Below are 72,089 nucleotides of genomic sequence, written 5' to 3'. Positions count from 1 at the left end.
CTCTCTCCATTCTCCCATAACCTGATCCCTCCTGTTCAAGTCCTAACTCAAATGCCTCTCTAGTCCTCTCCCTCTAGCCTCCTGCAATGTGTATTTTTTTTCTTATTCTCGGTGACATTGATGTGTCTCACCTTGAGACCTTGTTACTTAGTTTCTTGAGATCTGTGAATTGTACTATGATTATAGATAATATCCACTTATAAGTAAGTACTTATCATCCTATTATTTCTAGATCTGGGTTACATCACTCAGGATATACTCTCCTTCTGGTTTAGGAAGTTTATCTTTTCTCCTCTAATGTATGTTTTCGGCACATTTGTATTGGCAATCTTTAATAATTATTGTGTCTTTTAAAAATAAACTCCATATTTTTACATACACAAATGTGTGTGTGTGTGTGTGTGTGTGTGTGTGTGTGTGTGTGTCACACACTGACACTTATTTGAGGGTAAAAATGGAAAGTGTGGGAGAATTGCAGAAGAAAGAATTTAGTCAAAATTATGTATTGAATCTTTCCACTTCCGCTCCCCAGCTGGAAACGAAGTTCTTCCTCACTCTCTTGTTTTGGATGAGAACAGCTGCTTGTGATGACATCGGCAGTCTTCTCCAGCCTTCTGCTTCAGGCAGCAGTTTATTCCTTTCTCTTTGAAATTAGCTGGAACCATTTTAAGCACTTTCCTGTTTCCTCTAGGCATATGCAATACCAGAATAAGGATTATAACATCTGTCCTTCTCAACATTATATGAAGTTTTTACAATGTTTCTTGATTGTTTGAGGGCCAGCAAATGAATAAGGTGAGAAGACAAGTTTATAGCTTCATAAGGCAAAATTGAAAAACAGAAGGAAAGTGGTTTAGATTGCAGAGGATAAAGGAGCACAGAGGAGGGGGTCAGGTATGAGGCAGTGAATCAAGTGTATCTTAAATCAAAGATGGTTCTACACAGATAACAATGGTGCCAGTTTCCCAAATAATTTTACTTATTAGGAAAGCTTAGCTAAGATCCCTTACTGTGTAGGTGAAATAATCTTCAATGCTCTGGATTTTTCTTGTTGCATTAATGTGTCTGAGAATGCTGTCTGTATAACTCTCCATGGCTGGTAATCTCATAATACTTGGAGACAGTATGACCCCTTGATATTTCTTTAGCACACAGTAATTTGGCTAGAGAAAAACAATTAATGAAAATAAGAAAAGCCATGCCGAGAGTATCAGAAGGAAGAATTTAACAATGTACAAGAAAAAAGAATCAAGACAACTACAATTTATATAAAGGAATTCTGGGGGAGAAAAAGATGAATAGACTATTCTGCCAAGAGAAAAAATACAAAAAGAGCTTGTAAAAGAGAGGGGAGATATGATTTAGTTATTTGTTCATAAGAAGTTATATATAATATAGGTGTCATAAATAATGATATTGATAACAAATAATATTACAAATAGATATCTTTTATAATGTACTAAAGTCTCTGAATACTCAAGCCAATGTTCACCTCACCATATGAAACTTTTTGACTAACCTGTTATTAATCTTTACCATTCCCCAAATTTAAGAGTGTTCCATGTTCTATTGTTACGATATTTATAGGTATACTTTGTTTCAATGCTAGACTTATAGCCTTCTACAAACACTGCATATTTAAAAAAAATTGTCAGCATTCAAAGCCTTCTTTATAAAGCTTTCCTTAACAATACCTTATTGTTGACTCTTCTCCAAGTTTTGAGGCTTTATCATTATATTAATTGTACTGTGAGGTGATTACTTATCATTTGCTATGTCTTTCTATAATTTTTGAGCTTCTTTTAGTTTTTGTAATCCCAAGACCTAACTTACCTTTTAGTTAAGTAGACTTTTAGTAATTGTTTAGGAAAACCCATGTCCACTATTACTACTATTATTCCTCCTGGCTTGTATTTTCTTTGAGTTTCTCCCTCAGAAATATTCTCACCTAAGGATTCTGATCTTGTCAAATGAGCTTCTATTTTTTGTAGTTTTTATTTTTGATAAAAAGATATTTCATCATTTTTATCTGAAAATATCTAAGCTTTATTTCTCTCTCTGTTCCATTATGTTCTACTAGTTTCCTTAACATCTCATTTTCTGAATCACTAGGTATATTAAACCAACTCCTTGGTCGATAAGTATGTTTTTACTGTGAAAAATGATAACACCACTTTACCATTCTATTGTATATTTATCTCCCATTATAGTCCAAAGATATCTGAGTGAATACATGTTGTACAAAGACCTTCTGCAACAATGTTTTAAATGTCATGTGATTTGCATGAGACATATTCAATAAGAGTCATCATTAAATATTTTACTACACTGAAGAAAATGAATATAGGAGACAGCTATTCTGATTAAGCGATAAGTGAACTGATTTGTATTCTGGAAGCTAAAGGGAAAGATCATTTTTAAAGAAGTCATTATTATGAAACATTCTTTCTTAGAGCACCGGTCCTAATGAAGTACAGAAAGTTCTAGTCTATAATTTTTAATCATGCTCTACTATTCATGCCTGAACTAAAATGTTCCAAATATATGGGGGGGAAACTCTGTACAGTTCTTGGTAATGATAAAATCCTGTGGGAAGAAGGCAGGAATTTATTTTTCTGATCTACCTTATGGTGTAAGTGATACCATTCATGCAAATATTTGTTCACTTCTTTCTGATGCTAGAAGAAGACATATCCTCTTCAGGCTATTATTAGATCAATTATTCCCTAATTAAGAGGTTAGCGGATGTTACACTAAAAGTGCTTTAAGAAGGGGGAGGGGGAGGAATAAGGGGGTTTATGGACAGGAAACTGGGAAAAGGGATAACATTTGAAATGTAAATAAAAATATTCAATAAAAAAGTGCATTCAGTTGATGTTTTCCATTAGAATTAATTTGTTAGTGTTAAAATGTAAATCCTCCTCAAATCTAATCTTAGGTCTAACAAAGCAGATTACTAGGGACTAAAACATACAATTTTCCTTGTAAAAGAGTTTTCCAGATAAATTGAACTATAAATATATTTTTGCATACTCTCTATAGATACGAAGGTGCCAGCCTGATATTTACAAATATCCTAAATAGCAAAATCCATCTTTCAGGGAATAGGTGATCCTTTCTACCATCTTATAACTTTGATTTCATAAAACATTGTTACATGTTTACCATCATTCAAAATACATGTTAGACTTACAGATGTTACTTTCTCATAATGTATAGAGTCATATCCTTTTTAACTCCCAGTCTAAAATTTAAATATTGTCTAATATCCAGAGAATGTGCTTTACTTGTGACTGGAACTAACAACTCTCAGGAACAATTGCTTTCAGAAAAAGTGTTTCAATGTGTACTGTTGTAAAAGTCATTGTGGTTTGTAGGCATTTCCCAACATTTGATTGACATAAAGAATGGTATGATGATCACACTGATTTAAGACTGAAACTCACTCTGAAAGTGCTGGGCAACCTGTGAAAATAAAACCAATTATGTTGTAAATTTGCATCACATACCCATGCTAAATGCGTACCTACAGAACAATTTCTATCCATTATTTATTATTAGATTACTTCTATCCATTTAACAACATGGAGAAATATATTCCCAGCTTTCCACCAAAACATTGCATCTCATCAGGGTGACTTTTTTCTCTGCTATTTAGTAATTAACTCAGTGTACAGTTGGCACTAAAGTAAGGCAAAGAAATGTGCATGGAGGTATTCTTTTTGATTTGATTTCATTTCATTCAAAAAAAATCACCTATACAAAAACAAATGTGGAAGCAAAATGATCTCCTTTAGAAAAAGATCATCTAAGACTGATTGTTGAAATCAGCAAATAGCTTATGACTAAGCTCTTTAAATTTGCTTTCCTCTCTGATAACCACAACCTGAGACAATACTTTTAATGATGAATAAGTGCTCATTTATTTTGTAAGTGATCAAAACCTTAGAATAAAACTGATTTCTTTGTTATTGTATAGACATAAGATAGAGAATAATTCTGTGCCAATGTTAAGTGTTACTCGTTCTACAAGAATAGGATATCTACAGGAACCTTTACAATGTTCAGATGCTTACCTGAACAGAATCTTCAGTAGGATAATTATCATTCTCTGTACTCCATTTCTGACATCTCTCTGGTATCATCAAATACTTTTTAACCAATAATTTAGTACAAGGGACTGGGAATTCTTTTTTTATAGCAGAAAAAAACCTCACAATATTGTGAGGTACATATAATTTATTACTCACTCATAAATTTTACTTTTAACTTAAGCATTAAAATAAAATACAGCTACAGCATGAATTTAAAATAAGTAACAGTTCCTTCTTCCTCATTAAGGAATTAATGAATACAACATTCATTAAAAAAATTTCTGTCCTACCTCTTTGTAAGCTTTCTTTCCTTCTTTGCCAATTTGCTGTGATCTGTTGGCCTTGTTCTGTGATTGAATGCTGATCTGCAGAATACAGTTCTCCATGACAATTAATATTAGACAAATCAGCCTCACTATTTCCATACTGTGTCACATTTTAATATATTAATGTGAAATCATTGTCAATTATACTTTTATAATTCTTGTCAGTCATACTGTTGTAAATTTCTGTATATAAACATTACATTTATTAAAATTTATTTTGACAAAATACTATACTCAACACATCTTATGCTAGAGTTTTCCAGTTATGCACAAGAATGCGGTATATTACAACAATCAGATAAACCATGTTTGAAGTTAAGCAGAAAATGCAGGTAAATTAATTAACATATTTGTAGTGCTTGTTACACAGTGAGTTCCTGAAAAAATCATCATGGTTCCTATCAAGAATTATTCAGTATAGGGAGTTGATAGATGGCATAGAAATTAGTAACACTTTCTGTGCTTGTAGAGGAAACAGGTTCATTTTCCAGTACCCATTTCACAGGTCACAACCATTGGTAACTACAGCTTTAGAGGAATCCAATGTCCTCTTATTGTCTCCATGGACACTTATGTAGTATATATCCATACAGATGCATGTACACACACATATGTTATTAAAAGTAAAGAAAAATTATGACAGAATAAAATTCCAATTCTGATTGCTGTGTAAGTTGATGTTTTAATGTGACTTCTTACTATGGTGGAGAGCTCAACTCAGTCTACTGATTGCAGGACATGTTGGTATAAACTTGAAATAAAATGATTTATAAGATGCAGTAGAATTTGAAAACTATTGGTGCTCTCCTTCTTGACTGACTTCCTGAGACACATGGTTATTCATTGGCTATGCTTTCATGATGCATTCATTAAATCTCAACTTAAGTTGGATTCTATATGATCACAGTGTGAAAGTCTTAGGTGTTTCCTGAACTGTAAAACTATAGTGATTAGTGTTTCTAGGTTAATAAAACTGTTCATAGACAAATAGAAGTTTATAAATAAAAGTAAAAATACTTTGAATGTTTAGCTGATAGCATTTGCTTGGTCTTTACCAAAAGAAGAATTAAATAGTAACCAGAAGCCTTGCCAAAATTCTGTATGGTAAATTGGTTCAAAAATTGCTCTCATATATGTTCTGGAATTTTCTTGTGTGGAATTGAAGAAATCTGGAAACAAAAAATATCATTGCATTAGAGATGGTTCACACAAAATATTTTTAAAGAAACAATGAAAAGTAAATGAGTATCCCCTGCTTGGTATGTCATGGTTAATGAATTTGTACATTTCTCCTATTTTTAAACATCATTAGATATTTAAAGCTATTTAATATCAAATAAGTCATAATTGACTAGATTTTTGTGCTAAAACAACTGCGAACAATATAAAATAAAATGTGATTGAGTAATATATCTGGTAATAGAGAATATAGATACATTTCTAAAAAGCCCACACTTGTTGCCCTAGAATATGCCAAGTGAAGAATTTACTGTGTAACAAATAGGATTTGAGTTTTGTTGCTAACATTTTATTAAGCAGAAAAATTTGAAAACATGCTCATTAATTTAATTTATTTATCCAATATCCACTTGAACAGTGCTTATTGCATTTCTAAGTAATAGTTGAAGCAACTAAAAATTGCTGGAATAATCTGAGTATACCCACTTTACAGTTGAGAAACTGGAAGCGAAGAATCTCTAGGTGGTGGGTTCACTGGAGATAGTCCCTAATAACATAGTTATATATGGAAGCTTAATGGGAACCATCATGTAAATGATATTGTAGGTTGCCTTAAAATTCAAGCAGAAAGACAAAATAACAACAAAAAATTCAAGTAGAAAGATTAAAATCTGCCTCTTGGAGGTATTTTATATTTTTTAAAGATTTGTTTATTTTATATTCTATATTTCTGTGTCTTAGTATACACATGTACGCCCATGTGAGCAGGTGACCTAAGAGGCCAGAAGACTACATTGGTTCCAATTGGAACTGAAGTTACAGGCCATTGTGAGCCGCCTGATATAGGTGATGTGAATCATAGTCAAGTCTTTTATAAGAACAACAACAAATGCTCTTAAGCGCTGGGCCATATCTCCAGCTCCAAAATTATCAATGTACTGGGAACAATAAAATAATATGATGGACAGCAGTGTTTTTAAAGAAATCAGTCTCACAGTGAAGCATAAGATAAATGATTGGGGCAAGCTGTTAGGATGAGGAAAGGTTAGAGAAGGCAGCTAAAAACTTCTTTGTAACTCAGTAATGCTGGAACAAGGCTGTGAATGAAGAATCTTCTTAATAACAGACTAGGAAAAGACTTTAAGAAAATGGAAGATTTCAAAAAAAAGAAAATGGAAGAAATATTAATAGAAATGATTAACTTAAGTGTATTGACAAAAACAAGGAATAGCCAGAGAAAGGTTTATGAGTTTTAGTACTTCTGACAAACGCCTAGATGCTGCAAAGGCACTCTACCAATTATTCTCTATAGTACTCTTCTGAGGAGAAATGTATACAAAACTGTGTTTTGGGTTTTTCACTGTGTTTTTGCTTTTATATCTATCTACCTTTAAGATAGTTGGCTTGTTGGAGCTAGATCTTTCTATCATTATTGTGTTGGCATTGAGGACTAGCAATCAGAGACAGCAGGAAGACACTATACCTCAGATATCGAAATGCTCAACGCAGGAAATGTGGCTTAATGAGCACATCTTGTGGCTGTACATTACATCAAACTGTTGGGATGCTTTGATTACATTTTTCTTTCTTTTAATTGAAAAGATTATTTTCACATAATATATTCTGATCATAGTTTCTCCTCCCACAAATTTTTCATACCTCCTTACCCATCCAACTCTAAAACATTTTTGTTATCTCTTTCTTTAGAAACATAACAAATACATAAAAAATTAACAAAAAGATAAAAACCAAAAGAAATGAACACATACAAAAACCAAATCCATAAAAACTACAAAGTGAGATGCTTGTTTTTTGGATATTTAATTTATTGACATTTCAAGTGTTATCCCATTTCGTATTTTCCCCTCTGGGAACCACCAATTACAACTTGCCTCTCCCTGACTCTATTAGTGCACCCTCCTCATCCAACCACTCCCGGCTCCCTGCTCCGGCATTTCCCTACACTTGGGCATTGAGCCTTCCTAGGACTAAGGGCCTCTTCTCCTATTGATGTCCAACCAGGCCAAGTTCTGTCACATTTGTGGCTTAAGTCATAGATCCCACCATGTACTCTTTGGTTGGTGGTTTGATATTGTTGTTTTTCCTATGGGGTTGCAAACCCCTACAGCTATTTCAGGCCATTCTCTAATTCTTCCATTGAGGACCCAGTTCTCAGTCCAATGTTTAACTGTGAGCATCTGCCTCTGGATTTTTCAGACTCTGGCAGAGCCTCTCAGAAGAGAGCAATATCAGGCTCTTGTCAGCAAGAAATTCTTGGCATCTGCAATACTGTCTTACTTTGGAGAGTTTGGTGCCTGTATACGGAATGGATCCCCAGGTGGGGCAGTCAATGGATGGCTCTTCCTTCATTTTCTACTCAACACTTTGTCTCTGTGCTTCATTCATTCAGTATTTTGTTCCCCTTTCTATGGAGGACTGAAGCATACACACTTTGGTCTTCTTTCTTCTTGAGTTTCTTGTGGTCTGTGCATTGTACCTTGGGTATTCTGAGCTTTTGAGCTAATTTATCCACTTATCAGTGAGTTCATGCCATGTGTGTTCCTTTGGGACTGGGTTATCTTACTCAGGATAATATTTTCTAATTCCATCCATTTTCCTCAGAATTTCATGAAGTCACTGTTTTTAATAGGTGAGTAGTACTCCATTGTGTAAATGTACTATATTTTTGTATCCATTTCTCTGTTGAACATCTGGGTTCTTTCCAGCTTCTGGCTATTATAAATAAGGCTGCTATAAACACAGTGAAGCATGTGTCCTTGTTATATGTTAGAGTATCATTTGGGTATATACCCAGGAGTGGTATAGCTGGTTCCTCAAGTGGTGCTATGTCAAATTTGCTGAAGAACCACCAGACTGATTTCAACAGTGGTTGTACCAGCTTGCAATCCCACCAACAATGGAGGAGTGTTCCTATTTCTCCACATCCTCACCAGCATCTTCTGTCACCTCAGTTTATTATCTTAGCCATTTTGACTGGTATGAGGTGGAATCCCATATTTGATTTGATTTGAATTTCCCTGATGACAAATGATGCTAAACATTTCTTTTTTATTTTTTATTGGTTATTTTTTATTTACAATTCAAATGTTATTCCCTTTCCCAGTTTCCTGTCCATAAGCCTCCTATCCCGCCCCCTTCTTCTGTGAGGCTGTTCCCCTCCCCCAACCATCTCCCACTTCCCACCCTGACATTCCCCTACACTGGGGTATCAAGCCTTGGCAGGACCAAGGGCTTCTCCTCCCATTGGTGCCCAACAAGACCATCCTCTGCTACATATGCAGCTGGAGCCATGAGTCTGTCCGTGTGTACTCTTTGGATGGTGGTTTAGTCCCTGGGGGCTCTGGTTGGTTGATATTATTGTTCTTATGTAGTTGCAAGCCCTTTTAGCTCATTCAAACCGTTCTCTGACTCCTCCAATGGGGACCTTGTTCTCAGTTCAATGGTTTGTTGCTAGCATTACTCTCTTTATTTGTCATGCTCTGGCTGAGCCTCTTAGGAGACAGCTGTATCAGGCTCCTGTCAGCATGCACTTCTTGGCTTCTTCAATATTGTCTAGGTTTGGGGACTGTATGTATATGGACTGGATCCCAATTTCTTTAGGTTCTTCTCAGCCATTCAGTATTCCTCAGTTGAGAATTCTTTATTTAGCTCTGTACTCCAATTTTTAATAGACTTATTTGGTTCTCTGGAGTCTAACTTGTTGAATTATTTGTATAAATTGGATATTAGCCCTCTATCAGATGTAGCACTGGTTAAAAAAAAAAAAACTTTTCCCAATCTGTTGGTTGCTATTTTGTCCTATTGGCACTGTCTTTTGCCTTGTAGAAGTTTTACAATTTGAGTATGTCCTATTTGTTGATTGTTAATCTTAGATCATAAGCCAATGCTGTTCTGTTCAGGAAATTTTCTCCTGTGCCCATGTGTTTTAGGTTCTTCCCTCCTTTCTCTTCTATTAGTTTTTTAGTGTATCTGGTTTTAATTTGCAAATTGCTCTTTCTAACTCTATGGAGAATTGAATTGGAATTTTGATGGGGATTACACTGAATCTGTAGATTGCTTTCGGCGAGATGTATATTTTTACTATGTTAATCCTGCAAATCCATGAGCATGAAAGATTTTTTTTCCATTTTCTGACATCTTCTTCAATTTCTTTCTTCAGAGACTTGATATTCTTATCATACAGATCTTTCACTTCTTTGCTTAGAGTCAAACCAAAGAATGTTATATTGTTTGTGACTATTGTGAAAGGTGTACTTTTCCTAATTTCTTTCTCAGCTAGTTTATCATTTGAGTAGAGGAAGGCTCCTGTTCTTAGAGTTAATAATACAAGCAAAAAGTCAGTATGATGGAGAAAAAAGCTCAAGCAAAGTAATATTTGAAAAAAGTCTAAAAAAAATATCTATTGAGTTATTTTTTGTGAGTCATCTACTGCTGAGCATGGAGCCTGTACTTAAGTGTAAATGTACCCAGTGAGAAGCCATTGGTAAAGACTAGTTTTTTGTTTTTTGGTTTTTTTTTTGCAAGTAGATATTGATTTTAGATAGATTCTTGGTGAGGGTTTGATGACGGTGGTTGCTTCTTCATCTCAGAACTGGAACTCCTTCTGGATTGAGCACAGCGCTTTATAATTTAGTACATATATACCCAGTGACGAGCCATTGGCAAAAAACTAGTATTTATTTCCTTTGTAGATAGTTTTTTGGTTAAGTGTAGAAGCTCTGTCTGCTTCCCCATCTCAGCACTAGAACTACATCTAGCTTGAACCTGTGTGGGCTCTATAAGTGCTACCACAGTCTTTGAACCTGTACTATTTTTATTTTATTTTTCTTGGATATGTTATGTATTTACATCTCAAATGTTATCCCCTTCCTCCCCTCTCCCATACCCCCTTCCCCTGCTTCTATGAGGATGCTCCCACTCACACCCACCCATTCCCACCTCAACACACTGGCATTCCTCTACACTGGTGAAATGAGCCTTCCCAGGACCTTTTCTATTGATTTCTATTCTTTCCTATTGATGCTGAACAATGCCATTCTCTGCTACATATGTGGCTGGAGTCATGGGTCCCTCCATGTGTATTCATTGGTTGGTGGTTTAGTCCCTGGGAGCTCTGATGGTGTCTGTTTCTTAATGGACAATATTAGATTCAAATTGCCAATTACAGAAATGTATTCAGCCAAACAGATTTAACTTTCATAATTCTCCATTTGGATTTTTGCCACATTTCACTGTTCTCTTCAGTGTGTTAATTGGTCCATGATTCTCTTTTGGATTCATTTTCATTGTGGGAGGCAAGGACTACTTCACTGTTTGTTCCCAGAGGAAAAAACACCTCAATTAATGATCACCCACGTGGTTTATGTCTAGCTACATGATGGGCGAGGTTAATTATGAATAAGTAGAATATTGCAGGGATTGTGGAATATTACAGGGATGTATGCTGCCATATACATCTAGGATATTTCTATAAAATAATAGCAATCACTGTAACTGTTAGGCTTTTCCCTTGATAATGGTTGGGGTTGGGACTATCTGATCAAAACTGTTGATAGTTATTTCAATGAAAATTTCAAAAGCAGCTTAAAGACACAGAAGTAAGATGAAAGGTCCATATTTAAAAGATTCTCTGTCTATAATACTGAACAAGGTGTACTTTAAATCAAAATAACTTCTTGCTACTTTGCTCTCCTTTTAGGGTGCATAATAAAATGAAATTGATTATTTTACTTTGAACTTCCATTTTCTTGATTTTAGGATCCACTTAGTATGATGCCATTACATTTAAGTTTCTCCACAGTAACACTCAATGACTACTAGAGGTTTTAAGAGTAAAATATAATGAAAGTACTCTCTATTGATGTATTTAACTGATTCTGTCTTGTCTGATATTTAGTGTTGCCTTTAACACTATTGCTGACTGGCACATCTGAGAATCAATGTACTTTGGAAAAATTTTTTTAAAAATAAGTTTTGATTTAGTAAATGACATTCTAAATGTTGTTGAAACTAATGAACACCCTTGCAAACTAAGAACTTTAAAAGGGTGAAGGTAGAATATTACAGTCATCTGAGATTTAGCTAGAGTCATCAAATCTTCCGTTTTTGGGGATGGGGCATCTGTAGTTAAAAGTTTTTCTTTCTTTTCTTTTCATTTCTTTCATTTTTGTAGTACTGATTCTCCATTCTTCTACTCTGTAAAATATTAAAAGTTTTTCACTTATTTTGTTGCCTATTTTGCTTTATTTTAATTTTTAAGACAAAATTTTATATGACTCAGGTCACTAAACAAAAGGAGTGGCTCAAGATGATGTTGAATTCCTGCTTACTTCTCCAAGTCTTGGACTTCTAGGCACTTGGCACCATGCCTTTCTTGTTTTCTCATGTGTAAGTTAGGACTACTTCTCAAAACATTTATCTTGCATCAAGAAGAATGAAGTCTTTGTTTAGGAAGCATAAAGTAGGATGAATATGACAGTCACTTAAGGGATACACACTATGCCTATTGCCTGAAAATACATTTGGAATGCACTGCTCACTGAGTGATATTTATTAAGTATCTGTATATACATGGTGCCATGCTAAGTACTATATGATACATAAATTAAATAGATATAGTCTTTGCTATCTGCCAGTTTACATCTTCGTTCAACGCAAATGCTTCAGCAGAGCACTTAAAAGGACAAAATCAAATCATGAAGGTTGTATCTTTCCTTTATGAATGGGTAATCGAGGTTTCTTTTCATGGGCTAGGCTAAGAGAGTCAGAAATAGATTTTTGTACCTTTCCTGTTAAAATTATTGACAAAAGATACCAAATTCCCAAGGCTTTAACTGGAAATCACATTTTTTTTTCCTGCTTACTACTAGTACATGAATAAAGAGCCTATCCATCTTTTAGGTGGCCTAGAGCTGATTGTTTGAAAAAGATATTTTTATTTACATCTTACCCACAGTTATTATTACAAAGTGATAAACTCAAATAGTCTTTATTGCTAAAATTTTAGAATTTTGAATGTAGGTGCTTGAGTATGACTATCATAGAACAATCCTCAAAAATATGGCTTCTTCCTCCACTGTTGGTTTGAGGGCTAAATCTAAAGTGGCCAGCCAAGCTTGTCAGGTATATTCATGAAATCATTTCTCCCAGCCCTTATTTTTGGTGTTTGATGCACAGACCTAATATGTACTTTTTTCTCTCTGATACTTATTATGTTGTCCTTGCTGCCTTTGGTTTAAAGCAAGTGTTCTGTGTCAGCCACCTTAGTGCTGTGATTACAATTGTTAATCATTATGTCAAGATTTAAAAATCATTTATTTAATGATAATAATTAAGTAAAATTATTTAGATATGATGTAGTTCCTTTTAACTTAATTTTAGTATTCATTTTTGCTTCTGTACCTTAACCTACGTTCAAGTTTCCAAGGTTTTCCTCATATTTACTATTATTTAAAACATATATGTATCAATTAGGAGCTAGCACTCACATATGGGAAAAATATGAAGTGTTTGTCTTTCTGAGCTCGGGTTACTTCATCTAATATTTCCCATTTTCATAAAATTTTGTAATTTTATTTTTCTTTATGGCTGAATGGAAATCAACTGAATATGTTTACCAAATTTCATTATTTATTCTTCACCTGGTGATGATCTACGTTGACTTCTAGTTGTTGTGAATGGAAAAATAATCAACATGGATGTTAAAAAGTCTATATATTAAATTTTAAAACCCATTGAGTGTAAGGCCTGGGGTGATATGTATGAGACATCTGATGCTTTTGTTTCTAGTTTTTTGAAAACCAGTCAAAACTGTTTTCCAAAGTTGCTATGCTAGTATACACTCCCATCAACGTCATAGGTTGTAAGATACACAGAAATCAATATCAGAATAACAGGGAAGCTTCCTCACTATAGTCTAGATTTTACAGTGCTAAGAGATGCTATGAAAGCCACTGGATTAACAAATAAATACATCAGTGGTCTTACCTAGTTTTGGCCCATGCATGTTAAAATTCAGACCTGACTGCCAAGGTATTCCACTGGTACAATAGTAACTTGGATACTATTTTGGTGCTTTAGTTTGGGTTTCAATGGCTATGAAAAGATACCATGACCAAACCAACTCTTATAACTGAAAACATTTATCTGGGGCTGGCTTCCAGTTTCAAATGTCTTGGCCATTATCAGCAAACATGGTGTGGAGGAGCCAACACAAAAGGAGACTGCATTTCACATTGGGCAGAACTTGAACATAAGAGACTTCAAAGCCAACCCCCACAGTGACACACACACTTCAAAAAGGCCACACATATTCCATCATGTCCAAACCTCCTAGTAGTGCCACTCACTATGGGTCAAGCATTAAAACACATGAGTTATTGGGAATCATACCTATTCAAAGCACCACATTGATAACAAACCCTTTCTGATTTCTAACAAAATCATAGAAGAAATCTTCCCCAACCTGAAGAAAGAAACGGCCTTAAACCTACAAGAAGCCTAAAAAAAAATAGATTGGACCAGAAAAGAAATTCCTCCCATCACATAAAAATCAAAACACTAAATGCAAAGAAAAATAAAGAAAGAATGGTAAAGGCAGTAATGGAAAAGGCCAAGTAATATATAATGGCAGACAAATTGGAATTATACAAGACTTCTAAATAGAGACCCTTTTTTTTCTTAAAATATTTCTAGGGGTTGGGGATTTAGCTCAGTGGTAGAGCACTTGCCTAGCAAGCGCAAGGCCCTGGGTTCGGTCCCCAGCTCCAAAAAACAAAAAAGAAAGAAAGAAAAAAATAAAATATTTCTAATGGTTATTCTATTTATTTTCATGTCAAGTGTTATCCACTTTTCTAGGTTCTCTTCTTCAATTACCATATCCTATCCCCCCATTTCTCTGCTCCTATGAGGATGCTCCCCTATCCCCATTCCCACTCTTGCCATGGTGTCCTAGCTTTCCCCTACACTGGCGTAACAAGCCTTCACAGGACCAAGAGCTTCCCTTCCACTGATGCCAGACAATGTCATCTTCTGTTACATATCCAGCTGGAGCCACAGGTCCCTCCATGTGTACTCTTTGGTTGGTATTTTAATTCCTGGGAGCTCTGGTGGATCTGGTTGGTTGATATCATTGTTCTTCCTGTGTGGTTGCAAACCCCTTCAGCTCCCTCAGTCTCTCCCCTAACTAATCCATTGGGGTCCCTGTGCTCAGTCCAATGGTTGTCTGTAAGTCTCCACATCTATATTGGTCAGGCTATGGAAGAGCATCTCAGGGGAGAGTTATATCTGGCTCCTGTCAACAAGCATATACCCAAAAGATGCTCCAACATATAACAAGGATACATACACTACTATGTTCATAGCAGACATATTTATAATAGCCCGAAGCTAGAAACAACCCAGATGTCCTTAAACAGAGGAATGGATACAGAAAAGGAGGTACATTTACACAATGGAGTACTACTCAGCTATTAAAACAATGACTTCATGAAATTCTTAGGAAAATGGATGGAATTAGACAATATCATCCTCAGTAAGTTAACCCAGTTTCAAAAGAACACACATAGTATGCACTCACTTATAAATGGATATTAGGGAAAAATTCTTAGAATACCAAAGGTACAATCGCAGATCATATGGAGTTCAAGAAGAAGAAAGACCAACGTGTGGACGCTTCAATCCTACTTAGAAGGGGTAACAAAATAATCAAGGGAAGGAGAGGGTAGGAGGGATTTAGGAAGAATACAGGAGAGGTAGGGAAAAGGGGGGGCAAGATCAGGAATGGGAGAGGGTCAGGAAATTGAACAGAGGTACATAGAAATGAGGCCTGGGGAACTGGGAGTAACCATCAGAAACTCCCAGATTCCAGGAAAATAAGAGACTCCCAGGACCCTATGGGGAAAACATTAGCTGAAATACCCAACAAAGGGGAGATATAACCTGGAGAGAACATATTCAGAGGTCAGGCATGGCCCCGTTTGAGGGATAAGGCCACCCACCCATCCCAAAAATTTTAACACAGAATTGCTCTTGTTTCAAGCAAATACAGTGAGAAAGAATGGAGCAAAGACTGAAGGAAAAGCTATCCAGAGATTGCCCCCAACTGGGGATTCATCCCATATGTAGATACTAAACTCAACAGAGACCCGTATAACAAGAATATCTTGGATAGATGTCATGCAGATTCTTGAGAGAGCACAAATACCAGCTCAGTCTGCTGCTATACCCAACAATACTCTCAGGTATTACATGGAGAAAACAAAATACTCCATAACAAAACCAAATTTAAGCAATACATATCTACTAATGCGGCCCTACAAAAATCCTCTGTCGCTTCTGTTTCTGACCCGCAGAAAAGAGCGACGACACAGCGTTCTTCTCAAAGTGGTTTATTCAGGAACCTTACAGCATGCAAGCAGGAATTTTTCTTTTTCTTTTTCTTTCTCTCTCTCCTCTCTCCCTTGCCCTGAGCACACCCCCTTATATCCTCCCTCAACTCTGCCTCCTCAGTCCAGACTGTGTAGTCTCAGTTCATAGGTCCACATCACATGGCCTGATCTTTCGTCATGGTGCACCTGTGCAGCTCTCACAATGGACGTGGCTAGTTTCAGGTGTGTGAGGAAGTCAGGTGCTAGTCATGAGACTTAGCTGCAGTCCCAGGCGCGATCTTGGGACTGCCGCCACACCCGCTCCCCACAATCCTCCATGAGAAAGTCTCAATTCTGAATATCTATACGGCAAATGCAAGAGCACCCACATTCATAAAAGAAACTGTATGAAACATAAAATACACATTGAATCTAAAGCAATAATAGTGGGTGATTTCAACACCTCACACTCAACAATGGTCATGTCATTAAAACAGAAATGGAACAGAGGCACAGTGAAACTAATAGAAGATATGAACCAATAACTTGTGACTAAGTTTACCTTATTCTCAACACCTCATGCTACTTTCTCCAAAATAGACCATAAAATTTGACACAAAAGTAGTCTCAACATATACAAGAAGAAGGAAATAATGCCATGCATCCTGTCAGATCACCATGGTCTAAGGCTAGACTTCAATAACAACAAAAACAACAGAAAAGCCACATACCCATGGACACTGAACAACTCCGCTGAATAATAAATGAATCAGGGAAGGAATAAGGAAGGAAATTAAAGACTTTCTATAGTTCAAAGAAAATGAAGACACAGCATACCCAAAGATATGGGACACAATGAAAGCAGTGCAAAGTGGAATATTCATAGTACTAAGTGTCCTTTTAAAGAAATTGAGGAGACTCTGCAATAGCACACCTGAAGACCCTAGAACAAAAAGTAGAAAACATAACAAAGAGGAGTAGATGACACAAAATAATTAAACAAGGGCAGACATCAGCTATTTAGAAAAAAGAGATCAGTAAAGAGAATCAACAAAATTAAAAGCTGATTCTTGAGAAAAAATCATCAAGAAAGATAAACCATTACCCAAACTAACTAAAGGACACAGACAATATCCAAATTAACAAAATCAGAAATGAAAAGGAAGACATAACAACAGAAAATGAGGAAGTTCACAAAATCACCAGATATTACTACAAAAGCCTTTACTCATACGGCCTCTGGGTACCCGTAGAGGAGGGCCCAGGAGCAGCAGGTCCACTGCGTCTGAGACACCGAACCTGAAGGGACCGACCAGATAAACAGTTCTCTGCACCCAAATCCCGTGGGAGGGAGAGCTAAACCTTCAGAGAGGCGGACATGCCTGGGAAACCAGAAGAGACTGCACGCTGCACGCAGTTCTGACCCCAGAGGAAAACAAAAGCTCTCTGGAACCCGGGTGCACGGAACCTCCCGGGAAGGGCGGCGCAGATCTTCCTGGTTGCTGAGGCCACGGAGAGCTCATAGGCAACACCCCGGAAGCAAACTTGAGCCTGGGGACCACAGGTAAGACAAACTTTTCTACTACAAACGACTTGCCTGGTGAACTCAAGACACAGGCTCACAGGAACAACTGAAGACCTGTAGAGAGGAAAAACTACATGCCCGAAAGAAGAACACTCTGTCCCAATAACTGGCTGAAAGAAAGCAGGAAAACAGGTCTACAGCACTCCTGAAACACAGGCTTATAAGACAGTCTAGCCACTGTCAGAAATAGCAGAACAAAGTAACACTAGAGATAATCTGATGGCGAGAGGCAAGCACAGGAACCCAAGCAACAGAAACCAAGACTACATGGCATCATCGGAGCCCAATTCTCCCACCAAAGCAAACACGGAATATCCAAACACACCAGAAAAGCAAGATCTAGTTTCAAAATCATATTTGATCATGATGTTGGAGGACTTCAAGAAAGACATGAAGAACTCCCTTAGAGAAACACAGGAAAACATAAATAAACAAGTAGAAGCCTACAGAGAGGAATCAAAAATTCCTAAAAAAATTCAGGAAAATATAAATAAACAAGTAGAAGCCCATAGAGAGGAGTCACAAAAAAATCCTAAAAGAATTCAGGAAAACATAAATAAACAAGTAGAAGCCCATAGAGAGGAGTCACAAAAATCCTGAAAGAATTCAGGAAAACACAATCAAACAGTTGAAGGAATTAAAAATGGAAATAGAAGCAATCAAGAAAAGAACACATGGAAACAACCCTGGATATAGAAAACCAAAAGAAGAGACAAGGAGCTGTAGATACAAGCTTCACCAACAGAATACAAAGAGATGGAAGAGAGAATCTCAGGAGCAGAAGATTCCATAGAAATCATTGACTCAACTGTCAAAGATAATGTAAAGCGGAAAAAGCTACTGGTCCAAAACATACAGAAATCAGGACTCAATGAGAAGATCAAACCTAAGGATAATAGGTATAGAAGAGAGTGAAGACTCCCAGCTCAAAGGACCAGTAAATATCTTCAACAAAATCATGAAGAAAACTTCCTAACCTAAAAAAAGATACCCATAGGCATACAAAAGCCTACAGAACTCCAAATAGATTGGACCAGAAAAAAACACCTCCGTCACATAATAGTCAAAACACCAAACGCACAAAATAAAGAAAGAATATTAAAAGCAGTAAAGGAAAAAGGTCAAGTAACATATAAAGGCAGACCTATCAGAATCACACCAGACTTTTCGCCAGAAACTATGAAGGCCAGAAGATCCTGGACTGATGTCATTCAGACCCTAAGAGAACACAAATGCCAGCCCAGGTTACTGTATCCTGCAAAACTCTCAATCAACATAGATGGAGAAACCAAGATATTCCATGACAAAACCAAATTTACACAATATCTTTCTACAAATCCAGCACTACAAAGGATAATAAATGGTAAAGCCCAACATAAGGAGGCAAGCTATACCCTAGAAGAAACAAGAAACTAATCGTCTTGGCAACAAAACAAAGAGAAGAAAAGCACACAAACATAACCTCACATCCAAATATGAATACAACCGGAAGCAATAATCACTATTCCTTAATATCTCTCAACATCAATGGCCTCAACTCCCCAATAAAAAGACATAGATTAACAAACTGGATACGCAACAAGGACCCTGCATTCTGCTGCCTACAGGAAACACACCTCAGAGACAAAGACAGACACTACCTCAGAATGAAAGGCTGGAAAACAACTTTCCAAGCAAATGGTCAGAAGAAGCAAGCTGGAGTAGCCATTCTAATATCAGATAAAATCAATTTTCAACTAAAAGTCATCAAAAAAGATAAGGAAGGACACTTCATATTCATTAAAGGAAAAATACACCAAGATGAACTCTCAATCCTAAATATCTATGCCCCAAATACAAGGGCACCTACATACGTAAAAGAAACCTTACTAAAGCTCAAAACACACATTACCTCACACAATAATAGTAGGAGATTTCAACACCCCTCTCATCAATGGACAGATCATGGAAACAGAAATTAAACAGAGCGTAGACAGACTAAGAGAAGTCATGAGCCAAATGGACTTAACAGATATTTATAGAACATTCTATCCTAAAGCAAAAGGATATACCTTCTTCTCAGCTCCTCATGGTACTTTCTCCAAAATTGACCATATAATTGGTCAAAAAATGGGCCTCAACAGGTACAGAAAGATAGAAATAATCCCATCGTGCTATCAGACCACCTGACCTAAAACTGGTCTTCAATAACAATAAGGGAAGAATGCCCCACATATCGTGGAAATTGAACAATGCTCTACTCAATGATAACCTGGTCAAGGAAGAAATAAAGAAAGAAATTAAAAACTTTTTAGAATTTAATGAAAATGAAGGTACAACATACCCAAACTTATGGGACACAATGAAAGCTGTGCTAAGAGGAAAACTCATGGCGCTGAGTGCCTGCAGAAAGAAACAGGAAAGAGCATATGTCAGCAGCTTGACAGCACACCTAAAAGCTCTAGAACAAAAAAAAAGCAAATACACCCAGGAGGAGTAGAAGGCAGGAAATAATCAAACTCAGAGCTGAAATCAACCAAGTAGAAACAAAAAAGGACCATAGAAAGAATCAACAGAACCAAAAGTTGGTTCTTTGAGAAAATCAACAAGATAGATAAACCCTTAGCCAGACTAACGAGAGGACACAGAGAGTGTGTCCAAATTAACAAAATCAGAAATGAAAAGGAGACATAACTACAGATTCAGAGGAAATTAAAAAAATCATCAGATCTTACTATAAAAGCCTATATTCAACAAAACTTGAAAATCTGCAGGAAATGGACAATTTCCTAGACAGATACCAGGTACCCAAGTTAAATCAGGAACAGATAAACCAGTTAAACAACCCCATAACTCCTAAGGAAATAGAAGCAGTCATTAAAGGTCTCCCAACCAAAAAAGAGCCCAGGTCCAGACGGGTTTAGTGCAAAATTCTATCAGACCTTCATAGAAGACCTCGTACCAATATTATCAAACTATTCCACAAAATTGAAACAGATGGAGCACTACCGAATTCCTTCTATGAAGCCACAATTACTCTTATACCTAAACCACACAAAGACCCAACAAGAAAGAGAACTTCAGACCAATTTCCCTTATGAATATCGACATAAAAATACTCAATAAAATTCTGGCAAACCAGAATCCAAGAGCACATCAAAACAATCATCCACCATGATCAAGTAGGCTTCATCCCAGGCATGCAGGGATGGTTTAATATCTGGGAAAACCATCAACGTGATCCATTATATAAACAAACTGAAAGAACAAAACCACATGATCATTTCATTAGATGCTGAAAGCATTTGACAAAATTCAACACCCCTTCATGATAAAAGTCCTGGAAAGAATAGAATTCAAGGCCCATACCTAAACATAGTAAAAAAGCCATATACAGCAAACCAGTTGCTAACATTAAACTAAATGGAAGAAACTTGAAGCAATCCCACTAAAATCAGGGACTAGACAAGGCTGCCCTCTCTCCCTACTTATTCAATATAGTTCTTGAAGTTCTAGCCAGAGCAATCAGACAACAAAAAAGGAGGTCAAGGGGATACAGATCGGAAAAGAAAAGTCAAAATATCACTATTTGCAGATGATATGATAGTATATTTAAGTGATCCCAAAAAGTTCACCAGAGAACTACTAAAGCTGATAAACAACTTCAGCAAAGTGGCTGGGTATAAAATTAACTCAAATAAATCAGTAGCCTTCCTCTACACAAAAAGAGAAACAAGCGAGAAAGAAATTAGGGAAAGCGACACCCTTCATAATAGATCCAAATAATATAAAAGTACCTCGGTGTGACTTTAACCAAGCAAGTAAAAGATCTGTACAATAAGAACTTCAAGACTCTGAAGAAAGAAATTGAAGAAGATCTCAGAAGATGGAAAGATCTCCCATGCTCATGGATTGGCAGGATTAATATAGTAAAAATGGCCATTCTACCAAAAGCGATCTACAGATTCAATGCAATCCCCATCAAAATACCAATCCAATTCTTCAAAGAGTTAGACAGAACAATTTGCAAATTCATCTGGAATAACAAAAAACCCAGGATAGCTAAAACTATCCTCAACAATAAAAGGACTTCAGGGGGAATCACTATCCCAGAACTCAAGCAGTATTACAGAGCAATAGTGATAAAAACTGCATAGTATTGGTACAGAGACAGACAGATAGACCAATGGAACAGAATTGAAGACCCAGAAATGAACCCACACACCTATGGTCACTTGATTTTTGACAAAGGAGCCAAAACCATCCAATGGAAAAAAGATAGCATTTTCAGCAAATGGTGCTGGTTCAACTGGAGGTCAACATGTAGAAGAATGCAGATCGATCCATGCTTATCACCCTGTACAAAGCTTAAGTCCAAGTGGATAAAGGACCTCCACATCAAACCAGATACACTCAAACTAATAGAAGAAAAACTAGGGAAGCATTTGGAACACATGGGCACTGGAAAAAATTTCCTGAACAAAACACCCATGGCTTATGCTCTAAGATCAAGAATCGACAAATGGGATCTCATAAAACTGCAAAGCTTCTGTAAGGCAAAGGACACTGTGGTTAGGACAAAACGGCAACCAACAGATTGGGAAAAGATCTTTACCAATCCTACAACAGATAGAAGGCTTATATCCAAAATATACAAAGAACTCAAGAAGTTAGACCTGCAGGGAGACAAATAACCCTATTAAAAAATGGGGTTCAGAGCTAAACAAAAAAATTCACAGCTGAGGAATGCAAATGGCGAGAAACACCTAAAAGAAATGTTCAACATCTTTAGTCATAAGGAAATGCAAATCAAAACAACCCTGAGATTTCACCTCACACCAGTGAGAATGGCTAAGATCAAAAACTCAGGTGACAGCAAATGCTGGCGAGGATGTGGAGAAAGGGAACACTCCTCCATTGTTGGTGGGGATTGCAGACTGGTACAACCATTCTGGAAATCAGTCTGGGTTCCTCAGAAAATTGGACATTGAACTGCCTGAGGATCCAGCTATACCTCTCCTGGGCATATACCCAAAAGATGCCCCAACATATAAAAAAGACACGTGCTCCACTATGTTCATTGCAGCCTTATTTATAATAGCCAGAAGCTGGAAAGAACCCAGATGCCCTTCAACAGAGGAATGGATACAGAAAATGTGGTACATCTACACAATGGAATATTACTCAGCTATCAAAACAATGACTTTTATGAAATTAAGTAAGGCAAATGGATTTGGAACTGGAAAATATCATCCTGAGTGAGCTAACCCAATCACAGAAAGACATACATGGTATGTACTCATTGATAAGTGGCTATTAGCCCAAATGCTTGAATTACCCTAGATGCCTAGAACAAATGAAACTCAAGGCGGATGATCAAAATGTGAATGCAGATGGCTCCTGAGAGACACAGCCAGAATACAGCAAATACAGAGGCGTATGCCAGCAGGAAACCACTGAACTGAGAACAGGACCCTGTTGAAGGAATCAGAGAAAGAACTGGAAGAGCTTGAAGGGCTCGAGAGACCCCATATGTACAGCAATGCCAACCAACCAGAGCTTCCAGGGACTAAGCCACTACCCAAAGACTATACATGGACTGACCCTGGACTCTGACCTCATTGAGGTAGCAATGAATATCTAGTAAGAGCACCAGTGGAAGGAAGCCCTGGGTCCTGCTAAGACTGAACCCCAGTGAACTAGACTGTTGGGGAGGGGGCAGCAATGGGGGGGGGAGTGGGAGGGGACACCCAGAAGGATTGGGGGGGGGGAGGGGGATGTTTACCCGGAAACCGGGAAAGGGAATAACACTCGAAATGTATATAAGAAATACTCAAGTTAATAATAATAAAAAATAAAAAATAAAAAAAAAGCCTTTACTCAATCAAACTGAAAAATCTAGATCAAATGGATGATTTTCTAGACAGATACCATATACCAAATTTAAATCAAGAGCAGGTAAACTATCTAAAAAGTCCCATATTGCCTAAGGGAATAGAAGTCATTGAAAACCTCCCAACCATAAAAGCCCAGGGCCAGATGAGACCTTCAAAGAACAGCTAACAACACTCCTCAGAATATTCCATAGAATAAAATAGAAGGACCAATATCTAATTCATTCTATGAAGCCACATTTACTCTGACAACTAAGCCACACAAAGAACCAACAAAAACAAGCAAACTTCAAAGTAATTTTGCTTATGAATATCAATGCAAAATAGTAAAATTCTCACAAACTAATTCCAAGAACATACCTGAACCATCAACCACCATGATCAAGTAAGCTTCATCCCAGGGATGCAAGGATCATTCAGTATAAAAAAATCCATTAATGTAATCCAGTATATAAACAAACTCAAATAAAACATCACGTGATCATTTCATTAGATGCTGAAAAATCATTTGACAAATTACAATACCCCTTCATGTTGAAAGTATTAGAGAGATTTGTAATTCAAGGCCCATATCTAAACCTAATAAAAACAATGTACAGGAAACCAACAGCCAATATCAAATTATATGAAGAGATACTTGAGCAATTTGGTTAAAATCAGGGGCAAATCAAGGCTGCCAATTCTCTCATCAACTCAATATACTATTTAAATTTCTAGCTAGAGTAATAGGACAACAAAAGTAGATCAAGGGAATCGAAATCAGAGAAGAAATCGAGGTATTACTATTTGAGGGTGATATGATAATATACATAAAAATGTCCAAAAATTCTACCAGAGAACGTCTCCATCTGACAACCATCCTGAGCAAAGTCGAAGAATATACAATTAATTTAAACAAATCAGTAGACTTCTTTTATACAAATGACAAATGAGATGAGGAAATTGTCATTAGTTTAATATAAATATATGTGCAAACTTACATGCATTATACTTATATATAGGTAGATAGCAAAATGTATGATCACTTAGGATGTTTTCAGATAGTCTTGCTGTTATTTTACTGTTCCCTCTCCTTCTGTTGTACATAGAGGTAAAAGCAAAGAACCATTGCCTCACAAGATATTGAGAGTCAAAAACAGTTGAAATATTATGCCTAAACAAGGTATTTTCCCATTCACTGTCTCCACAGCTAGGGAGCTTGAAGTCTGTTGCTCCCAACTGAATGCTACAGCACATTCTGTGTTATTGTCTCCTATATTCCAGGATTCTGATGAACCTGCAGTTCTATGAGGTAATAGGGCTCTTTTACTGATACTCAATGTGAGTTTCACAAGTTAAAGGTCCCTTATCCTTTCTATAGAGCCATGTCTGTGGGTCATTGATCAATTCTGTATTCCCGGTGAAGTCTTATAACTTGAGTTTAGTTCTCTATCTGTGCTGAGCTCCTTTTATATTCCTCTCCATGCATACTGTAATTCAGTCAGGTAGTTTGCTTCCAAAAACTGTGGTAGGGAAGGCAGATTGTAGGTGTTGGAAATATTTCGATTGCAAGTTTTCTAATCTCTCATCTGGTGATGGCCTAAGGAGACAATTGAACTTTCGTTTGGGCTTCATAGCAGTATTTAGTGCCTTTCCTGGTGCTGTAGTCCTTTACCTTATTTTCTTTGTGGTGGATTTACAACCACAGTAGTTATCTTGTGCGGATCTGATCCTGGTACTCGTGTCACTTCTGGAAGAGTGAAATCTCATGTCATTTCACACATTTAATCTGCTTCATTTAAATTACACTGTCAATTTTATATGTCTGATGGTGGTGGTGGTAGAGAAACAGCACCATTGGATATTTATGGTGATCAGTATACGTATGAAGATCAGAGGACAATTTGCATCAATCTTTTATCTGTTTACAATAAAGTTCTATGGAATAAAACTCAGGCTGTCTAGCTTGTTACAGGCATCTCTCAAATTCTGGTAGATCCAATGAAGGCCCCTTCTGGGAATGAACAATTTGTAGTAACTCTAACAGGGAACTTTTAAGTAAGGCAATAAGCATGATTTCTGTAGTTAGATTCTAGAGCCCTATCCATACCACTAAGGCATTGAGATTATGTCTACATGGATTGCTTTTCCAGCTAGCAGTGTTCTCTGGTATTTTAGCAATAACTGATACTTGATTTTTATTATTCTACTGTAATTCAAGGTTATCAAGCTGAATCCAATGCAAAGGATTATAAATGTGCATACCAAAATCTTTTCAGTAGTTATGAGTGGAGTTAGCATAATACTTGTTTTTGGGGGCATAAAAGTTTACCTGAAATTCATTTTCTTGATTTATATTTTAATTTTATTGAAAAGAGACACTTTTCTCATGTTATATATCTTGTTCATAATTCCCCCATTTACTCTCCATTCTTCTCCATGTCCACTCCCTTCCATGTCTACTCCTTTCTGTCTCTCAGTAGAAAAGAACAGGCTTCTAATATATAACAACAATACTTGACAAAACAAAATATAATAAGATAAGAAACACACATCATGGTTGGACCAGGCAAACAAACAGAAGAATAAGAACATCAAGAGCAGGAATAAGAATAAGAGACCCACTTATTAACAAATGTAAGAGTCCCATAAAAAATACTAAGCTGTAAGCTATAACACATACACAGAGGACCTGTTGCAGAAGCATGTCAGACCAGTCTTTGATGCCTCAGGCTCACAGAATATGTGACTTGTTTATGTGATTCAGAGGGCCTCAGGTCTTCCATCTTACCTGTCTTTTGCATTCTTTCCACATATTCTGTGGAGTTTTCTGAGCACTAAGAGGATAGAATTACATGGATGTTTCCCATTTCTAGCTGTGTGCTTCAAGTTCTTTTTTCTAAGTAATGCCTGGCTATATGTCTCTGCATTTGTTCCTGTCTGATAAAGACTGCATATGAATATAGCAGAATATCATTAGGAGTCATTTTATTGATATTTTATTAGACCATCAATATTTGGTTTCTTCCTGGGGCTATGGGCTGTTGAATCTCTAGTTCATGGTCATGGAAGAATTGTTGAGTATGGGTTCAATCCTGTGAAGTTGCCTTAAGTCATATCAAAATTGGTTGATTACTCTCACAAGTTCTGATCTACTTTTGCCCTGGAATACCTTGCAGGCAGGTTTGATTGTAGGTTAAAGTTTTAGTGACTGGGTGGGTGTTTATATTGTTGTTTAGGTAGCCTGAAGAATACCTTACTGCAACAAACACGTGGGGAATCAGTCAACCACAAGAGCCAGCCATAGTATTGTTGGGTATATACAGAAAGGTTGTTTTATACCACCACAAGGGCACTTGCTCAAACGTGTTTATTGCCACTCTATTCATAATGCCAGTAACTAGAAACAACTCAGATATCACTCAACAGAAGAATGAATAAAGAAAATACGGCACATTTACACAATGAATCATTACTCTCAGCTCTTATGAAACTTATATCGTGAAATTGGCAGGAAAAACAATGTGAGTGAGGTAACACAGGACCAGAAATATAAAAATGGTATGTATTCACATATATGTAGATATTGACCATTATATTTTTTATTTTATTTTATCTTTATTAACTTGAGTATTTCTTATTTACATTTCGATTTTTATTCCCCTTCCCGGTATCTGGGCCAACATCCCCCTAAACCCTCCCCCTCCCCTTCTATATGTGCTTCCCCTCCCCATCCTACCCCCATTAACATCCTCGCCCTAATAATCATGTTCACTGGGGGTTCAGTCTTGGCAGGACCAAGGGTTTCCCCTTCCACTGGTGCTCTTACTAGGCTATTCATTGCTACCTATGAGGTTGGAGCCCAGAGTCAGTCCATGTATAGTCTTTGGGTAGTGGCTTAGTCCCTAGAAGCTCTGGTTGCTTGGCATTGTTGTTCATATGTGGTCTCGAGCCCCTTCAAGCTCTTTGAGTCCTTTATCTGATTCCTTCAACAAGGGTCCGGTTCTCAGTTCAGTGGTTTGCTGCTGGCATTCGCCTATGTATTTGTTGTATTCTGGGTGTGTCTCTCAGGAGAGATCTACATCCAGTTCCTGTTAGTCTACACTTCTTTGCTTCATCCATTTTATCTAGTTTGGTGGCTGTATGTGTATGGGCCACATGTGGGGCAGGCTCTGAATGGGAGTTCCTTCAGCCTCTGTTCTAAACTTTGCCTCCCTATTCCCTCCCAAGAGTATTCTTGTTCCCCTTTTAAAAAAGAAGGAGTGAAGCATTCGCATTTTGGTCATCCTTCTTGAGTTCATGTGTTCTGTGCATCTAGGGTAATTCAAGCATTTGGGCTAATATCCACTTATCAATTAGTGCATACCATATGTGATTTTCTGTGATTGGGTTACCTCACTCAGGATGACATTTTCTAATTCCATTCATTTGCCTATGAATTTCATGAAGTCATTGTTTTTTATAGCTGAGTAGTACTTCATTGTGCAGCTGTACCACATTATCTGTATCTATTCCTCTGTTGAAAGGCATCTGGATTCTTTCCAGCTTCTGGCTACTATAAATAGGGCTACTATGAACATAGTGGAGCATGTGTCTTTGTTGTATGTTGGAGCATCTTTTGGGTCTTTGCCCAGGAAGGGCATAGCAGGGTCCTTGGGGTAGTCTGCAGACTGATTTCCAGAGAGGTTATACCAGTTTGCAATCCATCAACAATGGAGGAGTGTTCCTCTTTCTCCACATCCTTGCCAGCATCTGCTGTTGCCTGAGATTTTGACCTGAGCCATTCTGATTGGTGTGAGGTGGAATCTCAGGGTTGTTTTGATTTGCATTTCCCTTATGACTAAAGACGTTGAACATTTCTTTAAGTGCTTCTCACCCATTGGATATTCTTCAGATGTGAATGCTTTATTTAGCTCTGTACCCCATTTTTAATAGGTTAATTTGGTTCTCTGGGGTTTAACTTCGTGAATTCTTTGTATATTTTGTATATTAGCCCTCTTTCAGCTGCAGGATTGGTAAAGATCTTTTCCCAGTCTGTTGGTTGCCATTTTGTCCTAATAATAGTGCCCTTAGACTTACAGAAGCCTTGCAGTTTTCTGAGGTCCCATTTGTCGATTCTTGATCTTAGAGAATAAACCATTGATGTTCTGTTCAGAAAATTTTTAGCAGTGCCCATGTATTCGAGATTCTTCCGCAATTTTCTTCTATTAGTTTGAGTGTATCTAGTTTGATGTGGAAGTCCTTGATCCACTTCGACTTAAGCTTTCTACAGGGTGATAAGAATGCATCAATTTGCATTCTTCTCTATGTTGACCTCCAGTTGAAGAAGCACCATTTGTTCAAAATGCTATCCTTTTCCCGTTGGATGGTTTTGGCTCCTTTGTCAAAAATCAAATGACCATAGGTGTTTGGATTCATTTGGTGTTTGGATTCATTTCTGAGTCTTCAATTCTCCTCTACTGGGTTCTCAGCCTGTCTCTGTACCAAACTATACAGTTTTTATCACTATTGCTCTATAAAATGCTTGAGATCAGGGATGGCGATTCCCCCTAGAAGTCCTTTTATTGTTGATGATAGTTTTAGCTATTCTGTTTTTTTTTGTTATTCTAAATGAATTTGCTAATTATTTCTCTAACTCTATGAAGAATTGAATTAGAATTTTGATGAGGATTGCATTGAATCTATAGATTGCTTTTAGTAAAATTGCCATTTTTACTATATTAACCCTGCCAATCTATGAGCATGAGAGATCTTTCCATCTTTTGAGATCTTCAGTTTCTTTCTTCAGAGACTTAGAAATCTTATCATACAGATCTTTCACTTGCTTGGTTAAACTTACACTGAATTATTTTATATTATTTGGGACTATTGTGAAGGGTATCATTTCCCTAATTGCTTTCTCAGCATGTTTATCTTTTGTGTAGAGTAAGGCTACTGATTTGTGAAGGCTACTGATTTGTTTCAGTTAGTTTTATACCCAGCCACTTTGCTCAGGGTTTTTTCAGAGTTTGTAGTTCTCTGTTGGAACTTTTGGGGTCACTTAATTATACTATCATATCATCTGTAAATAGTGATAATTTGACCTCTTCCTTTCCAATTTTATCCTTTTGACATCCTTTTGTTGTCTGATTTCTCTAGCTAGGACTTTGAGAACTATATTGAATAAGTAGGGAAAGAGTGGGCAGCATTGTCTAGTCCCTCATTTTAGTGGGATTTGCCTCAAATTTTTCTCCATTTAGTTAATGTTAGCTACTGGTTTGCTGTATATGGCTTTTAGTATGTTTAAGTATGGGCCTTGAATTCCTATTCTTTCCAGGCATTTTATCATGACAGGGGGTTGAATTTTGTCAAATGCCTTCTCAGGATCCAACAAAATGATCATGTGATTTTACATTTGAGTTTGCTTATATAGTGGATTATGTTGATTGTTTCCTATATATTGGACTATCCCTTCATACCTGGGATGAAGCCTACTTGATAATGATGGATGATAGTTTTGATGTGTTCTTGGATTCGGTTTGCAAGAATTTTATTGCATATTTTTTGCGTCAATATTCATAAACTGAATTGGTATGAAGTTCTCTTTCTTTGTTGGGTCTTTGTGTAGTTTAGCTATGAGAGTAATTGTGGCTTCATAGAAGGAATTTGGTAGTGCTCTGTTTGTGTCTATTTTCTGGAATAGTTTGGACAGTATTGGTATGAGGTCTTCTATGAACGTCTGTTAGGAATTTTGCACTAAAGCCATCTGTTCCTAGGCTCTTTTTGGTTGTGAGACTTTTAATGACTACTTTCATTTCATTAGGAGGTATGGGGTAGTTTAGATGGTTTATCTGTTCCTGATTTAAAGTTGGTACCTGGTATTTGTCTAGAACATTATCCATTTCCTCCAGATTTTCGAGTTTTGTTGAATATAGGCTTTTGTAGTAGGATCTGACATTTTTTGAATTTCCTCAGATTCTGTTATGTCTTCCTTTTCAATTTTGATTTTGTTAATTTGGACAAACTCTCTGTGCCCTCTGGTTAGTCTGGCTAAGGGTTTATCTATCTTGTTGATTTCCCTAAAGATCCAGCTTTTGGTTCTGTTGATTCTTTGTATAGTCTTTTTTGTTTCTACTTGGTTGATTTCAGCTCTGGGTTCGATTATTTCCTTCCTTCTAATCCTCTTGGGTATATTTGCTTCTTTTTGTTCCAGAGTTTTTAGGTGTGCTGTCAAGGTGCTGATGTATGTGCTTTCTCCTGTTTCTTTCTGCAGTCACTCAGAGCTCTGTATTTTCCTCTTAGCACAGCTTTCATAGTGTCCCATAAAATTGGGTATGTTGTATCTTCATTTTCATTAAATTCTAAGAAGTCTTTAATCTCTTTATTTCTTCCTTGACCATGTTATCATTGAGTAGATCATTGTTCAACTTCCATGTGTATATGGGTGTTCTTTCCTCGTTGTTGTTATTGAAGACCAGCCTTATTCCATTGTGATCTGATAGGATTCATGGGATTATATCTATCTCTCTTTATCTTTTGAGGGCTGTTGTATGACTGATTATATGGTCAATTTTGGAGAAGTTACCATAAGGTGGTGAGATGAAGGTATATGTTTTTGTTTTAGGTTCAAATGCTTTATAAATATCCATAAAGTCCATTTGGTTCATAACTTATGGTAGTCTCTATATGTCTTTCATTAATTTCTATTTTCCATGATCTGTCCTCTGAAGAGAGTGAGGTGTTTAAATCTCCTACTACTATTATGTGAGGCATTGTGTGCTTTGAGCTTTAGTAAGGTTTCTTTTATGAGTGTAGGTGCCCTTGCATTTGGTATATAGGTATTTATGATTGAGATTTCATCTTGGTGGATTTTTCCATTGATGAATATGAAGTATTCTTGCTTATATTTTTGATGACTTTTAGTTGAAAGACAATTTTATTGGGTATTAGAATGGCTACTCCAGCTTCTTTCTTTGGACCATTTGTTTGGAAAGTGGTTTTCCAGTCTTTTACTCTGAGGTAGTGTCTATCTTGTCTCTCAGGTGTTTTTCTTGTAGGCAGCAAAATGGTGGGTCCTCTTTATGTGTCCAGTCTGTTAATCTGTGTCATTTTACTGGAGAATTGAGTCCGTGGATGTTGAGAAATATTAAGGAATAGTGATTATTGCTTCCTGTTATTTTAGTATTTTGAAGTGGGTTTATATGTCTGTGCTTCTCTTCTTATTGTTTTGTTGCAAGGAGTCTATGTACTTGCTTTTTCTAGGGTGTAGTTTCCTTCCTTGTGTAAGTTTTTCCATTTATTATCCTTTGTATGGCTGGATTTGTAGAAAGATATTGTGTCAATTTGGTTTTGTCATGGAATATCTTGGTTTCTACCTCAATTATAAGTGATAGTTTTGCTGGATATAGTAGCCAGGGCTGGCATTTGTGTTTGTATGACATCTCTCCAGGATCCTCTGCCTTTATAGTCTCTGGTGAGAAGTCTGGTGTAATTCTGATAGATATGCCTTTATATGTTACGTGACCTTTTCCCCCTACTGCTTTTAATATTCTTTCTTTATTTTGTGCATTTGGTGTTTTGACTATTATGTGATGGGAGGAGTTTCTTTTCTGATCCAACCTATTTGGAGTTCTGTAGGCTTCTTTATGTTGATGGGCATCTCTTTCTTTAGGTTAGGGAAATTTTCTTCTATGATTTTGTTGAAGATATTTACTGGTCCTTTAAGCTGGGATATCTTTCACTCTCTTCTATATCTATTATCCTTTGGTTTGATATTCTCATTGTGTCCTGGATTTCCTGGATGTTTTGGGCTAAGAGCTTTTTTGGTTATACATTATCTTTGACATTTGTGTCAATGTCTTCTATGGTATCTTCTGTTCCTGGGATTCTCTCTTCTATCTCTTGTATTCTGTTGTTATTGCTTGCATCTATGACTCCTGATATTTTCCCTAGGGTTTCTATCTCCAGGGCTGTCTCCCTTTGTGCTTTCTTTATTGTTTCTCTTTCCATTTTTAACTCCTAGTTGGTTTTGTTCATTTCCTTTTCTTGTTTTGTTGTGTTTTCCTGTATTTCTTTGAGGGATTTTTGTATTTCCTCTTTAAGGGCTTCTCCTTGTTTACTTGTGTTGTTCTGTATTTCCTTAAGTGAGTTATTTATGACCTTCTTAATGTCCATCATCATGGTAAAATGTGATTTTAAATCTAAATCTTGCTTTTCTGGTGTGTTTGGATAAACAGTGATTGCTTTGGTGGGAAAACTGGGCTCTGATGATGCCAAGTAGTCTTGTTTTCTGTTGCGTGGGCTCCTGCACTTACCTCTTGCCATCAGGATGTCTCTGCTGTAATCTTGTCTTGCTGTTTCTGATGGTGGCTTGGCCCTCCTCTGGGCCTTTGTGTCACCACTCCTGTAAACTCCTGTTTTCCTGTTTTCATTCAGCCAGTTATGAGAGCATAGAGTTCTGCTCTCAGGTGTGTAGTTGCTCCTGGCCACTGGCTTTCAGCTCTCTGCGATGCAGCAACTGGAAGGGTCCTTCCCCTATTGTTCCTAGGCCACTTTAGACAGGGGGCACAGATGGCACTAGGTGTTTTCCTCCTGAGTCAGGAATGTGAGCAGAGAGTAGTCTCCTCTGAGTTCTCAGGAGTGTCTGCACTTTGAGGGTCTAGTTCTCTCACCCCACAGGATTTGAGTGCAAGGATCTCTTTGACTTATTCAGTTCAGATCCGGGAACAGATCTGGACTGCAGGGCTCTGGCAGCTCTCCTTGCTTATATTCCTGTGTCCAGAGACCCTGTACAGTTTCCTCTTGGGCCAGGGATGTGGGCAAAGTTGGGTAGAAGTTTCAGTCTGTCCTGCCCTACAGGATTGCCTGCATTTCTGGGTGTTCATCTGTCTCTCCCACAGGATTTGGCAACAGGGAGCTGTGGGCCGGGATCAGAGAAGTTTCAGCCACAGCCAGAAACTGGAAGTGTCTGGTTCCAGAGTACTTCTGTCTTTGTGTGTCCTGAGACTACCAGGCAGGTCACTTGGAGCAGAAAAGTTGGCCTTACCTCTGCTCTCAGACATGGAGTCACTCCTGGTGGCTGATTTTCAGCTCTCTGCACAGGCAGCAACTGGAAGTGTCCTGCCCCTGTGTATGTTTCTAGGTCATTTAAAGTTATTTTAATTGCCTTTATTTATTTTGTGTTTTGAAATGAACATGTACATGTGGAAGTCAAAAGACAACTTGTAGTAGTTGATTTTCTCCTTTGTTGGTTCTGGGGTTGAATTCAGTTGTCAAGCTTTGTGATAAGTACCTTATCAGTGATATATCTCCTTTAGTTTCAATTCTTCAGTATTACTCAAGTTACTCAATGTCTCTTTTTAGAATAAAGATTTTTTTCTCTCTTTTTATTTACGTTTTTAAAGAATTATTTTATAATATAATATGGTTACAATTTCAATTCCTCCATCCAAACCCTGCCACATATTCCTCCTTGCTTTCTTTCAAATTCTTGGCCTCTTTCTTTATTCATTAATTTGTTACATACACAATGTGTATATATATATGTATATATATATATATTTCTAAATCTTATCTTCTCATTTTATGTAATGTGACTTGTATGTATATTTTAGAGGGGACCATTTGCTATTAAATAGCCAATGGGTATAAGGTATAAGGAACTTAAGGGATCAATGCATAGTCTGTTCAATTTCCATATGAACAATTCTTTTCTTTTTCATTTATTTTTCTTGGATATTTTTGGATTTATATTTTAAATGTTATCCCTTTTCCCCCTGCTTCTGTGATGTTCCCACACCCACCCACTCCCACCTCAACTCCCTGGAATCCCTCTACCTTGGAAAAATGAGCCATTTGGGAGGACCAAGGACTTTTCCTCCTATTGATGCTGGATAATACCATTCTTTGCTACATATGGAGCTGGAGTCATGGGTCCTCTATGTGTACTCATTAGTTGGTGGTTTAGTCCCTGGCATCTCTGGGGGGGTCTGATTGGTTGATTTGTTGTTCTTGTGTGGAATTTCATCCCTTTCAGCTCCTTCAGTCCTTTCTCTAACTCCTCCATTGGGGTCCACTTGTTCAGTCCCATGGTTAGCTGCAATCATCCTCATCTGTATCAGTAGGGCTCTGACAGAGCCTCTCAGGGGACACCCATATTTGGTCCCTGCCAGCAAGCACTTCTTCGCATCAGCAATACTGACTGGGTGCGGTGGCTACAAATGGGATGGATCCCTAGGTGGGGCAGTCTCTGGATGACCTTTTCTTTACTCCCTGCTCCACTCTTTGTCCTTGTATTTCCTCTGGTGTTTTCTTTTCCATTCTAAGAAGGAATGAAGCATCCATATTTTGGTCTTCCTTCTTGAACTTCATATGCTCTGTGAATTTCTCTTAGGTGTTCTAAGCTTTTGGGCTAATATCCACTTATCGGTGAGTGCATACCATGTGTGTTATTTTGTGACTGGGTTACCTCACTCAGGATGTTATTTTTTAATTCCATTCATTTTCCTAAGAATTTCATGAAGTCATTGTTAATAGCTGAGTAATACTCCATTGTATAAATGTACCTCATTTTCTTTATCCATCCCTCTGTTGAAGAACGTTTGGGTTCTTTCCAGCTTCTGGCTATTATAAATAAGGCTTCTATGAACAAAGTGTAATATGTGCCCTTGTTAGATGTTGGAGAGTCTTTGAGTGCATTCCCAGGCGTGGTGTAGCTGGATTCTCATGTTGTATTATTTCCAATTTTCTGAGGAATCTCCAGACTGATTTCCAGAGTGGTTGTACCCACCAACAATGGAGGAGTATTCCTATTTATCCACATCTTGCCAGCATCTGCTGTCTACAGTAGAGATTTAATTAAGCATTTTCATTTCTATTAATAGACTTTAATTTTGAGAAAAGAAAATCAATTGGACGGGGCATGATGAAAAATTAATGGAACAATGAAATGCACAAAATTTACAAATTTTCATGTTAAACAGGAGCTGATAAACTAGTACCACTGCCCTTATTCTACTTGTAACTTGTTTTGAACAGCCCTCAAGCTAAGGATGGCTTTTTAATTTCTGTAGTCACTAGAAAAAAAAGTTGTGACATTAGGTGCATAAAATGTACAATATTTATTATCTGGCCTTTTCCAGGAAACATTTGCTAATACATTATTAAAACACTGAGACCACACACATAGGACAGCTAAGAAAACCAAAGTGACCTTCAGAACAATCCCACAGTTACTGGATTCTTCCAGAAACTGTTTCCTTTGCAGTTCACTAAATCCGAAGCTATGACCACAGATATGGCAGGACAAGAGTTTTTATCAGAAACCACCAGGATCTTACTCTTGGGAAAAGAATGTAATGTTCAGAATAAGCCTAAGGGTCTAAAAAGAAATTACAGACTCTTTGTTCTCCTTCCCTCCTGCAGTTTTCAGTTTCACATATTGAAGACTTGCAAGTTTCTACTGTGTTTCATTCCCCAGTCTGTGTCTCTGAAGAAACTGTTATTATTTTGAACCATAGGAAATTGTCAATATTCAACCAGTTTTGATTCAAAAAATGACAGTGCTTTCTGGTTTCACTCAGTAGCTTCCTAGTTACATGTTCTTTGTACATGAATGCCTCTTATTGTTTGAATGTGCTTTTCCTTATTGCTGTTTTTGAAAAATAAATTTACCCAGCTCTTCCTTTTATGAGAATTTTTGGTAGAGCATAGACTTGCCTTCCAACTTTATAGAATTATTTAAGTTTCTAGGATCTTAGTTGACTGCAAGTACTATAAATGTTCCCTAATACATGTAAGAATGTAACAACAATACTAATTGAGTATCCCAGTAAATAAACGATCCATTTTTTAATTATTGGATTTGTCTCATCAGGTATTATGAAAACACATATTCCATATAATGTTCATAATGTTTTCAAAAATTCACATGCTTGTTAGTAGGTAGAGCCATAGATGGACTGTTTAGACACTGTAGCTCCCAATATAACACATCTATAATTGTATATGCCATAAACTTACTTAACTGAGCTGCCTTTTACTTAAACTGGTATCTAGCTAACCTTGCAGAAATGTAGCTTACTGTGAAGAAATATAAACATTTAAAACTCAAGATGTTTTTTCTTTGCCTATATATTAAGCATCATGATGCAGTAGTACAGAGAATAAAAGGTCAGCAAGTACAGATATTTTTCTTAAAGAAAGAGATTTGTGAATATAGTTATTGATTATGTCACTATAATATAAAAGAGTAATGAAGAAAATAGACTTCAAAAGCAACAGTGTTGAGGAAGATATTTTCATTTACGGTAATGGTATAGGACATTCGTCCAGAATAGAATCAATATAAATTTTTATTCAAAAATTTTTTATCAGTGATATGTACCATGGGGCAGGTTATTTGCTCTCTGTTTATCTCTGCAAAAGTTAAGATAAGTGGATTTGGAATATAGCTGAAAACTAAAGTATTTTCTCATATGTCAGCCCTGGTTTTGATTTACAATTACAAATGAGGAGCATCACTTAACCTTCATAGATCCAGTAATGATAAAATAATATTGTGTTCAAATAAGCAGTAAAACATTTGAAAACTAGGAATAATAATAAATTAACATTTATGTTAATGACATTGATAACAATTTTCAAATTCACAAATTTCTGAGATACTCTTAAAGGATAATGTCCCTAAAATGTTAGAAAACATACATTTTCAAAAATTAATTCAAATGATGCACATAATATGTAAACTCCAAACGTGCCATTGTGCGTTGAACACTTAATAGAAATTTAAAGGGGATGTAAGTAACTTTATTTAATTATTCTATTAATATATGCTTCTTGAATATGTGTAGTCTTCAAGATAATATATTATCATCAAAGGAAAACTTGATAAGAAAAGAAAGTTTTTACTCCTAATATTGCCATGATATCATGGTTTGTGAATTATATAAATTCTTGAATGCAATCTTGACCAAAATCATAAAAATAGGAGTCCAACTGATGAAGCATGAAATGAATATATGTACACATTCACATATACTGACATATATATTGAGCATACTATTCACCAGCACCCATCTCCTCACCATCTACATTAACACTTGATTTCTCTGTTTTTATTTTTTTTATGTGTATCAAGGTTCTGCTTGAATGTATGCCCATACATCAACAGTTCCTAGTACCTGTTGAGGTCAGAAGAGAGAATCAGATGCAGTGAAACTGGAAGCACAGAGTTGTAAAAGACCACATGGATGCTGAGAATGAAATTCACATTCTCTGGAATAGTAGCAAGTCTGATACAAGGATGATGTTCATGAAACACTATTATATAGCTCCTTATAAATCTGTTTCTGTACAGGGATTACCTTTAAAAATATATGTATAAAATATAAGTAATTGCCTTTTTTATTTCTATTTCTATCAGTAATTTTGTTAAATAACTATAGTAGGAAGGATCAGTAAAGTAATACAGAATCTTGACAAGGAGAGAAAATTCTTCAGCTGAGTAAAAATTAAAATGGCAAAATCTAAGATAATAGGCCTGGATAGACTTCAATATGTCAAACCAAGAAAGCTAACAGAAGAATGGGTGAAAACACACACACACCCACACCCACCCACACACACACACACACACACACACACACACACACACACACACACACACACACACAAAGACAAATAGAATTGGGAAAAGTATCTCAAAACTAATTTGCTATTGCATGACTTTTGGTGAAAGAAAACCTACTTTCCCCCTATATGGAATTTTGCAATTGTACTACATAAAATGGTACAAGCTAAATCATATATTTGGCTCATTTAATGAAACAACAATCTAACACTAGAAACGTATAGAAACATGGATCTGAGAAGTCACTCCAAGGAAGGATGAAGAGCTGCCAAGAGTAGGCTCTGGCTCTATTCTCAACACTTATAAGGTCCTAATTTTCAGCAGTAAAGTCTTAGAAACCATTTGTATCACAGAAAATATATCATCTAGTGTAGGAATAATGTACACATTTGACAAAGATAATAATAATTTGCTTCTCTGAGGCTTAGTAGGCAGAGTTCTTACATATCAAACTAATGCGACAAAATATTGTATTGTTCTATCAAGTAGAGTAAGATAAAGCCAGACCTAGTATCTTTTCTTCAATATTTTTAAAGTATATCCCCTACATGGCTTATCCACAAACCAACGGATGGAGGGGTGCCTTGCCTCTATGCCTTATATATATACTGTTGAAAGAGCATTTGTTCTATCATATGTATTACTAATGCATGAACATTTCTCAAATCTCATGTTAAATAGTACTTTTAACAGTGAGAAAATTATTACTGTTGCTTCATACAACTTCTTGTGGGTCCATATTCCTGCTGGACTGCACAGTGTTTCTTACGTTTCCGAGTTTAATGTCTTAATGTTGTAGTACATTCTATATAAAAAATTTCCATCTTATTATGATTGTTAACACTTAGTAGAGACAAGGGATAACAAATGTATTTTGATCATCATTATATCACAAGAAGAAAGAAAAGAAAAATGTACTTAAGTAAATTAATTAGGTGGAGCCAAGATACATGGGATGAAAGACTAAATATAGATGGTTACTACATGTTGCATGCCTAGGTACTCTTTGTATTTGATTTGAGTCGTACTACAACAAATCACCAAAATAATTCCCTACCTACTTAGGGAATCTGAATTTACACTAATTATGATCCACATTTCCAGAAGGGTTGTATAGGATTTCAATGAGTTTCTTATTGGTATGATATTGTACACTTGTTAATAACCTCTATTTTCAGTTTTCTTGAGAATATGATATAATGAGCAGTGGTACATATAAGAGACCATTCCAGGGGAGCGTTGTTCATTTGCAGTTTTGTAATAGTTGTAGTATAACTTATACAAATGAGAAAGTGGATTTTAAATTTTCTTTACCTTTAAATTTAGCACCATTAGTCACATGTAGCTAATAACAACTCTATTGTGGAAAGCAGATCATGAAGTGATAGAAGACTTCAAAGAACAGAAAATGAAACTAGAAATGCAGAAATATTGGCAAGACTCAGGAGATTGCCATGCTATACTTACCACTCCAATTTGTATTCAGGGACTACATAATTTAGGTATTATGTAGCACCAATAAAATCAAAAAATAACTTGTAGTTCTTCCAGAAGTTATATCTTATATTTTAGTATTTTATATTGTGGTCCTAAATGGAGGTGATTAATATTTCAACATCATTGTATTCAAAATATCTTTAAAAATGTGCATATTCCAAAAAAAAATCTATATATCTTTTCATAGACTAGAGTCCTAACAGTGTAGTCAAACACAAATTTGCTTCAAATCATTTGAGTGAATTTCATTAAAACATTAAAATTAGAATCTCAAGTTTTTTGAAGCCTTTTTCTTTTGACTGTATTTTTCCATTTGTCCTTGCTTTTAGCATTCTTAATGTTGAGTCATAGCATGCTGACATTCTCCATAATGTTTAATGACACATGATGACTTTGCAACCAGCAACACAAACCGTTTAGGAGGCGTTTAATGAATGGAATAGTCACCAGAATCAATAAGTACATTGCTTCATTCCTAAGTTTAAGATAAATCTTTCATGTGTGCAAATAACTTATCTAATAACTTGGCTTTTTACCATTGGTGTAGAGACTTTAAATAAATATGCAAATTTTAGTGTTTCTTGACTTTCTGTAATTTGGCAGCATTACATGTGTTTAATATCCATAATTTATGAGTGTAAATGCTAATAAATTATTTTTCTGTTCACTGCCAAATCTATGGTTGAAAAATGTAAACTTAAAAAGGTAAAGGTGGTAATGAATTAAAACACAATGCTCTGAAACAAGACTGTTTCTATGATGATATATCCAAGAATTTAATGTGTTTATCTAGTTTCTACTAATGCATAATGTTTTTACATAAATATCTGCATAGTTTGACTGTTATACCTAGATAATCATTACAGATTTGTCCAAGCAATGTAAAAATACCAATTGATTTAGTGACTCTAGTCAGCTAACTGGGCGAAGAAAGCATCATTAAAACAATGGTTTGACAGTAATGACTGAATGTTTGAATGAATTGACCAGTTAATTGTGCCAGAGATGTTACTTCAAAAGCTTAAGTTAGAGTAAAATTGCTGTGGTTTCTTCTAATTAAATAGAACAAGGCTGCAATTGAACCCATTTTATTTGTGTTAATTAGTTAGTACATATATATTCATTTTATTTATATCAATTCCATGAAAATGTAGCTTCAAATTAAACCAACAATACTGTGCAAAAAAGGAGGTGAAATTCTCAATGATAAAAGGTATTAGTTTAAGGATTTCTTTCATCACATCATTTTATCAAATCAATCAGTGTGTTCTGTCTCCAATGTGCAAAGTCAGCTTAAAACTATCTAGGAATATTTGCTTTCTCTGCTATAATATCATGTTGACAAAATGATGCTGTTTATCAAATAATATGCTTCAAATTATTTTTAATCCCCTCTTATTTCTGGGGCTACAGAGTTTGAAGTAAAAAAAATGAAAGTGAGCAACTACCTAAGACTACATTTAAATCTATTTTCAAAGCTCAAAAAAATTCTCAGGACACTTATTTATTTGGCAGGTTTGGTGAATATATATCAATTTCCATGAGCTGCAAACAGCAAAATTCATCCTTACAAATTCCATTGGTTATCGCGTACTTCTAAGTTGAGCAAGCAAACAACATACTTACTGAACAATGCATCTTCATTCACAGTATAAACCATGGGCATTTTGAAGAGAAACCTTGATTGCCTCATTAAACTATGTATAACCAGTTCATTCCAGTGTCAATTATTTGAGAACACATGACTTAGTAACTAAAAGTTCCAACCTGGCTTTTAATATCTTAACGTTTGTTTTATTTCTGCCTAATTCTTTTTCCAGATTGTTTTAGGTATAAATAGTATTTGCAAAACATGACCCAAATTTGATGTTTTAAAAGAAAAGTTCATTCACGTTATTGCTACAATAACCAATACATAAACATATCCAACATCTCAGAAAGTGTCCTTATGTTGTTTGGATTTTGTTTTTATTTGTTATCAATTTTTGTGCTCTTTAGGGTTGTGTGTGTGTGTGTGTGTGTGTGTGTGTGTGTGTGTGTGTGTACTGGGTAAGGTGGGTAAGATTATATGAATGTTTAATATTAAATTGATACACAAAAATAAACTCAACATATTTTCATAGTATCTACATGCAGTATATTCTAGGGCATATAATCACATCTTTGGAATATATTAACATTGGGTATAACTACAAATTTATTCATAGTACTACAGACTCCTTATTTCTCCCCCTCGAGGTCTTTGGGAACTTTTTAATGTTGATGATATATTTAATATTTAGAAGAGTGAGAGATGCTTTTTCATGCAATATTTGTCATTTTTCTACTGACATTTCACATTGTATTGTATGTCATGTATCTATCATGAATCTCTAATTGCTTCCATTTTTCAAGTTTCATAATTTTCCTTTGCATTTATAGGTCGTATTTATTGGCTCATCTACTAACAAATATTTCCCATATCTCAGTTATTATAAGTAATACTTAATGTGTGTTTTCCTTAAAAAATATTTTCAATGGCATCAATATTACCCTCATTTTATATTTCACCAATATTTTAATCTTTCTGTTTTGTTTAGATATTCATTTATTCTAGATGTCTAGTAGTTTCATATCCTACACTTAAGCCTTTAACCCCAAATTTTCTATACTGTATCACATGGACCACACACATCCTCGTGTATCATGAATGAAACCCATATCATAGGGTAATGAAAATTCATTAATTTATGGTAACATAAGTGTGCTGTGTGTGTATGTGTGTGTGTGAATTTCTTCTTATTTTTTTCTATTGGTCCATGTCCATTTTGTGCTGCTTTAAAAAGCCTAAATTTGCTATAACTTTGTCATTCATTCTGAAATCTAGAAAGGTGACATCTTCTTCTTTGATCTTATATAAAATCCATTGTCAAATCTAAGTCTTTGAACAATTCTGTAAGTTAATTTATTGCTAAAAATGGGAGAAATATTAGATGCTCGAAACATACTGTATCTAACCATGTTACTTTTTTGAGTATGATTTTTAAGTCTCTAGCTTCACTGGCCTTAGAGCAAGGAAATTATGTATTTTGAAAGAGTAATAATAGCTTCCATGCCCATAAAATTCATAGTATAATTTCTAAATAATTTCTATACTTTTATCTTTTAAATTAAGGCCTCTTTAAATTTAACTTTCTCACATTTACTAAATTCACATTTAACCGTCATTATGACTCTATGTCCTTTAAAAAACCTTTATATTTCCCTTGCTAAAATTTTTACTTCTGGTTTTATTTGCTTCTATGGTTATTCAAGAAGCTATGGTCAAACATTTGGATGACATTTTGCATAACATCCCAGAAATTCCTAGAGCTCTTAGCTTCTGCATATTTGCAGCACCCATCCTAAAATCCTTAATCAATCCCAAATGTCAATTTCTTTTTACATCTTTACATAGGCTGCTGAGAAATGCTCATGAAATCAAGAAACTGTAATGATTAGGTTTCCTATATTTGTTGCTTGGCTGCTGCTTAGCAATTATTTCATTTATCTTTTCTTAATGTCATACTGTAATATCTAGAACCATTATTCTAAGTCATTTCCTGCCTACTTAAGCTTTTGGCTATAATTGTATCTCTGTGTTTAGTAATTAACTTCATTTCTTATTTATCAAGAGAAGACCACCTTGAATCAACTCCATTGATATTCCACTCTCTACATGAAACTTTTTCTGAATTTCTTCTCATCTCATCTTTCTTTAATTTTGTACACAACAAAGCATGAGGCATTTGTATTTCCTTATATATTTCCTGTATACTTGGACTAGGAGTGACAAAAATGAAGACTTGTGGTAATTATTCAAATAAGATTTTCTCTGTAAAATGATATTCACTGAATACACACACACACACACATATATATATACATATATATATGTTCCTCTTTAATAACAAGCTATCTTTAAAACATAAAATATACATATCCTCCTGTAGAATCTGACCAGGTAAATAGATGAAATTTCAAACTATCATATTGAGTGAGATAACCCAGATATAGAAAGACAAAAGCCACGTTCTGTCTTGACTGTCTTAGCACTAACTTTTCAGAAACAAGTGTAGTTTTTAACCCTCATCAAGTACTTTCTTTGCAGAAGATGCAGATATTGCAGAAAACCACAATATGTCAACATGCAGAGTTGTGAAACCGTGTTCTAACCAATCCAAAACAATTCCCACAGCAAAGGCTCAGGGATCATTGCTGATAAGGGGACAGAAAGATTGTCAGAACCAGAGGAACAGGAACTTTGTCAGAATGTTTCTCCTAGAAATGTTGGGCTCTACACCCATAAAGTCTCACTAACATGACTGCCTAAACAGAAACTGAATAAGAAAGACTGTAATAAACATGCTAATATGGATGAGGAAAATATCTCAAGGATTTTACACTAGACAAAATACAACAGGCAACTTAAGAATGTTGAGTGGGAGAAATAGTCTTTTGCAGACAAGAGCACACCACTTGGTTATCGAATACCAAATGCCTAAATTGATATACATAAAAGTTATGTTATACAGAATGAGTAGGCTCTATTTATATATTTAGGAATTCCTACATAAACTTGTGTGTGTGTGTGTGTGTGTGTGTGTGTGTGTGTGTGTGTGTGTGTGTGTAACAGCAATAATAGAAAAAGAATCCATGGGTTTGAAAAGAGCAAGAAATACATAGTACCTAACAGGGTTTAGAGGAAGGAAGGGAAGTACAGAATGATAATTATAATCTCAAATTATTTCCCAATAGAGAATTTTCTCATTAATTCATTTATTCAATATACATACCAATATCAGCTCCCCTCTTCAAACAGTGCCCCCACTTCTGTCTCTCATTCGCTCATTCCCTTCTCTGAGGAGAGGGAGTCACCCTCGGTATCACCATATCAAATCACTACAGGTCCAGGCACAGTTTTTAAATATAAAACATATATTTACTTTTCCTATTTTCTCCACCTACAGTTTAACTCATTTGCTGTACGGCAAGTTTTTTCCACTCTTCTACAAACACTGTTTCTGAAGCTGATTGTTTGCCTCATAATTATTGAGTGACAGTCTATTAGCCCTCAGTCTCTTTCCTTCTCCGTAGCACTTGATAACTCTTTGTGCCAACTTACTTTGCTACAGCTGGTGCTTTTCTTGGCTTACATGTTTCCTCCGCCTTGTAAATACTTCTGCCTTTTTCTGATGACGTCCTATTATGTATCTTCTTCCTATACTAGAATTATTTGATCCTGGATTCTGTTTGATTGAGTTTATATAACCTGCACTATAAGTAAATGTATAATTTCAGATATAATTTATATATACCTAATTTCATCTAACCTGTATCTTCAAAAACAACTTCACGTCAGTAACCAACATCACAGTTCTGAATGTTGAGTGACAATTTGAATATTTTTCTAACCTAGATAAATCTTTATTCATAAAACTCAACCAGCACAAATCGGTTTATAAATTTAACTTTAGCTTTTCCTCTCGTTACTTATTTTCTCCTTCCAAATAGTCAAGATTCACCAATTCTCAAGCCATTCATGAATTTCCAATCTCCCCCAAATAAGATAACTAGTCAATATTACTTTAATTTTGCTTTTAATTTTTGAGATTGTCATACATATTATGTTATTTCTCCTTTGATTTTCCTCTCTCCAAAGCCTCCCATATGTGCTCCCCTTCTCTCTTTTAAATTCATATTCATGGTTTCTTTTTCATACACACACACATACACACACACACACACACACACACATACACACACACACATACACACAGACATATATATTCCATTCACATATGTATATATATTATACATTTCTTGTATACACATTATACATATATTATAGACAGTATTATTATTATTATTATTATTATTATTATTATTATTATTATTATTATTATTATTTATATCCAAATGTTGCCTTAATTCTAAAGGACTCACCATCAAAGCATTCTTTTCCCATTCCCCTACTCCTTCCTCTCTAAGAGTTCCTTCCACCACAATCCCCATACCCCATCGCATCACCTCTTCCTGTGGTATCAAGCCTCTGCAGAATAAGACACATCCTCTACAACTGAGACCAGACAAGGCAGTCCTCTGCCACTTATATGCCAGAACCACAGGTCCTTGAACCATCCCATGTGTGCTCTTTGGTTTGTAGGTTAGTGTCTGGGAGATTGAAAAGACCACCTTCAATAGTTAGACAGGGCCCCCACGTGAGTGATAGGGACACCAACCACCTTCAAATTTTTCAGTCCAAAATTGTTTCTGTCTATAGGAATGCAGAGAAAAATTGGAGCCGAAACTAAAGAAATGGTCTAACAATGACTGGCCCAATTAGGGATCTATCCTATTTGCGGCCACCAAACTCTGACACTGTTACCGATGCTATGTTGTGCTTGCAGACAGGAGCCTAGGATGGCTGTCTTCTTAGAGGTCCTACCAGATTCTGACTGACAGCCAAGTCTTGGATTCAGGTCGGGGATGAAACTCTAAGGATAAAAATGTATTTTAAATAAAAGAATATTTTAAAACAATATCTTGAAATGGCTGGCTAATTACAAAAAAAGTCAAATATTAAATTTTGAGATTTATTTCCCTGTAGAACTTCAAACAGATCTTTAAAATGTCATTGGGAACAAAAGAGAGACAACTGTCATTCTCTCTGTTAAGGACTAAATGACAAACCAATTTACTAGTGTCTGTATGAGACCTCAAACTGTAAGGTGCCCAACTGCTGACCAGGTATGATCTCCTCACAAACATTCTTCCTGTTAAACTAAGTTAGTTTAAATGAATTTGCAAGTGATTTCTATTTTCTTTTGTTTACTCCACAGTTAGCTATCAATAGCTGTATTTCTCTGAGTACATTTTCACCTACAAGTCACTTCCTCCTTTACCTTCCTGTCCATTGATCAGACTCATTCCTCATTGTTAACTTTTGTGAGAATGCACTATGCTTGATTTTTTTTAACTCCTGGCTGATTTAGCTTGAATGCACCAGCAACAGCTGACCTATTCAGCTTCTTTTGTCTTTTTTGTGGCTTTTCCTAGAGTGAGTTGGATTTACCTGCACTAAATTTTTTCATGTCATGGGTGGCCTCATATATTGGAGGGCAGAAAATGGAGCAGCTAAAGGGAGGAGAAGGGAGGATAATGACTCTATTTTCTCTAGAAAGAGATGAGATCATTTTTTAAAGATGTCATTTTCTTTTAGATGCAGAAGGTTGTTAGACTCCCCTTTGTGTCCTTTTATCATCCAAGGTCAAGGAAGTAGTAGTAAGAAGTTCCTTCCAAGGATGATAGTGAAACCTGAGCTGTCGGGCATCATTTAGGCATAAAGATCACGAAGTACTTTGCTAACCACTACTGTAACAAAGATGTCCGTGGGTGGGATCATGATAAACATTCCACAGTGACAGCTCAATACATCAGCTTTAGATATAGCAGTAAAAAATAGCAATTGTAAAAACACAGTCATTATCTACTATGTCTGGTGTTGAGTATTCTGTTCCAGTGTATCAATAATAATTTTGATAATTATCAACAATAATTATGGTCAGCCAAAATTCTGTGTATATTATGAAAGGATATATATATATATATATATATATATATATATATATATATATTTGTGTGTGTGTGTGTGTCGTGTTTATGTGCATGTGTTGTGTTAATACATACTCCTCTGAACCCAGAGGCTCAGAAATTATCTCCATAATCACAAAAACTTATTTAGAAAATATTCTTAAGGGACTTGATAATGTGTTTGCTGATAAACTGATATTTTAGCTGAGATTTGTCTCATGATTTAATTTTTCTTAGCACAAATTTCTAACTTTCCTTATTACCTGTGTTTAGACCTGTCACATCTACCTTTTCCTAGAAATAGTTAACCACACACAAATTCCTGTCACTACTCAGTGATAATCAAAGTTTGGAGGGCATACAGGAAGCTTTCACTGCCTAAAGGATTAACACATCTAATTTTCTCTACTCTATATGACAATGACATATGTAAAATTTTTGTATTCAATCTATAATGACCTCCACTACTGCCTTAATTCAGTAAACTGTGTTATACAAATAATAATCAGTAATAATCTGACAGATAAAATATGCTTTAGGTACTAAAGAGCATTAAAATTCATGAATTTTAAACAGCAGGATGTGGATGTACAGGAAACAACAGTCAAACATCTCATTGATCCTGTCTGCTCTTTCTCTTCTTTTGTATCTCAAAACCATTTCACTGATGGTTCCAGTGAGCTTTCTACTAGAAAAACTTGCAAAATGTTCATGTCATTTATGAATATAGCTCATAACAGGTTATTAAGTCGATTTTTGTGAATATATTTTCCCCACTTCCAAATTTAGTTCTTAACACACAATGAGGATTAAAACCCATTTAAACTAAAAATATTAATGTGTGAATGACATTAGATCCCATGCTTCACAGGTGCTGGAAAGATCATGAACAAATATTGGCCATCTCTTTCAGTCGTATGAAAATGACAAACATAGATAACTTGGAATGCAACGAAAATAAAAAGGAAGCTGAAATTGCAATGTAAATAATAATAATAAACATAACTGCTTCTGCCAACATACTGCCAGCTGATGCAGATTGTATAGCACCATAATTATTAGAGTTGACATATGCAAAATGAGTATAAATTAATAGTTTACAGAATTAAGTCATATGCTATAGATCTCCACTAGGTAAATACATAATAGCAGGGAAAAAGAACATTCAAACAATGTAAAATTATGAAACTAATCTATAAAGGGTATATTTAACACAGTATAAATTATGATATGATTTTTCATATGATTAAAGATGAATTTATTCACCAAAGCACTTGAATGAGTGGACTTTATGATATGCAGCTATTACTTGTGCCTGTGTGACAGATTTGGTCAGCTTTACTGTAAATACTTTAACAGTAAGTTCAGCCCCAGGAACGGTTACACAATTGAAAATCAGATTTATCACAGGTTATGTGATTGGTTCCAAGAACTAAAAAGTAAATTGGAAGGATCTTTGCTCTTATAAATTTACATGTATTAAATATAGACTTTGTGTTATTTTGTACACGTCTCCAGCCTTGTAAATACTCCAAAGGCTTTTCTTCCAAAATGCCTCACTCTCTTCACTTTTAATCTTAAAAGTGAGAGTATAATGCTTCAGCATGTGTTAGAAGAAATTTTCATAAGCCTGACATTCCTATAGATCCTTTATGTTTGATAACAAAGCCATATTTTCCTCATTGGAATATGTCTCATTCTTTGCAGTGAGTTACTGTACTGTTTTCTATACTTTGGGCAGGTTCAGTGTTCAACAATATATATGTAGTAAGGATATAAACCAACAGATATATAGTCTGCTGCTTTGCACAATGTTTTTCAGAAAACAAAATTTCATTTCAATTATTAACTTGTGATTTTTGGTACATAGGATGGCTTGTGCTTACTAATTGATGTTTGGCCAGTTCTAGAAACATAGTTATATTCAAGTTTGTACCTGAGAAAATAAAAGTAATATAATCCATAACTATAAGGAAAGCTTTTGTTTAGTGTTTCAAAATCAAATTTTTTGTGTTTGTGTCTACATGACACCAAAACATCTGGATGTAAAGTGAATATTGGATTCTCTCATCTAGATGTTTCTAAATTTCCAGATGCTTTGCATTTGTTAGACAATAATTTCAAATGAGTGAATGGTTACCTTGTTAGAATATCACATCCATTTGTTTAGGGCTGCAGACAGAAGAGACATTGAGACTTCCCTAAGGGATTAATAGAAAGCTAATACCTATGATTATAGGATTATACAAACCATAGTGGAGATCAAAAACATTAGATTCATATAAATAATAGTTTCAAAGGCTCTCATGGTAGCACATGCTTCTCTTCACAGCTCTCAAGAAACAGAGGGAGGAACATTGTAACTTCAAAGAAATGTTGGGGTACAGGAGAACTTACATAAAAGATCTTCTATGTCTATGTGATCCAGTTAGAATGCAGACATGTTTTAGAATTCAAACAGATCCTTAGTACACACATTAAATCTCTAATAGACAGTGTAATTTAGGTTGTAAAGATGAAGCTATATTTGAAAATGACTTCTAATTGACAGGCAGGCAAAGTGATAAATCCTAGAAAGATTTGACAGAACAAGTCAGAGCTAGGATGTGCCCAAGTCATGTGAGAATAGCACAGGAAAGAGAGGTTACTCAAAAGCAATGAGAGAAGTAGAAGGTAGAATGGTGATTATGTGTGTACGGCAGTTATATTGAGACAGTGTTACAGAGACTTCTTCAAAAACAGCAAGCTAGACATTCATGAAGATAGAATGAACTAGAGAATTAAAAAGATTAAAATATATTGCTAAAGTTAGTAAAGGCCAAGCACAGCAATTCAGTCCAAAATTGAGAGAAACCAGACTGAATCAGTGTGATTAGAAGAATAGACTGGATGGCAGCTAGATGCATCCAGACCTAGGCCTGGAGATAGTTAGAACAGAGAAAATAAGCTCTCATCTCAACCCAGGTTGTTGGACATGGCTCTCATCTCATCCTATCACATAATGAAATAAAGGCATTACTTACAGAACAGGACTCTACCTGTCTCAAAAACTCAAGGCTGAATGCAGGGCCCAGAAGCTGATTACTTGCCTTATATACCCAATGTCTTTTGTTGAAATCCAATACTGAAGAGAAAAAATAAATTAAAAATCTTCCAAGGATAGTTATATGCTTTAAACATTAGTTTTTTTTATTTGGCTGGAGACAAGTGAGAAAGCATTTATTATAAAGGTAGGGACAATTCACATATTCTTTTATGAAACTTTGAGTGTCTATTGCATAAATGGGAACAGGAATGCAATTTTATTCAGCTATCATGTTAACTTGCAAGCAACTCACATTCTTATGAATTATGTTGGAATGCTAAAAGATATCAACAGTAGATAATAGACAGCTAGGGGTTCAGGAGCAGTGCCGTTGATACAGTAACAGTGAAGCTCCAGAATGCCTGGTGATTCTGAAAAGGAATGGTTGGAAAAGGGAGTTTGAGCAGAGATGCTATCTGTGCAACCCCCTGATGAAAAAAGAAAGAACAATTAGAAATGTTTTAAAGGTAAAAGAAAAAAGAAGTCCAAAAGAACCGCCAGCATTTTTAACATTTATTTATTTTTTATTTTTTTATAATGCATTTGTAGAATTTCTACCTATGAAAGTCAGAACTGAGCACCAAATCCCCTGGAGCTGGATCTACAGGTGCTCGTGAGCTGTCCTACATTCTTGGGTGCTGGTAACCAAATGTGGGTCCTCTGCAAGAACAGAACATGCTCTCAACAGCGGAGCTATTTCTCCAGTCTTGGAAAGATAGAAATCTAATAACCACAAACAAGGTTCATTAACTCATCTACAATTTGTTAGTCTGTGACTACTATTCCTAGATAAAAATAGAAAGTAAATGAGTATAAAGGACTTTAAGAAGAAAGAGAAAATATATCCTATAGTGGCTAAGAATTTTGCTCAGTGATTTGCTGATTTACATGTGTCACCATAAAATAGGTTAAATTTTAAGCACCTATATAAAACGAAGCTGCTACGATAAGGTACAGATCTGAAGAACTTGATTGTAGTATATGAACGTAAGAACAGGAGAAATATAGATCATGGCTGCCAAAGGAGGCAATAAATGTTGGCAAAGGCTAATAAATAAGGAAAGACTAGCCAAATCACTAGACAATTCAGTCTTCCTGTAATATTCACCAAAATTAAAGTAGCACAGAAAGGTCTGTTAAGGAGCCCAGGAAAAAGTGGCAGTGAATGGACTTATTATGTATGAAGAGCATACAACTTAGCATCAGGCCAGGAATTCCTTTTGTTATAGGAAATAAAGTCTTTGTTGTAGGTTTTGGATGCTCTGCAGTTACAATAACTGATGAAGAAGACTGTGACAGGCTAGCTCCTGTTCACTTAATTGTTGGCCTAAAGTCATGAAGTGTGAGCAGGGGCAATACTTGCAAGGAAACACATTACTTGAAGAAGAGAGTCAGTGTGAACAATAATCAAGTCGACATCTTGATCTTAGATCCTTTGAGCCTCCAGAAATATGAGAAATAAATTTCTGTTCTTAACGCTCCTCAGTTTATGGTGTTTGGAAAAGATTTCCAAAGTGAACTAACACAGCTTTCATTTCCTTATCTCTAAATAGATATAAAATCTTAACTTGAGGGGTTGTAGGCAATAGTATATAGGAGGTATACTGAACATCTAACCAGTATTCAGTAATAGCAACTATCCCTGCCATTCAGTACATCTTTTAAAGAAATAGTGCCTGGATATACTTTTAGCCTTTCTTTCATTTAGGCTTCATGCTTGATGTTTATATAACAAATTGACCATTTACTTTAGTCTGTCTACTAATTTCTCATGATCCCTTAAATGTTGACTGTGTGCATGAATATTGCCTTTACCTGTGGAATTAATTTATTATGTATCTTTATATTCTACATGGCTTCTGGATCATCATTAACAAGTCCTTATTTTATCAGTGTTATAAGTCTTCTTACTTACAGTGACATGGCTAATGTTTTACACTTTAATAACAATCTAGAAAATATTCTTAAAGTAAGAAGTACCCTATAGTTTCACTTTCTGAAATTTTATTTAATCTTTTATACAATCCAGAATTTATTCCCCTCCCGGTACATCCTCTGACTGTTCCACATCCTATACTTCTTCCAGCCATCTCCTGGAGGATATCCCCACAGCCCCACACTGCACCCTACCAGATCTCCATACTCCTTGGATCCTCCAGTCTCTTGAGGGTTAGGTGCATCTCCTCTGACCGAACCCAGACCCAGCAGTCCTCTGCTGTATATGTGTTGGGGGCCTCATCTCAGCTGTGTATGCTCCTGGTTGGTGATACAGTGTCTGAGAGATCTCAGGGGTCCAGGTTAGTTGAAACTACTGGTCCTGCTACAGGGCTGCCCTCCTCTCAGCTTCTTCCAGCTTTTCCCTAATTTAACCACAGGGGTCAGCAGCTCTGTCCATTGGTTGGGTGCAACTATCCACATCTGACTCTTTCAGCTGCTCGTTGAGTCTTTTGGAGGGTAGTCATGATAGGATCCTCTTTTTGAGCACTCCATTGTGTCAGGCCTTGGGTCCTCCCCTTGAGCTGGATCCAAATTTGGGCCAGTTGTTGGAACTTCTTTTCCTCAGGCTCTTCTCCATTTCTATCCCTGCACTTCTTTCAGACAGGAAAAATTATGGTTCAGAGTTTTGACTGTGGGATAGCAACCCCATCCCTCACTTGAAGTCCTGTCTTTCTCCTGGAGGTGGCCTCAACAAGTTCCCTCTCCCCACTGTAGGGCATTTTATCTAGGGTCACCCCTTTGAGTCCTGAGATTCTCTCACTTCCCAGGTCTCTTGTACATTCTGGAGGGTCCTCCCAACCTCCCTTCTCCTGAGATCACCTGTTTCCGTTCTTTCTGTTGGCCCTCAGTGCTTCAGTCCTTTTCTCCCACCCAATATAAGATCGTGTTCTTCCACCCCTATTCCCTTTCCCTCCCCTGCTCCTCCCTCCCTCCTTCCTTCCTTTCCTCCCTCCCTCTTTCCCTACCTTGCTCCCTCCCTCTCTACTCCTGTGATTGCTTTCTTCTCCCTCCCAACTGGGATAGAAGCATCCACACTTGGGCCCCTTGTCCTTTTTGAGTTCTGTGGATTGTATCCTGGGTATTCTATACTTCTTTTGGCTATTATCCACTTATTAGTGAATATATACTGTTGTATATTATACTGTTATAGGAAACACCATGATATGTTGTTATTTCAATTCTGGTTCTAACTTGGTTTTCCCATTTGTTATGATAGCCTATTAATCTTTTAGAAATCATTAAGCACTCTATCATTTGTTTTCTGAATCAAACAAAATATTATGAACCATTATTACTACTCTTTTGGATTACACACCATTTTTAGAACAAATCTTATGAAAGTTCCAGAGTTCTGTATTAACACCAGTTCCAAGTGGACTATGCACTTCCACAAATAATTTAGTATGTAATGTAAATAAGACTTTAGACTTTTTAAAACAATATTCTCACTACAGGTTTCAAATCACAGTGTTATCACTTATACACTATTAAGCCTCCTTTTAAATGCTTATATGAAACATTCCAGGTTTTAAAAATCAACTTATATATTTTCCATACCAGGGAAACAGTTGTAACTGATAGATTAAGAAAGAGATAGGAAATAGCATGAAATTAATTGATGTGCTGATTTAGAAATCTCAATGTTGAAAGTTTCTTTTCATCTTTATGTTGAGGGAAAGAAAGAACTTTAACCTTCACATATTCTCCATGTCCAAGAGATATATGCCACATTAAGGTATTTGCCAAACCAAGTTAATAAGTAATTGAGCTTAGTAGTAATGCTGCTCAACTCAAATTCCACTCTCTATGGAACATGTTTTATTTCTCACTGATTCTGCCTAATTTCATTAGAGTGAGTCTGCCCTTGGCATTTTTGTAGCAACATGATTGATATAAGAACTATTATTTGATTGTTTCTTTTGTTAGTTCATATAGCACTCACATATGTACTGCAATATATTTGCATGCTTATAAAATTGTACCTCTCAACATGGGGCCTCCAAAGATGGCATCATAATAATCCCAACATCATATTCATTGTGACATAAAATTGACATCAAAATAGGTCCCTTTTGGACTTAAATTTTATACATATCCTCATTCTATTCTCTCATTATAATGTCATCATAAATAGGTCTCCTGCAGACTTTCATTGAGGTTATTATGAGCCAGTTAACATCATGGCAACTACAGATTAAATTGCAGAGGAAATCAGCATTGTAAAAAACTGAAAATTCTGACAAGTAATTATTGGTTATGTTTGGTAATTTTTTGTTGAAACAACATTCTCTTAATTCAAAATGTCCCCAAAGACAGCATTCTACAGTAAACTCTATAACATATGTAACTACCTAGCAATGAGGAAAATTGCACTTTTTCCTTCACTGAACTAATTTTCAGTGGCACTTTGGCAAACCATCCCAAAGTATGGCTTTAATAACTGGAAAGTAATCTGACATTTTAAATTGTATGTTAATCTTTTCAACATATGTTAAGCTGTTCACCAATGGGGTTATAAAAAAAGAGAAGAAGCAGCAAAGCTATGGGACCGTGGATACCTGGTATGACCAACACATAGCAAGCAACTTCAAACAAGACTTTCTGGTATTATAACCTCTCACACCATTTTACAATGGAAAGTGGTAATGTTTTGTTAGGAGCAAACATATTACATCTCCTTTACCTGTGCAAAGAATTACTACCATATAGATGCTCCAATAAATTTGCAAAATCTTGTATTATTTAGTGTATACTAAAAGATATGGCCTTGTCTTTGATCTGGGATAAATGTAACTGTTGAGAAAAGAACTTATGCCTTAACAATCCAATGTCAATGGAGGGATACAGCATTGAAAACCTAATGGAGGTACAGATAAGAGTGTCAGTACTGACACAAAAGTTTAGAAGGAGAAAGAAAATATATTCTTCCTAGTGTGCTTAATCAAAATTAAGTTGGTTCTCTAAAACAATCACATTAGTTTTTCTTGCAGTTACTTCAGTTACAATTGTGACAAAGTTTTATTATGCTGAAGTCTCAGAAGAGCATTCCTTCCTGGAAATCAAGTTGAAAATCTGTTTACTTCTATTTTTAATTTTTCATTTTATTTCAATATTTTATTTATTACATTAATAAATTAATGTTAATCATTTATAATAATGTGTTTCTGTTTTGCATCTTATAAATTTATATAATGCATTTTCATCATATTGCACCCATCCTACTATACTCTCCACAGTTATTCACCTAATCTTTTTCCTTCAATTGAAAATAGTTTTTTTTTCTTACACAACATGTTCCTCAGTTTCTCCCTAGCGCCCCTCTCATCTAGATCCACTCCCTTCCTGTCTCTCAGTGGAAAACAAATAGATTTCTAAGGGATAATAATAAAATAAAGTATAGTGGGATAAAATAACAACGAATGCATCAGGTTTGGACAAAAGAAGTACATGGAAGAAAAAGAGCCTGAGAGGCAAAGGAAATTGGAATCTATTCATTTGCACACTGAGGAATTCCCAGAAAATCACTAAACTGGATGTTATAATAGACATGCAGAAGACCTGGTACAGACTCATTCAGGTGCTATACATTCTGCTTCAGTCTCTGAGTTCATATGAGCTGTGCTCATGCTTATTTAGAGCGTCTTCTTTTCCTGGTGTCCTCAATCTTCTCCGGCTCTTACATTCTTTCTGCCTCCTCTTCTACAGTGTTCTCTGGGCCCTTTAGGGAAAGATTTGATGTAGACAAACCATTGAAGAATGAATTTCTGAGGTCTCTTACTATTTGAATATTGTCTGACTGTGGATCTATACATTGGTTTCTATTTGCTGTAGGAGAAAACTTCCCTCATGACGGCTGAGCAAGACACTGATCAATGAGCATAACAAAATATCATCAAAAGTCATGTTATTGCTACTTATTTGAACAGTAGTGTTTAGTTTTACATTAGGAGCCACGACTATCTAGTCCTAAATCCTTGGTCACACAGAAAGTATGGGTTCCTTTTCATGGAGTGGGGACTTTGGGTCAATAAGATATTGGTTGTTTACTCCCCAAAGCTTTGTGCCACCATTGCACTAGTGCATCTTACAGGTGGAACACCATTGCACATCAAATCTTTATGAATGGATTGGTTTTATATTTCTCTTTTTCGTACACATACTAGAATTGCACATTATCTTCCTGTACCAAAAAAACTAGCACTTAATGGTGAATGCTCTAGATATAAAATACCTTGACTTCTCCATGTACTATGAGTTGTGTAGGTACTGTCTTCAGCAGTAAAGTCTTGCTTTCAGTTAGTGGAGAACAACTTATAGTCTTGGTAACAGCTAGGGTTGTTTAAGGGTGCATGGTACCACTGTTGTAAACAACTCAATTAGATGTAACTTAATTCTGGTATTAGAAGCTTCAGTTGGAGCTTTGTCTCCACAATAATTTGGCAATTTAATTTAGATTGTGTTCATATATGTATGTATTTTAAGAGACTTCTACTATATTGTTTCCATACTACCCCTCAAATGGTTCTTCATTTTTGCTTCCCTTATATTTCCTCCTTTCCCCACCTCTTCTTCTCCACTTTATCTTTCCACTTCATCCCCCATCCCATCCATTCACAACAATTTATTCTATTTCTCTTTCCTGGGGAGACCCATCTCTCCCTATAATCCCATTCTCTATACCTAAACTCTGTGGTTCCACTCCACTCCCACTTGCCAAACACTGCTCCCTACTTCTTGTCTTTGATTTCAGGTAAAGTAACAAACTTCAATAGGACTGTTTATAGGAACACGGATGTCAGTCATTGACATTATGTGCTCCTTGCCATTCACTGCCTACAACAATGAAGACAATGACTTTCTCTATATAGCAATATAACAATGAAGAAAATGTCTCTCCCTCACCCATCAAATATCATATTAATTTATAAATCTTTGGAGAACACAGGGATACACCAGCCCTTTCTTTTCAAAGGGAAGATTTTGATTATCCTAGTCTTAGGGAATCTTTTGTGCACGAAACCATAACTGTTAAGAGTTGAAAAATATAACAACCATATTGTGTCTAGAAGAAAGTGATATAAACTAAGATTCCTCTTCCACTGGATCTCACATTACTTTATTCTCTTCTATGATATATACTATAAGCCTTGGAAAGGGTGTTATAGACAATTTTTCAACTTCTAGGAGCTTACAATTCTTCTATGTTCTAAGCCATCAATATTATAATTACATAGATTTCTCTTACACTCTAATCTTTCTATGTATGACCCCTCACTTTTTCTCTTATGTTTTAAAGTCAACTGACTAATGACTTTAAGTGCATTGCAACTGTAATTTCTCTCTGCTATTTTAACTAATTTAATAACAAGATCTAGAAAACAGAAAGTGGAGGAGTAAGAGTCTTTCTTCAATGTCTCCTATCAACTACATATTAAGATACTGGAGAAGTCTGTAGTATGTATGTGAAGTAGCAAAACATGGAATAGAGCTTTGAAAGGAGGTTAGAGTATGAGAATGAACTCAAATCGGACTTTTTCTAGGGAATTCTTTCTAAGCAAATAATGTTAACATATCAAAGGTAGGACTTTTGAAAGAGTTTTGGGGCTAGATAAATACATTCCCCAGTTGTATGTCTAACATTAATAACTGAGTTCTTCCAAAATTCACAGAACTGCTCTCTGCTTCAGTTGCTTACCCATAAAAACATCATAAACATGCTACCTAATTTACAAAATCATCATGAAAGTTAAATCATCTCTGCGTTCTTATCTACAATGGAAAGAAGGTAAAATCACCATTCAAACTTAAAAATGAAGCAAAACAATATAAAAATAACCATTATGAAAACTGAACATGTTAATTCAGCTCAAAAGTAAGATCAAAAGCCTAGGCATTACCCTTGAAGCTGAGACAGAAAAACAATTTCAGAGAATGGCATATTATGTGAGCCAAAACCCAGTTGCAAAGTTTTCTATGGAAATCATTGCTAACGTAAGAAAAACTGGTTTATGATTGACAAGTAAAACAGAATGTGAAGGTTAAAACAAAATGTTCCCCATAGCTCATACACTTGAATCCTTGATCCCTACTTGTTTGACAGTTTGGGAAGACTAGGATATATGGCCTTGTTGAAGGATATGTATCATGAGACATGGGGTTTGCAATTTCAAAATCCTTAGTCAGGCCCAGTTTCTCTCTCTCTCTCTCTCTCTCTCTCTCTCTCTCTCTCTCTCTCTCTCTCTCTCTCTCTCTTTCTCTCTCTCTCTGTCTCCTGCCAACCCTCCCTCAACCACCCTCTCTCTCTTCTCTTTCTCTTGTTCGAACCAGCTCCATATCTGCATGTCCGATGCCATCCACACACCATGATGGGCATAAATTCATCCTCTGAAAAAGAGTAATCAAAGATGCAATTAGTGTTTTCCTTTATAAACTCTCCTAGTCATGGTGTTCATTCATAGTGAGTTCATTCATGTGAAGACACAGAAGTTCAATATGGTCAACCCTGACAGATAAACGCAGTATGAAAGAGATTCCTAGTGATAATCTAAAATAATATTGAATTGTTCCTCAAGAAATTCAACCAGATTCTCACCGGAAATGTCAGCTGAAACTGGCTCATGCTACTAGAAGAAGAAATGAAGAAATGAATCATTTTTAAATATGCTATGACATAATATTCTTTTTATCTTGGTCTATAATCAAGGGGGAAAATCTGGTTTTTCTAGAGCTTAATCTATTTGGGCTTTATCAGGAGCTATATTATGTGGTAGAAGGAAATTCTCAAGTCTATTTTACTCTATTCAACCTGCTTTGCCAAAAATTGGGGATGATATCTAACTGAAAATCACTTATGAATTTCACAGTTTAACCACAGAAGATTACTAAAATACTGAAGCATAATAATGAAAATATAGAAAATACATCTGTGTACATAACTTTCATTACTTCATTAACAGCCTACTTGCTGTTAATCCTTTTGTCAGCTCATGTAGTAAAAACACGAGGAATTCAGAAACACACATATGTTATAAGAGAAAAAAAATAAATCCATACTTAGATATAGCAGAGTAAGTAAATTGTGAAGTAAAAGTTTTACATGATACAAATTGTAATAGAGAAAGCAGTTTCCAATCATATATTAACAATATCAGCAGAAATATGGACATCTTAAAAATGAATTAAGAATGCCTTTGATAGACGGATCAGTAGAACTAATATGGCTGAAGAAATCTTTTTGAGCCTCATGATATATCTATAAGATTCCCAAAAGAGTAATGCAGAGAGAAAAAATAAGAACAAAACACAACCAAGATCAAAAGGTATAGTGTATTTTTAGTGTCCACAGTAGACAGAGAAGAGAAAAAAGAAGAAATATTGGAAGCAATAACAGTACAGTGCCAGGGGCCAGCCCAGTGGTTCTTCTTTCTTGTTTGGTTCTTCTTAAGGCAGGGCAAGGAGAAGAACTTCAGTGGCTGGGGTTAAGACTTGGTCTTAGGAGATATTTAGGGTTGCTATTTTTTGATAAAATGTTTAACTGTCTTAAGTCTAAGTTACTTTGCTTGAATAGCTGACCTGTGTTCTAAGTTCCTTGGAGGTGACAGACTGTGATGATGTTATATACAGACAAATATGCATAGACACATATACATTAAAACATTAATACACCCACACTCTGGCCCTGCCCCACTGTCTGTCACAATCAACTCCACAATAATTCATTCATACATGCTTACATAAATACACAGCATATACCTATACCCAAACATGTAGATAAACAAATATATACATTTGGGTGGTGGGTGAGTAGATGAGGCAAAGCTTGCCAAGCCAATCCATTCAATTAACAACTTTATTTCTTCTCTCTGCTCTTTCTTAGGCAAAATGTTCTTTAGAAAATTATCTTAGAGATACAATGGGAGATAAAAAGGATGCTGATATTAAGTTCAAAGCAGTATTTTATTATAATATAATCATTAAAAGATCAATGCTGTAGTTTTTACATGCCCTTGCCTTATCATAGAGGATACCTGTGACTTTATCATTGGATCTAAATGTTTTTCCTTGAACCCAAAATTGTCCCCAGTCTATTTCTCTTTTTAGTGTGATTATGAAAGCTCATTGTATTTCTTATTATGTAGCCTTTACTTACTATTCTAAGGAGCAGGCACATTCTATTCTTGATTCTACTTTTATTACATCTTTCTACAAACTAAGACCATAATTATGAACTTTTTTCCAAGAATTATTTAAATCAAATAAAAAAATTTTACAGAATTATTATCTATTTGTCTATATAGCATCACTACATAATAGAAGTGATATAGTATCTTCATAAGTCTGCAGAGATCTGCTCAAAAGTGTGGGCTAACACCTAGTGATTGTAATATATGTTTAACATTAGCAGGAAAAGCATATTAATAGCAGGAATCTTCCCAAAAATGAATTTCTCACGGGCCTTACCTACTGGAGCAAATTCATCATAGATTTTATTCCAAGTTGGACACATCTCAGGAACATCACCTGTTAGTTTTTAGCTTCTTTTTGTGATGGTAATAACAGTAAAGAATTTCTCAATATTGCTATAAACATTCTTGAAAGTCAATGTTTCCTAGATAATGAATTCTCCCCCATATTACATATGTCATATGCAAACTTTAGAAGATAAAACAATGAAAAGATTGAAAAAGGCCACAAATACAAAACATGTAACAAACGAATTTACTTTACAAAACATTTCAAGACCTCTATTTTAAACATTAATACGTGTCTTATACAGAAATTTACTGACAATATTGTAAATGTAAATACTAATGTCAGAAAGAGAACACAGTATATAATTGTAGATGAATGCTAAAAGGATAATAAAAAATATGATGATTAAATTCTTATATATGAGTTTGAAAAATAGGTAACATTCCTTAGAAGGTACAGTTGGTCATAATTCATAAAAGATGTACACAACATATAATAGGTCTATGATACATTAAATATATTAAATAAATTATTACAAGCATCATCCTTATGGACTTATTAAGAATTGTTACCAAATATGTGATGAATAAATTATAGCAATTTAAAACAACTCTTTCAAAGAGAGAGGAGATATTCCTACCTCATTCTATGATGACAAATGTCAAAATCAGGTAGTGATATTAGACAAAAATAAAATTACATATCAAAGTCTATGATGAACATAGATGGAAAACACAATATAATTTATAATAACATCCCAAATTAAAAGGTAAAAATGCAACAAAATAATTAAAGATTTTGAGTAATACAATTGTGATAAAAGAATACAAATGAATCCACAGACCCAAAGATGCAAAATAACAAGGCCCAAAGGAAGATGTTTGAATCTCACTGAGAAAGGGAATAAAATAGTCATCAGAGGTGGATGGGTGGAAGGAACTGGATGAGATAAGGGATAGGGAGAGGAATAGCATGGGGCTCAGGTGGGGGATTGTGGTTGGAATGTAAAGTGAATAAATAAATAAATGTAGAATAAAAAGAAAAAAGTACAAGCAAGTTAAACAGAATATAATATAAGTTTGTGTATGTAGCATTCCTCTCTAGAGACATGGGAGAAGAAGGGTGCAGAGAGAGTATAGCAGTGACTCTAGCTGCGACTCCCAGCAGTGGAAGATATGAAGCTAGTGGTTACCTCCTGTAGCCAAGCAGAACTCCTCCTATTGGAGGGATAAGGACACCAACACATCCACAAGAACTTCAACCTAAAGTATGTCCTACCTACAAAAAATTTAGGGATAAAAAATGGAGCAGAGACGGAAGCAGAAACACTAAATATATGAACAATTATTGGTCCAAATTGAGACCCATCCCATGTAAAAGAACCAATCCAGCACTATTAAGGATACTCTGTTCTTGCAGAAAGGAGCTTAGCCTAACTGTTTCCTGAGTGATTCTACCATGTATCCAATGGAAACAGATGCAGAGACCCAATGCTAATTGTTACATGGAGCTCAGGGATTCTTGTGGAGGAGTTGGGTGAGTGATTAAGGGAAGCAAAAGAGAAAAGGAATCCACAAGAAGATCAAGAATCAACTAATCTGGGCCCTTTCCAACTCCCAGAGACTGAACCTCCAACAAAAGTGCATGTATGGACTGGACCTATGCCCTCTGCACATGCAACTTGATCTTTATACATGTCCCCCAACAACTGGAGCAGATGTCCCTGACTCTGTTACAAGCCCATGGATTCTTTTCTCCTAACAGAAGAGGCTGCTTGTCTGGCCTCAGTGGGAGAGGATGTACTGAGTTCTGCATTGACTTGAGGTGCCAGGGAGGACCTCTACCTTCTCAGAGGAAAAGGAAAGGGAGGAAAAGGGAGGAGTTGTGTGAGACAGGGACTGGGGGTTGTTGAGTAAGTAACAGTCCTAAATGTGTAAGTGCTCAAATCTAATACTCAGGGTGGAAGATTCAATGATAAAATTTCAGCTATTTTCAAATTGATTTACAAATTTATTTCTGCCTCACTCAATTCTCAGTAAGTTATATTCTGGATATTACCTCACAGCGTTAATGATTTCATGAACAGACAAAAGACCCCAAATAGCCAAAGAAATATTAAAGGTAAAGGATGAAATAGGACATAAACAACACTAAATTTCATATCTCCATTTATCTACATTATTTGAAAAGTATAGTATTGGCAGAAGGATAGAAAAATAGATCAATGAAAACGAGTCTCAAAATTAAACCACATAAGCATTGTGAATTGATCTTTGATAAATAAACAATAAATAAAATCAAGAAAAGATTATCATTTTTAGTTAAGAATGCCAAAAATCTTGGACAGCCACATGCAACACAAAAAGGAATTTCAATATAGACCTTGTATCATGCAAAAATTTTAACTGAAGATGGAATGTATAATAAATGTGCAATAGAAAACCTGGGTGATCTCTAGTATTACAATGATTTTACAGGGGACAGAATTTTACTCTGTAGTCCAGGCTGGTCTAAAATTTACAGTGTATGTTAGTGTTATCTAATACTCAAGTTAATCTTCCTGCATTATCTTCCCAGGTTTAGGATTTCATTTGGGTAAAACTACAAAAGTTAAACTTTTTAAAGTAAGAAAAACCACACTTGAAGCCCTTGGAGTAAATATTGATAAATAGAATTAAAATTAGTTTAATGAGCATTATTTTAAAATACTCTGTTATGTGAAGCAACACATTGAAAGAACGTATGAACTAGATTAAACTTTCCATAAACTGTTATAAATTACATATTTTCTTTTAAATTATTTTTATTTCAAACTTAATTTGTATACGTTATGGCTATTAGCTTGTTATCTTTGTGTGAATCCTAACAGTGGGAGAGCGTGGACCTCTAACTCCTTTGCCTACTTTAGATACTCTTTTCCTATTATTGGCTTGTCTTGTCCATACTCAATAAGGTTTTCACCTTCTTCTTTTTATTTTTTTCCGAGGTGTTTGAAGTAACTTAATTTTCATAAGTTTCTGTTTCGTTTTTTGGTTTATTTTTTAAATTTTATTTTTACACTCCAGATTTTATTTGTCTCCCGGTATACCCTCTGACTGTTCTCCATCCCATACCTCCTGCCGGTACACCACTGTCTCCACAAGGATGTCCGCACAGTCCACCCCAACCCCAACAGGCCACTAACCTCCCTGTGGCCCCCAGTCCCTTGAAGGTTAGGTGCATCTATTCTAACTGAGACAAGACCCAGGAGTCCTCTGCTTTATATGTGTTGGGGGCCTTATCTCAGCAGGTGTATGCTGCCTGGTTGGTGATCCAGTATGTGAGAGATCATGGGGATCCAGGTTAACTGAGACTGCTAGTCCTGTTTTAGGGTTGCCCTCCTCAGCTTATTCCAGCTTTTTCCTATTCAACCACAGGAGTCAGCAGCTTCAGTTCATTGGGTAGGTGTAACTATCTGCATGTGATTCAGCTGCTTGTTAGGTTTTTCAGAGGGCAGTCATGATAGGCCCCTTTTTGTGAGTTCTCCGTAGCCTCAGTAATGGTGTTAGCCTCCCCTCGAGATGGATCACTATTTCGGCCTGTTGCTGGACCTACTTTTCCTCAGGCTCGTCTCCAGTTTTGTCCTTGCAGTTCTTTCATACAGGGACAGTTATGGGTCAGAGTTTTTACTATGGGATTTCAATCCCATCCCACACTTGATGCCCTGTCTTTATACTGGAGGGGAGTTCTACAAGTTCCCTCTCCCCATTTTAGTGCATTTCATCTAGGGTCCCTCACTTTGAGTCCTGAGAGTCTTTTGCATCCCAGGGTCTCTGGTACATTCTGGAGCCCCCACCCCATCTCCTATCTCCCAAGGTTGTTTGTTTCCATTCTTTCTGCTGGCCCTCAGGGATTCAGGCTTGTTTCCTCCACCAGATACCTGATAATGTGCTCCTCTTTCCCTCCCTGTCCCCTTTCCCCATGAGTTCCCTCCCTCTGCCTTTGTGGTTGCTTTCTTCTTCCTCCCAAGTGCAACTGAGGCACACTCAGACCCTTCAGTTTTTTGACCTTTTTGAGTTTTGTGTTTTGTATCTTGGGTATTCTGTACTGATTATTTTGGTTAATATCCACTTATTAGTGAGTACATACCATCCATGTAATTTTGTGTCTGAGTTACCTCATTCAGAACGATATTTTATAGTTCCATCCATTTGCCTGCAAAACTCAGGATGTCCTCATTCTTAATAGCTGAGTAGTATTCCATTGTGTAAATGAACCACATTTTCTGCATCCATTATTCTGTTGTGGGACATTTGGGTTATTTCCAGCTACTGGCTATCACAAACAAGACCGCTATGAACATAGGGGAGCACGAGCTCCTATGGCCTCATGGGGTATATTTTGGGTATATTCACAAAAGTTGTATTGCTGGGGCTTCTGCTAGATTTATTTCCAATTTCCTAAGGAACCTCCAGATTGATTTCCAGAGTGATTGTACAAGTTTGCCATCCAACCAGTAATGGAAGAGTGTTCCTCTTTCTCCACGTCCTAGTCAATATGTTTTGCCACCTGAGAATTTGATCTTATCCATTCAGATTGGTGTGAGGTGGAATCTCAGGGTCATTTTGATTTGCATTTCTCTGACCACTAAGGACTTTGAACATTCTTTTTTTTCTTCAATTTTTATTAAGTTACGTATTTCTTATTTACATTTCAAATGTTATCCCCTTTCCCAGTTTCCTGTCAATCCACCCTCACCCCTCCATCTCCCCTTCTATATGGGTGTTCCCCTCCCCATCCTCTTCCCATTACCGCCACCTCAACAATCCCCTACACTGGGCATCCAACCTTGCCGCTGCCACTACCTATGCAGTTGGAGCCAGGGTCAATCCATGTATAGACTTTGGGTAGTGGTTTAGTCCCTGGAAGTTCTGGTTGGTTGGCATTGTTGTTCCAATGGAGTAGCAAGCCCCTTCAGCTCCTTCAGACATTCTCTGATTCCTCCAAAGGGGATTCTGTTCTCAGTTCAGTGGTGGTTTGCTGCTGGCATTTGCCTCTGTATTTGACATGTTCTGGCTGCATCTCTCAGGAGAGATCTATATCTGGTTCCTGTCAGCATGCACTTCCTAGATTCATCCATCTTATCTAGTTTGGTGGAGATATATATGTATACCATGTGTGTTTTCTGTGATTGGGTTACTTTACTCCGGATGATATTTTCTAGCTCATTCCATTTGCCTATGAATTTCATGAAGTCATCATTTTTGATAGCTGAGTAGTATTCCATTGTGTAGATGTACCACATTTTCTGTATCCATTCCTCTGTTGAAGGGCATCTGGGTTCTTTCCAACTTCTGGCTATTATAAATAAGGCTGGTATGAACATAGTGGAGTATGTGTCTTTGTTGTATGTTGTAACATCTTTTGGGTATATGCCCATGAGAGGTATAGCTGGGTCCTCAGGTAGTGCAATATCCAATTTTCTGAGAAACTTCCTGACTGATTTCCATAGAGGTTATACCAGTTTGCAATCCCACCAACAATGGAGGAGTGTTCCTCTTTCTCCACATTCTTGCCAGCATGTGCTCTTTCCTGAGTTTTTGATCTTAGCCATTCTGACTGGTGTGAGGTGAAATCTCAGGATTGTTTTGATTTGCATTTCCCTGATGACTAAGGATGTTGAACATTTCTTTAGGTGCTTCTCACACATTTGGTATTCCTCAGATGTGAATTTTTTGTTTAGTTCTGTACCCCATTTTTAATAGAATTATTTGGCTCTCTTTAGTCTAACTTCTTGAGTTCTTGATATATATTGGATATATCTATATCTATAGGATGTAGGGTTGATAATGATCTTTTCCCAATCTGTTGGTTGCTGTTTTATCCAAATGACAGCATCCTTTATGTGCTTATCATCCATTCAAGATTCCTTTGTTGTGAATTCCCTGTTTAGTTCTATACCCCCACTTTTCCTTGGGTTGTTTGTTTTTTTGGTATTTAGCTTCTTAAGTTTTATACATCTTGGATATTAGGCCCCTATCACATGTGAGGTTAGTGAAGATTTTTCCCAATCGGTAGGATGCTGATTTGTCTTATTGACTATGTCCTTTGCCATACAGAAGATTTCCAGTTTCATGATGTCACATTTATCAATTCTTGCTCTTACAGTGTGAGCCATTGAAGTTCTGTTTAGGAAACCTTGTCTTATTATATCTTGTTTTTTCCTATTTGACTGTTGTCTCTTGGAAGCCTACACTTGTCTGAAGAGGAAACAGAGGTGGAGTGGATCTGGAGGAAGAGCAGAAGTCAGGGAGCTGAGAGGAGTGGAAAGAGCACAACCTGTATTCAGCATATATTGGATGAGACAAAATCTATTTTCAGCTTTAAAAAGTAATGCATTTTTCTTGAATTAATTTTATTTTAACCTTTAATATTACAAAGCTGCGTACAAAACCATTGATATATGCTTTTGTGATTTGGTTTGTTATTTTTGGCTTTTAGGGGTTGTTTGTATTGATTTAAGTATTATTATTATTTTCCCTAGAAATAAAGGAAAAGAAGCATGATATTGAGTGTTTAGTTAGGTGGGAAAGATGTAGAGGTCGTAGTTGGTAGATAGTAAAGGATATTAACAAAATATATTGTATAATTTTTCAAAGACAGGCTTGTTTAAATTCATTGAAAAAATTTATATCAAAATTAACCAGACACCAAGATTATATAGCTGAATGAACTTCTTTACAGTTAAATTTAAATACTTCTTTTCCTCATGGACTCTTATCTGAGATGTACAAGGAACTCTTAAAATTCAACAGTGTGTAAAAGAAACACTATAGCCAGGCATTGCAACCTCCTAAAACTTAGTTTTAGCTGTCAACCTGACAAAGAGTCCAGGAGTTATCTGAGGAAATCACAATTGAAATTTGTCTCCACAAGACTGTCCTGTGGCTAATCCATGTAGTTTGTAATTTATTGTTAATTAATCTAGTAGAGTCCAGTATATTAAGCATGTGATCATTGTTTTTATAAGCAAGGTAGGTGTGCAGACGCTACAAGGTGAGCCAATATGTAGTGTTTCTTTGTGGTTTCTGCTTTAGTTCCTGGATGGACATCACTCAATAATAGATTGTGGCCAGGATGTAGAAGAAGAAATAATGACATTAGTTCCAAAGGGGTCAGGGGCTAGATTTTACATTGGTTAAATATAAAAGTAGATAAAAAGAGAATAAGTAATAATAGGAAAAGTTAATATTCTGTCATTAGAAATTAAAATAAAACAATTATGAAATATATCACCACATTATAAAACCAAAAGCTAAAGTAATATTAAATTGCATGAATAGCAAAAAAAAAAAAGTTTACTTATTCCAAGTGGGAAAGGCTATTGAAGACAATTTGGTAGCTTTTAAGAAGTTTAACATTATTCATAGCATATGCTCCATCAATTTTTAATCTTCACATTAGCTTACACAAGCTGAAAATATGTTCATAGGAAAACAAACAAAGATGTGTATAGTGTATTCTTTGAAAAACACAACTCTAAAGTAACTGAGTTGCTATTTGGTAGTTACATGGGAAATGAAAACATCAATAGATCTATAACATGGAATATTATTCAGTGCTGGAAAAGAAATAAATTAACAGCCCATGGAAAGACATGGAAGAAGGTTCAAATATATTACCTAGTGATAGATAACATTCTACAAATTTAATCTACAACATGAATAGACAAATGCATGAAGTTATTAGTATCTGCAAGGGGAAGAGGAGAAAGCACAAAGTAGTAATGTTTTGTCACAAACAATGTATCATACTACAAATTCAGGCACGTGTCATTATACACTTCTTCAAAACCCTAGAACATGGAATATCAATGGTGTACTGCAACATGAATTACAGATTTTGGGATTGCAATATTGTTGCGTAAATGTAAGGTTAATCATTATAAAAATGTATGGTTGACCTACAGGTTCTGCTTGTTCACTTCTGTGAGAGTCAGTTATTGCTGTCTACACAGTTTCTGAGGCAATTTTCTGACCAATTCTCCTGTATCTACCTTCTGTATCCACTTTAGCAGTGCTGGGATTAGAGATGGGTGCTATTGCATTTGGTATTTTAAGTGGGTTCTAGAAATCAAACTCAAGTAGTCAGGCTTCTGCAGCAAGAGGTTTTCCTCCCTAATCAGTCTCCTCCATCCATTGTGGTGCTTTGATTACAGGAAACATGAGTATATTCATGCAAGGGTCACGTGCATGACTGTTTGTCTATAGTATATTCATTTTAATGTGCGCCTCAAATGTACTTAAAATAGTCATCTATTCTATTTGCTTCCAATTGCTATAATTAAATACCTTTTGGCTGTTTCAACCCAAGATCACGTGGTACCAATCTTTGAGAGTCCAAAAATGTAATACATTGCCATGGGCATATTGGAGAAAGCAAGCCATTCACTTGAGATCTTAGTATTCAAGGCAACTGAACCAAATATGAGGATCCATCCACAAATACCTTCCCAGGCATGTCTTCCTAGGCTTCCTCTCACAAGTGTTTCAACCACACCTTTAGTAGCACTAGCCCAGACATCAATATTGCAAAACAGGGACTTCTGGGGGAAATTAAGCAGCAAACCATAGCATAGCAAAGATAGACACAAAATGTGCAAATACATTGGCACATGGGTCACAAAAAAATTAAGCAAATCTGTTACCTTAATTTTAGCCCACATGATCTGGAAATCAATAGGTAATTTTGGTAATTTCTTTTTCTTCCATTGTCAATTTTCTTGATATCTTTTATACATATTAAATCTATAATAAAATTCACTTGCTATAGTTTTCATGGTGAGATGGAAAATATGAATAATGGGAAATGCTGGTTAGATGCGATTTTCCTAGAATGATCATTACGCCCCAAAACATTCCAGCATTCCATGTTGATTATTTTTCTTTCTTTTTTTTCTTTTCTTTTCTTTGTTTCTTTTCTTTTCTTTCTTTCTTTCTTTCTTTCTTTCTTTCCTTCCACTTTTCATCCTGCTCATTGCCCCCTCCTGGTCACCCCTTACCACATTCATTACCCCCTACCCACTAACTCTACCCCCTACTCCTTACCCTTCTCCTCTGAGAGGGATGGGGACCTGCTGGGTATTCACCTATCCTAGCACATCAGGTTTCTGCAGGGCTAGGCATGTCCTCTCCCACTGAGGACAGATAAGGCAGCCCAGCTAGAAAAACTTACCACACAGACAGGCAACAGCTTTTGCTTTCGGGATAGAACCTACTTTGTTCCACTTGGTCAGGACCCACATGAAGACCAAGCTGCACATCTGCTATATATGAGCAGAAAGGTATATATCTAGCCTGTTATCTTTGGTTGGTGGTTCAGTCTCTGAGAATCCCAAGGGTCCACGTTAGTTGGCTTTGTTGATCTTCCTGTGGAGTTACTATCCCATTTGGGGTCCACAATCCTTCCTCCACGTCTTCCATAAGATTCCTCAATCTCAGTCTACTGTTTGGTTGTCGGTGTCTGTATACTTTTGAATCACTTGGTGAGTGGAGTCTCTTAGGGGACAGCCATTCCAGACTCCTGTCTTTAAGCATAACATAGTATCATTAATAGTGTCAGAAATTGGTGCTTGCCCATGATGGGTATTTAGTTGGGCCAGCTATTGCTTAGCCGTTGCCTCAGTCTCTGCTCCATCCCCAGTCTCTGCATTTTTTGTAGGCCTTGATGAATTTGAGGTAGGAGGTTTTGTGGATGAGTTTGTGTTTCTATAGCTCCACTGAGACTTATCTAACGTTTTCCCTCCTTCAATCAAAGTATATATTTTTTTCATTTGATGGTACGGAAAAATAAAATAAAACAAAATCCTACTCCTCAAAACGGTTTCCCTTTAAGTATACAAATTGGACATTATTAAATGTGCTATTTTTAAGAGTGTTTATGGTCTATTTATGTTCCCCGCTTTTTTTTTTCATTGTACTTACTTACTTGAATATCTTTTTAACCTAATGGACTGCAGTCATATAAGTGGAGAACTACTCAACACTTTACCATAGTTCGTGGTCAAATGTACTAATGTTGATATTCAAGACAATATAGAGATTGAATGTATTTGCCTTTAGAAACAGCTATGGATTTATAATTATAGCCTGGTTATTTATTATGTGTGACATATATATCTCCTTAAATTTTCAATTATTTGTGTATAAATAAAGTAATTATTTATATTATTATAAAGAAGTTTCTGTTAGTTAAAACATACAACACAGCAATAATTGTTAGTGTAAAACACCTTATTTACATTGAGTTGATAGAGTACGAAAAGGCAAAGTTCACACCTGTCTATGAGAAGAAATCTGACTTTCACTGAAAAAAGTCCTACTGATGGCTGCTGTGTTCAAATTGAAGCCTATTCAAGCCTCTGTGTCAATACCAACAAGACTGTATATGAGTAATTTTATCCTCATCATTTTAGCATCTGAAAAAAATTCTTGGCCTTTGCTGTTGTATTTGAATTTTAACATCTCTATGTCAAGGTTGGTTCCATACATTTACTTTTAAAGAGTATTTTATTTTATTTAGTTCAGTTAGTTTTATTTACTTCATGTGTGTTGGTGTTTATTGTTCATGCATATATGTGTATCACATGAATACTGTGCCCACAGAAGCTGCAAGACCCTGGAAGATCCCCTAGAAGTGAAGGTGTAGACAGGTGTGAGCCACAAGGTAGGTCCTGAAAATTGAACCTTGGTCCTCTACAAAAGTATCAAGTGCTCCTATATGTTAACCCTCCCTTCAGACCCCTTAAATGCACTTTTTAATGAGATTATGACAATGACTGTGGGATTCCTTTTAAAAAAGACTGAAAAAATATGCCATATTTCCTGTAAATTGATGCATTGACTATGCCAAGTATGTTAGGGAGATAGGCTAAAAAGCTTAAGTGGGTGCAAAGCTGTTGAAATAATCTTGTCATTGCTTATGTTGCTAAAGTAAGCCTAATTTTTCTGTCATCATGGGTTAAAAAAATAAATAAATAAAATGACACCACAGGGCACAGAGCAAGTTGGAGTTTTATAATTTATTTTACTATGTAAATTTTAAAGATAATTATTATGAACACCACATTTTCTCATAGTAGTGATAATGGAATTGCCATAAGGGAAGATCTGAATACTGAGGGAGAAAAAGCTAAATGATTTATTTCTCATACTAGCAGCTTTTGAGAAAGGATAGGGAGAAAAGCAAACTCTGCAAAAACAGATCTGTATTGAGATGGGGATGGTGCTATGCAAGCTGTGAGCTAAAACTGTGTCTGACGAGCTTTGACCCTTCCTGCTTTCTTTATTTAAAAAACACTGAAGCTTCCAGTACTTGGATTTGGTTATATTTAATTGAGTTCTTGGCCATAAAGCT

This window comes from Rattus rattus, chromosome X (assembly GCF_011064425.1).
Source record: "Rattus rattus isolate New Zealand chromosome X, Rrattus_CSIRO_v1, whole genome shotgun sequence".
NCBI classification, from domain to species: domain Eukaryota; kingdom Metazoa; phylum Chordata; class Mammalia; order Rodentia; family Muridae; genus Rattus; species Rattus rattus.
The sequence above is the reverse complement of the archived record's forward strand: the minus strand, read 5'-3'. Positions refer to the sequence as shown.